This window comes from Squalius cephalus, assembly GCF_949319135.1.
Source record: "Squalius cephalus genome assembly, chromosome: 3".
Lineage (NCBI taxonomy): Eukaryota > Metazoa > Chordata > Actinopteri > Cypriniformes > Leuciscidae > Squalius > Squalius cephalus.
This window is the reverse complement of record NC_137124.1, coordinates 34,554,947-34,627,035: the sequence shown is the minus strand read 5'-3', so window position 1 is coordinate 34,627,035 and position 72,089 is coordinate 34,554,947. Positions and strand designations below refer to the sequence as shown.

Genomic DNA, 72,089 nt, shown 5'->3' with positions numbered 1-72,089 from the left:
GAGAGTGTATGTTTGTGCCATTCAAGTGCTATCAAGAAACTTTGCAGGTCTAGAGCGAGCGAGTTCTGTTCTCAGGGGAATCTGTTTGTCTTCCCCCAAAAAGGGGCGTTGCCCTTCGATGACGCAAAAGTAGCGTTGGTCTATAAAGGAGGAGCGACGACAGTGAAGAGCGAGAGAGGACAGGCCTGATTTTATTTGATGTTGTGTTTTGTTTTCTGTTTGGTGTTGCCAGCAGTCGTCCGTGAGGGGCTGCTGGCTTTTACTTTCATTTTGTATTTGTTTTATTTTGATTAAAAATGTTTGAATGTTCGCCGGTTCCCGCCTCCTTCTTCCCGTAACAACATACCACGTTACATTGGTGCCGAAACCCGGGAGGAAGGAGGGACACGCTGTCGGAGAGCCCTCGCTGCTGGGAGGTATCGCGGTGCTGAGGAGGTCGGGCAGCACGAGGGAGCGTCTGCCGCCGATTGCTGCCCGAGGCGATGGTGCTGGATCGAAAGAAGATCTGGTGGGACGGAGAGCTCGCTGCCGTCCTCCTGGGTCGAGGAGGGATGGCTGCCATCCGCGAGGGAGCGGAGGAGTTGCTCCCGTTCGCCGTGGGCCGGAGCCTGTTGCCGTCGGCCATGATGGGGGCGGAGCAGGGGACGGGAGGCTCGCTGCCAGCTGCCCTCGATCGGAGGAGCCATCGCCGTCCGCCAGGAGGCGGAGGAGCGTCGAGCCGTCCCCCAACGGATGTCCAGTGCCATCGCATGGCACCGCGAGTGACTCTCAGCTGGTTGAGGACCGAGCGGCAGTGTGTCCGGGAACCGGATCAAGAATTTTTTTTTTGTTTGTTTGTTTCTCCTCTCTCCCCTCTCTCGTCTCTGTCGCTCCTCATGCTTCCGTCTCCTTTTCTCTCGCCTCGTCTGTCCATACCCCCAGGTACCGCAGCCGCCGTGATCGGTCCCCCCACGGGAGGGGGGGGGGGGGAGTAGGCGCAGCCTCGGTGGTACCCCCCGGCCTGCGAGGGGCGATGGGGGTATGTGGCGAGCAGGACGAGGTCGAGGGCCGTGGGAGGACGGCACGAGGCCGGTGGCGTGATTGCAAATGAGCGACACCTGCGCGACGCACCGGTCTCGCATCTCTCACGGAGGAGCGGAAGCATAAAGGAGGAGCGACGACAGTGAAGAGCGAGAGAGGACAGGCCTGATTTTATTTGATGTTGTGTTTTGTTTTCTGTTTGGTGTTGCCAGCAGTCGTCCGTGAGGGGCTGCTGGCTTTTACTTTCATTTTGTATTTGTTTTATTTTGATTAAAAATGTTTGAATGTTCGCCGGTTCCCGCCTCCTTCTTCCCGTAACAACATACCACGTTACACGTATGCGGTCGGGAGGAGCAGAGTCTGTTAATGCCCGTGTCTGCAGCGACCACTTCGTCGGAGGTATGTTAGCTAGCCAACGTGTTTTTTGTGTCTGTGTTTATATAGCATTAGGTTGTCGTTAAATGCTCATTTACTTAGGTATGTTAGCTAGGTATGTTAGCTAGCCAACGTGTTTTTTGTGTCTGTGTTTATATAGCATTAGGTTGTCGTTAAATGCTCATTTACTTAGGTCTCGTTTACACTGTCAGTGAAATGTGACCCAATTCCGATTTTTTGCTCATATGTGACACAGATCGGATGTGTTCTATGACCATGTAAACAGGAAAAAAAACGCATGCATTCGGATATTTCGAGATCGGTTTCAGGCCTCATTCATATGTGGAAATAAATCGGATATGTGCCAATGCGACTGTCATGTAAACAGGCAGATCGGATTTTCTGAGGCATTAGGCAACGTCTCCACGGTTAAAGCCAATATTTAAACACAATATGCTCCCACCAGTCCTGAGATCTCTCTCACACACAATAACTGAAGCATATGTGCAATGATGGCACTTTTCGTCCTCCTTCACCTCATAATCATGGTGATGTTTGGCGAACTTCGCATACATCGCAGAGCTAGCATCAAGCATATTTCGCGTCAGCCCATCTGTGCAAGAGAATTTAACCCTTTAAGCATGCGCGATGTTTCAGATAGTATGGCAAGTGTAAACACATGAATCGGACATGGGTCAGAGTTGAAAGAACGTGTAAACAGACGGTCAAAAAAATCAGATAAAGGTACAATACGGACACTCCGCAAGGGTTTCCTCCTTAGACGTATTCTCCGTGTTTATTCCTGCCCTCCATCTGAAATCGCCCTGCCTTCGCCTGTCATCATAATCACGTGACTGAAACCCAGCTATTGAGAGTGAGGAGTTGTCGTCATGGTACAGAGCCCCTCCCCTCGATATCACGGTATCTCGTGGGATCTCGCGGGATCCTCACCCTCTCTGCCATGTTGGCAGGATTCCGGCGGCAAAACATGATTGTTTACGTGTGTTGTTAACTCGGTAGTAGAGGAGGTTCTCGCAATTCCGAACTGTTTTACCATGCCTGGAAGTCACTGCTGCGTTAAAAACTGCTCCAGTACCTCACACGATACATATGGAAAACATAGGAACAATGGAATACAGTTTTTTAGGTTACCGAAATGGACACAGCATCAGGGAGAGCAAGTCTCTGACCTGACGAGGAGATGCCGGATTGCTTGGTTGGCTGCAATAAGAAGAAAGGACCTTACTTTCGATCTCACCCCCCAATCGATGAGAGTGTGTTCTCTGCATTTTCACTCGGGTACGTTCTCTATAAAATGTCTTTATGTTGTTGTCTCTTAAAGGAGAACTCCGGTCAGTTTTAACATTGAGCTAATTTTTTTGTCAATTTGGAGTGCTGTCAGTACAGAGAACAACGACAAAAATCGGTGTTGCCTACACCGTAGTCCACAGTAGTCGATTGTCGAGTTCACGCGCATAGGTTTAGTTACCTATGATCACGCGCGTGAACTCGACAATCGACTACTGTGGACTTCGACCGAAAACAGGAAGAAAATACAGGTATGTGCGCTGGCTGAATTAACATCACTTTTATTAATATCGTTCACATCTACTGCAGTCAGATTCACCCGTGTTCACTCTGAAGGAATCACTCACATGGCTGGGCACTTGTAATGACACATCAAGGATGTTCAGAGGCTAAAAGCAGGTTTAAAACTTGCCCCATTGAAGTCAACAGGGTGCAAATTTTAAAAAGAGGATAACACGGTGTAGGCAACACCGATTTTTGTCGTTGTTCTCTGTACTGACAGCACTCCAAATTTACAAAAAAATCAGCTCAATGTTAAAATTGACCGGAGTTCTCCTTTAAAGCTACGAAGTGTAGGTTACCTAATGTTGTTGCAAACCCTGAAGTGCATCTGAAGTTGCTGCCTAGCTAACTATCTAACAAACTGTTGCCTCTTCGAAAATGCTCAATGGCCAACCATTAATGTTAACTAAAAAGTAGTTGAGATTCTGCTCATGACATTATGCTACCTTGTTGGTGAAATATTGTTGGTGGAATATGGTTTCTGTAGTGCGTTTGTCTCTGTCTCTTTGTTCTCTACACCAGTGGTTCCCAACCTTTTTTTGTCTTGTGTACCCCCTGAGCCCTTTTGTCATACCATGAGTAGCGTTGCCCTCTCAGGCTTTATCTTTATTTTGCATGTGTTTTGCGATGGATTTGCCAGTGTAAAGCATTGATTACATAGATTTTTTCATAATCGAATTATTCTGTTGTAGGTAAACCATTATATGAGATTATGAGTTGACTAAAAATATTTGAGATTCTGTTCATGACATTATGCTACCTTGTTGCCAGTTTAAAGCATTGATTACATAGATTTTTCATAATCTAATTATTCTGTTGTAGGTAAACCATCATATGAGATGTTGGAGAACCACCCTGACTGGACACCATCCCTGCGGTTAGGCCACAATGATGTTAAAGAAACAGGTGGAGCGAGATATCAGCGGCAAGTAAAGTGCAGGACCCAGCATCTGGAGCGGCCGCCAACTTTCTGAGTGGTGATGATAACACAGTGAAGTATTACACGGGGCTTCCAAACTTTGCATTGTTCCCGACACTTCTACTCACCCTCACTCCATATCTGCCTCAAAGTAGGATGAAGAAGCTCCCAACCTCTGGTTGCACCTTGTTGATGCTGCTTGGGAGCTTCCAGTATGCCGGCTCATCTGTGACCGTGGCCTTCTCCTTTAGCCGGACACAGCCATCGACCATGAAGAGCAGGGCTCCAACGTGGGTGCACGACTCCGCTCCACCGGCCATACAGGTGCAGTGGGCCGAACACACTTGCCCCGATGGTGTTAAGATCACCCATGGAGTAAGAGGAGGCTCACTGAGCTGCCGTGAAAGGTAAATAAATTAGGGGAACAGTAAAAAGCATTTAAGACAGAAAGTGCCCATTTTTATTTCAAGTTACAGTCTACACTTTAGATTACCATCTGTCTGCAGCCTCGTCTGAATCTCATACACCTTGCATTCACACTGTTAATGGCTTTAATCTAACCAGGACATTTACATCTTGCAATCACACATTTAACTACCCTAGCCAACCCAGAACTGGTTTGTCCACTTTGCAACACCCAACACAAAAACCTGGTACAGTATGTGTCATTGGGCTAAAATCAAATTACAACTAAATACCTAAACATACACAGCTTTAGCCTACATCAAAACATGTTGGAAACATTTGTGTACATTGAACATCTCGTTACAATCTAGTGTTTACGAAACAGTCGCAGTTAATTACTTTGTCATTTTGGTCAAGAAGTGTCTGCTAAATGCAATGTAATTACAACACACTAAAACGCATGTGAAGAAACTTACCTTTGCCAGTACAACGCTGTTTTCACCACCTGGAGGCTTGTAGATGGACAAGTCCTGCACCCAGCCACAGCAGAAAGCCTCGTAACTTTCCAAAGACTTGTGGCTTTTAAACTCCTGCATTGTGTAGTAACTTACACCAAAAACAAGATAGTTCACGATGTCCGTATATCTGCATGGAGGTAAATGGTCCAGGTCTCTGTGCCATTCCGCTGCAGGGAGCTCGTATGGGTCGATATTTTGGATGCCTGAGAGCTTCTCTAAATACCGCTGTTTTGCACTTGGTGTGAGCTTGTTCCTGCATGGTCCCTTTTCTTTCGCCTTATCTTTTTGCATTGCTTTACTTTCTTCCTTTTCTCTCTCGTATTTGTAGATCTGTCTCTGTCCCGCCGAAATAATAAATGCGCAAAAATTAAAGAGCTCTGGAATGTTTAGTCGCGCCTCTGTGAAGTTCTGAAGGCGTTGCCCCTGGCAACCGATAGCGTCTCCTACCGTCATGGCCGACCGGCTCAGACCCCGCCCAAATCAACCCAAATCGGCACGTGACTCCTCACTCTCAATAGGTAGCGCCGACCCTGGCTACTTAGCTACTGACTCGATGCACCTGCACTCCCTCATCAACACACCCTTTATCTGTCACTCTGTAACGACTGAGACAAATCAGACACAATTATTTGTTATACTTATCAAATAATCTTTAAAACTCAATCTGGGATCTATGGTCACATCCCCCCAACAAGGGCAAGAAGGGTCTTGGTTACCATGACTACGATCAGATAAGTTGGTTTTATTGCTGTTAAAAATGTGGTCACGTGGAAAAAGCAAAGGCCATAGAAAACACCCACAGCCCTTAAAACAGACATTTTCTGCATCAATTTATGGACGAACTGATCTATAAATGAACATGCACCCCAGGACACTGTGTGAATGATTTATTGTCTTGTGTACTACTATGTCTTTGATACTCTAATATATATTTTATGATACAACCAACGGTCAATGTAACCCCAATGGTATCGTGTCTCTTATCTAATTAATCCTCATTTAATGACTCACACTGTAGTGTACATCACCTTCTCTTAGAATACAGTGTGTTTGTTATATCTATCTGAGTATGAATGGTCACAAATGGCCAGGCCTATGTCTAACCACACTTGAGATAGAGTCATAAATCCTCCCAACAGAGGAATCTCCCGCTTGGAAATTACCCCTTTCTTATTGGTTGAGCCAACCCTGAAAGGTGGGACATTTCTCAGGCTTTAAATGGTCTCTAAACAAGCCCTTCCCTCTCTTCTTCTGGTCTCTACTGCTGCTTCTTCGGGCTGATGTCTGTGGGGCAGGCCGTAAACCACAGCCTGCTATGCCTTCACTATCCCAACAGAGTAACTGCAACTTTACCATCACTGAATGGGCAACTATTAACTCTTCCAATTTCCTCACTCCTTGGTTGCCTTCGTGGCCAGATTGTGGCCCGGCCCAGGGATGGCAGGCCACAATCTGCATGTGCTCAGCCATGTGCTCATGGACAGAGAGAAAACCTTTAACCAGAACAGAGTCAAACAAACCACTCAAGTTCACTAACGTTTCTTCAGTCAACGCCGAAGAAATCGATTGAGACTCATGGGACCATCAAAAATCATGTTTCACTGCAAAGGCCATGCAAGTATACATTTAATGAGGTTCTCTGAAAATGATAAGCTGATGGTTCTTTTCAGGTTCAATTAATCTTTTCCATAATTCCATTTCCTGCTTCCAGTTTCATTCTGTCACTCACCATTTTACCTATGCATGTATGTATGTGTGTGTGTTTAGATTAGTTATGTTCATGATTTAGTTAATAAAACCTGTGCACAATACGTATTTGGTTCTGATTCTCTGCTTGCAACAAGGTTTACTTTACGATTTAGATTTTGACTACAGGCTCTTAGTAGTACTGTACAGTAAGAAAGAAACCCCAGAAATGTAAATTTCTTAGCATTAATAAACAATTAATGCTGAGTGTTCACGGGATGAACAGGTGGGTTGATTGTAATATTAATTTGACTACATTAAGTTAATTCTATTAACTGATCCAAATTTTCATAATCAATTATAACAAGTTATGATTGATTATTATTATTTCTTTGAGCTAACTCGTCCTTGTCTGGTCTCGTTGCAGTATACACTGCTTTATGTCAGACTCCTTACCAATCTACTCACCTGAGATCATCTCGTCCTGTATACAGTCTCCTGTCCATCTTCCGTCCGTCATTCTGATCCAGATCGCCTTTCTTTGTGTTCACTCGTCACCTGCACAGAGAATCCACTTCAGTCAGCACCATCATCATTCTACAAGTCACCATCCTCTCACCATCATCTGGTTCACGTTCCACCACCACTCTGCTTTTAATAAACACTGTGTGCACCTAAACGTGTCTGTCTCCTCCTGTGTTTGTGACACCTGTGTGTTCAGGGATTGTTTACAGAGTACTTTAGGAATATTAAACTGTAGTATTGTGATGTACATTATTCACTCAGCTGCATATCTCTGTTGCTATGGCTGCCTGCCTCTAAAGTAATGTAAGCATTGTTACCTGCAATTTGACTGCTCTGAGATACACCTCTTGGAATCGAAATCTCACTGAAATATAGAGGACAGGTTTTCCCTCAAAAAAACTCCCTGTGCCTTTTATATCACACACCTTTAACAGCTTATTTGCTAATACACTTCTAAAATAAATAAAAACATGAATACCGCTAATTCACACATGCCCATTTGTCTCACAGCTTTAATCATCAGTGCTCTAGTTTCTGTTTTACTTCAGTGTTGGTGAGGGATAAAAGATGTCACTCTTGTAATTGTGGGGACATAGCTGGTTGATTCAAGGCTTTGAATCGATGGGGCCTGAATCAATCTGCAAATGAGCATGTGTGCAAAACAAGCAAAGCCTGTGGAAGGGATCTGGGATGATCGATGTCTCTAGAGACGCAGCTCAGCGAGAGCTGAACACCCCGATTTTCCACTGCTAGGCATAGACGAAGCGTAGCCGAAAAAGCATCGTGATTACCCCCTTAATGTATCCCGGCACCCTTGCCCATTCCACCAGATTCCTTTATTTTAGCCAAGCAGGAGATGACCACATCAGACCTTCATTACAAACAGCAAAAATATCAAATATCCTGCTGTATATTCATTGCCCACCTTTTGTGACCCATTTCAAAACGTTTCAGTGTGGCTCAAAATTAGTTTTACAGAAAGTGTTGATGTAAAACTGAAAAAAAAGAGGATATTTTATCCAGCGCACAAGGCTTATTGAGTCACAGAAATGTGAATTGCCTTAAATCTACATAAAATTAAATAATTGTTCAGGTAGCTCCCAGCATGCATTGCAGCATTAATGAATTATTTGGTTACTGTTAATATTGCTTTTGCTGTTTGCTGACTTCATTTATACTGTTGTTGTCACTGTTTTTTATTTGTGATGTGTTGATGTCGAGCTCATCATTTACTTAATGATTTTGATTGTCACAGTGATTGATGTCTGTGTGTTTGAGTATTGATCTCTATGCATATCTAAAAAAATAAAATAAAAAAACTGTTGTAAATAATGTCTTTGCTTTGCATGATTTTCTCTTCTTCGGAGTCAATTTTTTTTTTACTTCATATTAAGGGTAATTTAAAACCATGCATAAAAAGAAAAACAGATCCTACGCTAAAAAGAAAACAAGAACATCTATGTGTGATTGAGGTAGTAAGAGAAGTAGTAAAGATTCTATGCTCAAAAGACCACCGTAGAGACAGTGATAGTGTTGGAAGACTATAGAGCCGCCCTCAGGTTGAGGCTGTAATACTCTGAGTTAGTATTAATGATCCTGTGTCGGACCAGCGTACACCTGAGAAGGACGGTGAGAGTGTATAGATGCTAAAGACCTGTGTGCTCGTGTGATTGAGGTAGTGATAGTAGCTTCTTGATGGGACGCCATCACCTTACTTCAGGGGAGTATTGTATTGTATTGTAAGTATTCAGGTAATTCAGGGAATTACCTCGAGATACTGTAGTTATTATTTTAACAACTGCAAGTTGTTTAAATTGTCCGTGGTGAAGAAGTCAGATTAAGTAGGTTGTATTCGTATTAAGAATTTCCACGACAATATTCATTCATTTAATTTTTTATTAATATTTAAAGGTGCTCTAAGCGATGTTGGGTGAAGTCACTTCTTGTTGACGTTCAAAGTATTGTCAAACAAAACGGAGGCTAGCTCGACCCTCCCTCCTCCTCATCCCGTCCCCTCCCCCTCCCTTCCGTGCTTCCTGAAGCAGTAATGAACCATTTAGAAAAACCAAAGTGGATTTACCCTCCTGTCCAGCAAAAACAGAGCCACCTGAATGTCGGATTGGAAGCCCTTCTGCCGGCGGAGTTCTCACCACCTTTTGAACGCTTTTCCGATGTAAATTCGGGACTTCGCACATTCCTTCTCCTTTTCCCTCTTCTTTGTTATTTGTTCATCAGAACGTCGTCTCTTTGGTCGTGTATCGTCCATATCAAAATTCTCAAGAATATAAATTTTAATGTTAGCCGCTGTTGTTGTCTAGGACATCTCTCCTCTAACTAACTTCCCTCTTCATGCTTCTCTCTCCTCCACTCCCCACACCCTCCTTCATGTGCACGCACACTAACCCCCCAACCCCCACCCCCAAATCATTCTTGTCGGTTATTGGCTGGAACACTGTTTGTTATGTTTCGTGGCCAAGGCTGGGCCAGTTTGTTTTTCTTGCCGTTTGTGGAGTCTGGGCTGTCTACAGATACAGCGTTTTTTTTACAGTGTGTTCAGGGGACAGGCAGCTAGCGGATAGTGAGGAGATGTTTACTGTATGTGACAAAAAATGTTTTGGCCTAAAAACGCGTGACATCGCTTAGAGCACCTTTAATTATCCAAAGCAACCTACAAATGAAAATAAATTAAGCTGATTAACATGCAACTGGTAATAAGTTCTATTTCAAATGACTCTATTTGTTACTCTTCAATCATAACGATTAAACATGAAACACACATGCACTACAGGACACCTGCCCGTGTCTGTGGCATTGTTACCTCACTCTTCATATGCACCCACTCTAAATCCTCTATAACCTGTCAGAGAAGGTTATGTGCTTGAAATCAACAAGAGCAACTTATGTTCAACGTACCTGCATACACACACAGTCAATTTAGGTGGCTTTGGCTCACTGCACTCACCACTAACAGATTTCCCTGTTTAATTTCAGCCCACGGCAGACATTTTCAGCCTTTTGATAAACAGATTTGGTGGTCTCATAACCTCCTTATTCAGGTCATTAGCCACATTCCTCTCTCTTGGATTCATTCAACACCACAATTTTCCCTTAGAGAGAGAAAGAGAAAGAGAAAGAGAGAGAATTAGTTGTCCATCTTGATAGATGGTGCTCAGTGGGAGCTACGCACAAAGACAGCAAATTACACTTCTTCGACCCCTGATTGCCTGCTATACGAACCCACTATTTTCAACAAGTGTCCAACCTTTTCCTTCATTTCTGGACCTATGCAGCAAGAATCAAACCATTTTTTTTATGTCTGTAATAGATGTTTGTCTTAAATAGCAGAACACATATGAAAAATACTAGGGCTGGGTAATGATAGCGATTTCACAATTTGATTTGATTCTGATTCACAAGCTCTACATAATTAGATATGATTTATGAAAATTAACCATGGTTTTACTATAGTAAAATGGTAGCAATTCATTTTCGTACAAATTTTTTATTCAATATTAATTCAGGTACATGTCAATTTTTTTCACATAAAAATTAAAATGCTTTCATTAATTACTTGTCATTCCAAACCCATAAGACTTTCGTTCATCTTCAGAACACAAATGAAGATCTTTTTTGATGAAATCTTAGAGCCTTCTGTCCCTCCATTGACAGCTATGCAACTATGACTTTGACGACTTCAAAAAGTTCATAAATGGATCATACAAACTAATCCATATGAATAGACTCGATCACTTTATATGATGAACAGATTGAATTTAGGCTTTTATTCACATATAAATACTTATAAAATCACACATCAGTTGTGGTAAACAGAAACTCAAGCATGTCCGCTTGACGTGCGAGAACCAATGAGGTTCATTCTCGTGTGTTACACAGGACGTTTGAGCTTCCGCAAGAACCAATGAAGTTCATTCTCGTGTGTTACGCAGCACGTTTGAACACAAGAACCAATGAGGTTTGTTCCTGCACGTCAAGCAGGTTCAGCTTCTGTTTATATTCACTGATCAATGTGAATAAAAGACTAAATTCAATCTGTTCATCAAAAAAAGCGATCGAGTCTCTTCAGAAAATTTTGACTAAACTGCTCAATTCATATGGATTAGTTTTACAATCTCTTTATGAACTTTTTGAAATGTCAACGTGTCAGTGGCGTAGCTGTTCATGAAGGGACAGAAATCTCTCAGATTTTACTAAAAAGATCTTCATCTTCAACCTAACTAAACCGTTAAAGGTTCACACGTTCCCATAAAAATTAAATTCTGTCATCATTTACTAACCCTCAAGTTGTCCCAAACCTGTATGAATTTCTTTCATCTGCTGAACACAAAATAAGAAATTTTGAAGAATATGGGAAACCAAACATTGACCTCCACTGTATTTTTCCCCTCCATACTATGGAAGTCAATGGGGCCCATTAACTGTTTGGTTACTGACAATCTCTGCTTTTGTGTTCATCAGAAGAAAAAAATTCATACAGGTTTGGAACAACTTGAGGGTGAGTAAATGATCACAGAATAATGCTGATCCCAAATAATGCTGTAAATTACAATATAGTAATCCATCTTACTTGGTTTATTACTGTAATATTACAGGTTAAAATAACAGAGTCCAAACAATTCAATTCAACAAATTTATTTCTACATATCAACACCGCAATAAAAAAAGTAGGTTATATATATTGTAGGTATACAGCATTTAAATTGCAGATGGCTGTCCTGAGGTAAATGTAATTGTAGCATTATTATCTTTCTACGGTTGAAACATGATTGCATGAGGTTAAGCATTTCAGTAAGTTGTATGTATCTTTCACCATATACCTTCTGTTGTTTTTTATTATTTATTTTGTGCTTTGCCTAAAACTAAGTAACTTAAAGGGGAAGAGATGATCGGTTTACTCTCCACACTGCTGCAATCTGTCAAACCACAAGAGTGTCAAAATAATTTGTTTTGTGTTGTGATATAATTGACATAAATTTAAACTGAGCCTTTGTTTCTTATCAAGGGTAACACAGCATAATGCTTTTTGCGATTACAGGATAGGAGTGTTACACATAGGCCTAATATTTGGTGAGGTTTTGTTCACACACCAAAAATAAAACAGAGTGAACTACAAGATCGATCTTGAGTTTCCAAACAATGATATTGTTATCTCCCACGAGGTTCCGACCCATGGTCTATGCCCCTTTTTCTAGTCGGGTGATTACCTTGCCCTTACTTAGCCTATACTGCACTCAAGGCCCTAATATCAAATCTCTTAGGCTGGGGCCTTAGAATGATTGTCGTTCTGCAATCATAACACGGTGTGATTTGATTGGTTCCCCATCACGTCTAGCGACGCAATATGAGTGAACCGCATCGATAGGGAACATACTTGGTTACTAGCTTAACCTCGGTTTCCTGAAATAATTCTGCCCGTGCTATTATGCTACACGACTATGTCAGCTCACTCTGAGGTCAACCCCAGCAAAACAGAGAGGACTCATGCATGTAGCGCAGGAACGTCCAAGTTATAAAACCTGGCGAAGGTGGACGGTGTGGACCAGCCGGCCGCCATACAGATGTTGCCAATGGATACACCACTGGACAATGCCCAATAAGAGGCCATGCCTCTGGTGGCGTGTGCTCTTACACCAATGGGGCACTGAAGGCCCATCGCAGTGTAGGCCAAAGCAATGGGCGTCCACTATCCAGCGGGATAATCTTTGCTTCGTGACCGGATGCCCTTTAGTCCGGCCTCCGCAGCACACAAAGAGCTGCGCTGACTGTCTGAACTGGGCAGAGTGCTCAATATATACTCTAAGTGCCCGAAGGGGGCAGAGTAAGTGTAACTCTCGCTCGTCTTCTGAAACCGGAAGAGCAGTCAGCGAAATGACCTGAATGGAGTAGAGGGCACCTTAGGCACATAGCCGTATCTTGGTTTAAGGGATGACTTTGCAGTCGTTAGGCCCAAACTCAAGGCAAGATGCGCTTACGAAGAGCACTTGCAAATCACCCACTCGCTTAACCGATGCTAATGCTAGCAGGAGGGTGGCCTTAAGTGAAAGTTGTCTTAATTCCGCCGACTCCTCCGGCCTTAATTCCGACAAAGGGAGGTCCTTTGAGGGCCCTAAGGACCGTCGACAGGTCCCACGTGGGGATGGTAAGGAGACAAGGCGGGTTGAGCCTCCTCTAGCCCTTTTCAGAAAACGAACAACCAGGTTGTTCCTGCCTAAAGACTGGCCGGCCACAGAAGCGTGGTATGCTGCTATGGTTGCCATGTAGACTTTGAGCGTAGAAGGGGTGCTCTTTTAGAAAAGACAGTACCAGTGGTATGTCACAGGAAGTTGGGTCTTCATTCCGGACTGTAAACTAGTCGGAGAAAACAGACCATTTAAGGGCGTAGTTGCGTCTCATGGACAGGTCTCAGAGATAGTATTCAGGACTACACCTGGGAAGTCCATAAGTTCCCGTTGAGGGGCCATACATGGAGGGCCCACAACTCGGGTTGAGGGTGCCAGATCTTTCCTTTCACCTGGGAAAGGAGGTCCTTCCTAAGGGGAATTGGCCATGGGGCTGCTGCTAACAGCTGCATAAACTCGGGGAACCAAGGCTGGGTGGACAATGTGTCCCCAAGGGAATGGACGCTCCATCCCCAGACAGTTCAAAGAATCTGAAGTATCTTCGGGAAGGCAGAGGTCGACCTCTTCACTTCAGGAGACAACTCTCACTGACCAATATTTTTCTCAAAGGACAGGGGCCAGGGCCTCCTTTGAACCGCCTGGGGATGAAGTGTTCATTCCCTTAGGGACACATTGTCCCGGGACAGCATGTCTGCTCCCTGGTTCTGTCTGCACCGGCACATGCACTGCTCTCAGCCATGTTGTCCAAGAGGACTAAGATGTGGTGCCCTATCAGGTCTTCTAGGAAGTTTTTGAGGGCCAGAAAAACTGCTAGCATTTCCAGTCAGTTGATATAAAACCGCTTTTCCGTGCTCTACCAGGAGCCTGAAGTTGGTCTGTCTTTGTACAGAGCTCCCCAACCTGTGTTGAAAGCGTATGTCGGGACCACCTTCCTCCTCGAGACCAACCCCATGTTCACACCGGTCTGGTACAGAGTGGGGTCCTTCTGAGGGGCAAGGGCTCTGATACAACCGTGGTTCACCTTGACGCAGAGGCGACCTGAGCACCAAGCGTGAGCTGGGACCTGGGGTTTGAGCCAGTACTGCAGGGGCCACATGTGTAGCAGGACCAGCGGAAGTACTGATGATGCGGAGTCCATCAGGCCCAGCATCCTCTGAAAGGTTCTGAGAGGGGGGGAGGCCCGGGGATGGCTTCCCAAGCCTTGGCCCTGGTGGCTAGGGGCTGAATAAGCGAATTGATTGTGAGCGAATTGTAACCTTGTTTTACAATGTTTAGAACCCAGTTCGACAGTCCGGGGATGGCTTCCCCAGCCTTGGCCCTGGTGGCTAGGGGCTGAATAAGTTCGGGATACAGGCCGCTTCAGCGCACGATTGGTTTGTGCAGATACGCTGTGACGCCATAGGTTCGTGCAGTTACCACTGCTCAGCCAATTGACTCGTGTAGATTCCTGAACTGCTATGGCTTGTGCAGTTTCACTGCGTTATTTAATAAAGATAAAGGCTTCAACAATCGGAGAAAAAGGAGTTTTTCCCCATCGCATTTAGCGATGCAATTCGAGTGAACCATGGCGATAGGGAACACACTTTATTCATACAGTATAGAAGGGTTGTAGTACACAATCAAATACACATTTAGATTCTACTATTAATTAGGGTCTAATTGCTTAAACTGTATTATCATTTTATTATATGATTTCTTTAATGATCTAGTGTCAATTTCACTGCAGTGAAATAAGATTGTCATATTGTATTTTTGGGACCACTGAACATTATGGATATTCTTTCACAGCATCAGTTGCATTTAGATCTATGCCAGTGATGGTCTGCAGCAGTTTTGAAAGAAGGGTGCATCATATTTGATTATATTTTGATTGCACTGAATATAAGCTCATACAGTATATGACTGATGAATCCTGCTCTACAACAAGAGGCATTCCCTCAGAGATGAAATGCTGCAGCATATGGAGGAATGATAAAACCAGCCACTGAGGGGGTTTGAATCACCCAAGCTCAGTTCAGACCAGCCCTGTAGCTTCTAGCAGGCGCGGGTAGCTTGCGAATTACAGCGCCTTTGAGAATATTGTTCATTCAAATGGATGGGCAGGCAGAAGCAGTCTAAAATGGATGGCAGCAAAAAAAAAAAAATTGGCTTCATCAATTCCCTCAAATAGCATTTGATAGAGTCTTTCTCTAAGTCCCGACTCTGGTACAACACACTTGTTTTCAGCTGTGTGTCAGTTTTCATATTTCACTGACACTCAAGCTGTTAAATGCAGACTTACTAAAAACAGTTAAAAAACAAACATGTTTGAAGTTACAAAGGGGCACTTCCACAAGAATTCTTGCAAAGTACAAAAAGGCCAGAGACAACACTGCCATCTCCTGGCTATATTACCCAACAGACATAGTGCTATTTATGATTTAAACACACCATATATATACACACACACTACTGTTACAACTACAAACCTTTGTGGTCAGCAACATTTTTTAAATATAAGAAATACTTTCAGTAAGGATTAGTGCTGTCAAATCAATTAATCACGATAAGTCATATCTAACATAAAAGTTTTTGTTTTCATTATATATATATATATATATATATATATATATATATATATTATATTTATGTCTGTGTGTGTACACTGTATACACACACATATATATTTATGTATATATACACAGAAACACACACAAACAGACATGTATATAATATTTAAATATATAAAATACACACACATTATGTAAACAAATTTTTTTGTTTGATGCGATTAATCGATTTGACAGCACTAGCAAGGATGTATTCAATTGTGACAATAAGGAAAATTATGTATTTTTTATTTATTTATATATTATTTATTTTTTAAAAATTGTATTCTTTTGAACTTTCTATTCATTAAATAATTCTGAAATAAATGTATGACAGTTTACACAAAAATATTAAGCAGCACAACTGCTTTCATCATTTTGAACAGGATATTAGCATATTATAATGATTTCTGAAGGATCACGTGACAATGAAGACTGGAGTAATGATGCTGAAAATTCAGCTTTGCCATTACAGAAATACACCATTCTAAAATGTATTAAAATACAACTCTGTTACTTTAAATTGTAATAATGTTTTACAACATTACTGTTTTTTAATCTGTATTTCTAATCAAATAAATGCAGCCATAATGAAAAACTTATTTCAAAAACGTTTGAAAAATCTTACCCCAAACATTGAATGGTAGTGTATATCATCATAAAAGTATAAGCATTTGAGTGGACCCAATGTAAATTAATACAAGAATTACAAAACACAAATACATGTTTTTACTGTGCATTTATAACTAGCTATCAATGTATATCATTATACAAACAGCTTTCAAGATTAATGTTAATTATGACATTATTACTAAGCATCAAAATATCCAAACAAAAAGAATGATACTCATTAGCTCCAGAATGAATGACACTCATTAACTTCAGAATGTTAGCCATTCTAATCTGCATTCTTACATTGCATTCTGTTTGCAGGTAATTGACATTTAACATGGCAAATGCTGAACTGTGCATTTTCAAAACAGTGCGATGTGCAATGAGGATTTGTCATTTAAAAAACGAATGATGGTAACAGTGGTTAATTGTACAGAGTCAAATGTGTTAAACAATGCCTTTATCTTCAGTGGGAAGAGCAGAAGGGTCCAAGCCACACTGTTTCATCTGAACAGCTATGTCAAATAAGTAGTCATAACATTCACACCTGAAAAATAACAGTTTTAAAAGATAAATACATATTGTGTACATACAAAAAATGAGGTGTGCATTTCATTTCATAGCTTACATTGTCTTTGCTTTCTCCCAGGTCTCTCCCCAGACGTAGACTCCGTGTCTGCGGACGAGAACAGCGCAGGAATCGGGGTACATGTCCATGGCTCGGGCCATGCGCTCTTTCAAGTCTTTCTCCTCTGGGGTGTTCTCAATAATTGGAACAACTAGAGATTCATCATACCTGGGGCCAAAACACATACAAACAGTAAAGTAAAAGCAGGATTTTAGATGTTCACACCTACTAATATCTTAACATCACAACTGTTCTTTTTTGAGATTTAGTATTATTTGACAAGAACACTTTACATTTTACTCATGTAAAAATGTCATGAGTGGGATCAGTGACTGAAGCATCTTAGCAGGATGTACAACCTGTAGTTTGTGTTGGAGTTTCCTTTTCGAATCCCCTTGATCATCTCTTGATGTGTGATGCAGAATTCCTTGCCAGGAAACATGAGAGTTGCCATGACAGCAGACTTTGAGTGTGTATGGATAACTGCCTGAGCTCCTGTGCAAGAAAATGACACTGCATTGCAAATACAGTACAGAACTGGAAGAAAACACTGTGTGTGGAGTGGACACGTACCTCTCATAGTGTAGGCGTTCATGAAGAGGGGTGTGCATTGACTTTTCTTTAGCTTCTTCTGTGGAGGTGGACAACTGATGTCCTTCTCATCAATGTCACACACAAACAAGTCCTCAGGCTACAAACAGGAGTGGAATTATGGTTTATTGGCATTATTTCTTTAAACACATCAACACGCTACTGATGTGCATATGATTCATGAAAAAAAAAAAAAAAAAAAGCCTTACTTGTATTCTCTCCTTCTGAACACCTGAGGGAGCTATATAAATGTGCTCACTGGGAGAAGAAATAATTATTGTATGCTGTGTAATGAATTCCATACATATTTAATTACATGAGTTAATTAATTGTAATATTTTTGGCAGGCATTAAGTCCAAAACATCACAGAGATCCAATAAGATAATAAAAGTCAATAAGATAATAAAAGTTATAATTTTACACCGCACATCATGTTTATTCGTCATTAAATGTACTGTATAAGGCAAAAACTTTTAGCCTAACCACGTGAATAAGGAGTCAATTTCTAAGAATTTGTTTAATACCTTCCCATCCTTTACCGTGGAAATTTTTTACGTCACTGTCTGGCCCAAATAGCAAGTATATATTGCCGAACACAGTGGATTAAATTATTGCTGTGTAAGATGCCTCGACTAACCCATGCCGCAGGCTTATTCCTCCCCCGGTTCCTGTCACCCAGCCCAACTCATAGAAGAGTCTGCACAGCTCTGGGATCAGCACACGAGGATGTTCCTGATCCTTAAACGATAATATGTCGTCTCGTTAAGAGGGGTCATTATAAGCTTCTGAGACACAAACAATATCGAGTAACGTTATGCTATATCATGACAAAACCAAGAAGAAGAACATATTTATAGTTGTACCCCTATCTTCTTCCCGTTGCTCTCCGCGTGTGCAGTATTCACTTCCGACGACATTCTTAAAACACTGAAAGAAGACTGTATAAAAAAACTCTCAACGAAGTTCAAGATATTTACGACATTTTTGTTAGTTTAAGGTGCAAGCCCAAAACAGCGTGATCAAACTGTTGCGCAACAGCGGAAGGCGGAAGTGCGGAACTTTAAAAGATAAAAGACTCCCATTCAGGGACATCGGTAAATGTCTAAAAACAAACAAAAATAAATAAATAAAAATCTAAAAACACAGTTATTTTAATATAGTTATTTTATCGGACAATCTGAAACCATAGTAATTATGAAACACCGTCTAGTATTCAAGTACCACAGTGTAAAATTAAACAGGTTATGTAGGGCTGCACTTTGCAGTAGGCTACCTACAGCTGTGTGATTAGCATGAACATGTATAATATATATTACATTTGTGTGTGTGTGGCTAGATAAAACGTGTGGGTGTGCAAATAGGCCTAAATGTGAATAACTTTCAAATAAATGTGAATAACTTTTAAAATGTTGTAGACTACATACATTTCAAAGCATGCATTTTGTTTGCTAGGATGCTAAAATTGATGGATGCCATTTTCTAGGTAGCCTACCATATAGGCTAGTGCTGTTTTTTCTGTGTAACATGAGAAGTGGTCCTTATGTATGTGTACAACTATCTTTGTGATGACCAGTTTGAGTTTTAGACCATCGGAGTGAGTAAAGTGAGGACATTATACAGATTTGTGCTACCTCCCATCAAAACAGATTGAGATAGGTAGCACAAATCGATAGTGAAAAATGCTATCTATAGCATACCTATCAGATTGTATGCAGCATCATATTCATGTGGTTTGAAGCTTTTTTTCAGCGTCCATAGCTACCCGTCCATACCTACCCCTTCAATGCAAATATATTAGCATAATCTGATAGGTATGTTTCTTCCGTACACCGGTCCTCACTTTCTGATACCCCTTTAAATACCTATTTGAGGGTCAAGACCTGGTTTTAGGGATAGCCTACAGTTATTATCTTTAGGGTAAAGGTTAGGGTTAGGCACTTAGTTGTAATGGTTAAGGTTAGGGTAAGGGGCTAGAGATTGTATTTGGGAAAGGGGTTAAATGTTCCCACAAAGATAGCTGTACAAATGTGTGTGTGTGTGTGTGTGTGTGTGTGTGTCTATATTTGTCTAATGTAAATAAATGTAGAATAATAATTAAACTGGGGGCTTTTAAGGATTATCAGAAGGAATGAACTGTCTGATTATATGTTAGCTCCTCGTTTCAAGTCAATTTTGTTTAAAATAATAATATAGTATAATAATATACGAGAATTACTGTTTTTGTACATGACTGTACAAACTGAACTCTTTTGATCCCCATCTGTCACAAGTTATTAGGCACAGTCATTTTGATATTGGCCACTTGCAAAACAAGCTCATTGTCTTCTCAAATGATTAATCAGTTACAGAATTTTTTTTTTTTTTACTTCCTTTTAATTTAATTTTATTTCCTGGAATAACAAAAAAAAATATTTTATCTCCTTTTTGTCACCAGTTTCTTTAGAATTCACATTTAAACGCTTGTTGCTTCATATTAACTTCACTGATAAAATTTCAAGGAAATATTGTCAAATTATAGGCCTACTGTAGTTTGTTAAATTCCATTTAAGATCCACAAGTTCCAACATGAAAACCAAAACCGCAGAGGTCTGGCCCGTGATAACCTCCTATGAGCCACCTTCAGTTCCTTTTACTTTCCCCCCCCACTTGAAGCAGGAAGTGAACGTGTATCAGCACACATGGGGCGAGGTCATTTTTCACACACCTGAGTCAACCACACCACTGTAATGTTTGCATTGACTCATCATAATACATGAGGCCATACTAGCTTATTTACTCCCACTGCTCAACCTTTTCATTTTGAGAAAAAGCACACAACACATTTATCCAGACATGCATTTAAGTTAGTCCCAATTTATATAGGTATCTTTATATGTAATTACATTTTAAATCATGTTGTTCATGTTGCAAAACACTTGCTGCTGATGTGGAATACAGGTAAGGTATGGGACATGTTTGTGTTAAGGTCAGGATTAGATGTACTGTCAACTGTCAAGAAATTGGTTACAGTAATTAGTTGTTGGTGTTTTTTAAATATACATGAATGAAGACACAATTTGAACATATTAATCATTTTATAGATCATAGAAATAGTGCAGTACAATTACAAAATAGTGCCTACATGTACTTACAAATCGATTGATCTCAATGAAACTCCATGAGTTTCAATGTGTGTGGTATGTTAATGCTGACTGCACAGACGCAGAGAGAGAGAAAGGAAATGTGAGAGACAATAGTGAGGGTGTGTTCTTTATAGCACCACCCATCATTGCTCACCAAGTAGCCTACCTTAGTCTGAGTATATAAAAGACTCATTTCTAGAGGGTTCAGAAAATTACAAAGGAGAATCAAAGCATTGTAAGAACCAAACCAGTTCAGGGCCAACAAACAGGTATACTTCCCTTCATCTAGCACATGACACAGCACGGACCATGTGGACTTTGTTACTTGTGGTACTAGCTACTGGATCACCAGCTCTACTTCAGGCAGCCCCGGTTCAGGGTGAGTGATGGCGAATGTGTTACTTATTGATCTCAGAGGTGCCTCTGGCATAGTCTTGTCAAGACGCATACAGTGGCAAGATAAGGATATATTTATGATTTTAGTGTATTGACGATATTCTTTGTAGATAAATTGCAGATGTTGTGATATGGTTTAGGATAAAGACCCTTGGTTGTATTACAGAAACTTCATATCTTTGGAATGAAATTAAGATCTGACATGTTTCAACTGATACCGCTATGGTTTAAGATAAGATAGGATTCCAGAGTAATGATGTTTCTGTAATACAGCCCTTGGCTTGTTAAGTTTATTGTACATATAATACAATATAATAATATAATCTCCTTTACTCAGTAGTTTATTAATCTCCTCCTCTTTTATGCCCGGTACACATTGTAAGATTTTGGGCTGAAAGATGACCAATCGTGATGATTTCTGTGGTCTTGACTCCTAAACGGTGGTCCTAAGTAGTACAGTGAGGTTCAAAGACGTCTGTTGTCAAGGTCTTGCGACCAACAGTAGCCTGCGATACATTTCTGACAGTGATCGTCTCACAGTGTTTACTGCTACGACCTATGTCTATTGACCAGCCAATAAAAATGCAACATGAAATGAAGTATTGATCAACGCGACATGGCGATAAAACTTAAAACTACTTACCTCAAGCTCCATTTACAAAATTGGCATGCCAAGTTGGCCTCTTTTCCCTAGCCATAACCGCATATTCTCCTCTCTCGCTTCCTCTTTTATTTCAGCGCACATAAAAACCACAATTCCCAAAGTGCGATTCATCTTGCTCAATTTGTTTACCACTAGTGCACGCTGATGACGTTTTATACTTCTATACTAACTTGCGTCGTAGCCTACGATTTAATATGTGTCACCAGCGTACAGTTTGCATACATGTCGTACCCAAGTTTATTAGATCCAGTGTGATTTGTAATGATCTTGCCTGCTACAGACTGTGCGATTTTGGCAATCCTATAAGATCATACAGCAATCTCGGACCATCAAGTAGTATACCTGGTGTCTACTTATTCCCTCTTCTGCACACTATAGGCCTATATCAGTTGTTTCAGTAATTGATTACTTTAAAATCACTTGCTGGTCTAAACATGTTATTTTGAAACAAAAATGAGAGGTCCTTTACAAAGTCGAAGGCTTACAGATGGTCTAGATGTTACAGATGTGCTCATGTCTGCACATGCAATGAATCATTAAAAGATTCATCTAATGATACCTAATGCTAAATTGCTCATCCGTCACACACAGAGCCTACATTTGGTCCTCATGTACAAGCTAGTCATTAGTATGATTATGCATGGAAAACAATTAATACATAAATAAAGATTTCTGCCTTTGAATATTTACATTGGTTTCTCTTTCGACAGGTCACAGTAGCAGATGCAGCTTTGCTGGTGTTCTCCATGTTGAGGGGACCAGCCGTTACTCTCTGACTTTCCAACAGGCATTGGAATTGTGTCAGAGTTTAGATTACAAACTGGCAACACAGGAACAGATCACTGAAGCTTACCAAAAAGGCTTGAGAACATGCAGGTAAAGAAAACATTCTGAGTACAATAGCCTTAGCCTAGAGCTTAATAACATGTTCAGACATAAACGCACTTCTTTTGATTTTGCCTAATGGCAGTACTTAATTTTTTTAATGAACCCCACACCTTTGTTTAGATACGGCTGGATTGATGGTCAAAATGTCACGTTCCTCCCACACGTTAATGCTCCAAACTGTGACTCTAGTTCCACGGAAGTCACCTTCCACCCTAAAGCAGCAGAATATCTTTCTGATGTTTACTGTTTTAACCCATCAGGTGAGTGTAAAGAGAATGGAGTGTCTTGAGAAATAATATAAAATCATATATCTTGTTGACTTTTAATTTTCCTTCCCTCAAAGATTCATCAAACTGTGAAGATACTGTTAAAAGTAACTCAGAGGGTGCAACCAATGGAATCACGGCCACAGAAAGTAAGTTCCCTTTCTTATTCCATGCAGTGCCTAGAATTAGATTTTGATATACTGTACATTATTGCAGACATTTTGACTTAGATTGCTTAGACTTACTGTATTAGTTTTACTTTTTGAGTTGAGGGGTGTGTATTGTGAAGAAGCAAGACATGCAGCAGACATACACTGCATTGTTCATAATCCAACCACGCCTAATCCAGGACATTAGTCATATCTCTATGACCTCAGACATTTTTACGCACCTGCAGTACCACATTGAAGGAGGAAGCACAAAAGTTGCTGATTTGATTTGAATAGGATGTAAATACTTGTTCATTATTTTTTCTTGTTTGACCATTCACTCTGTACTAATGTAGCAAAGTGTGTAGTTTAACATTAAAACGCAACCTTCCGATCTTTAATTTTGTTTTGGTGTCAGCACAGCAATGCAAAACACTAATGTATCACTTTAATATTTAAAGGGATACTTCACCGATTAGCATTAAGCTTTGTATCAGTAGAAACCCGGTAGTATTTTCGAATGACCGTGCTTCCCTTCCTCATGTCCCCCTGAGACGAGAGATTTCTGTATTGTGTGTCTGGATAAAACCCTCCGATGACACAAAAATCGTCATTTTGCGTCATCGGAGGCTTTTTTGGCCAGAGGCTAGAGACTACAGCCAGTAGTAGGAGCTAGTTACGCATGTTTTCAACCCGCCCATAGGGGGTGGGATCTCAGAATAAAGCTGCGTCTTTTCAGTGTCGAGTCAACTAGCCTAGTTGTATCATTTCTTCCGATACTGCCCTCTGTAACCGGTAGGCGTGGCTTGGAAGTGGCCTCGTAGGGCAGCGAAGCAAGTGCATTCTGGGAGTTGTTGTCTTTCATCCACATGAGCCAAAAATACATTTTCTGGCTTTTCTCAGTCTAGAAGGCACCAACTTCTAAAATAATTTCACATTTCTACTACACAAATGACCCAATTTAAATACACATTTATCTTTCCAGCTGTGAAATATCCCTTTAAGCTTTTTGACAGTAATATTTTATGTGATTTCTTGCAAAGATGAAAAGCCACATGAAGACATTCTTAAGGAGGTCAAGACGGAGGGCTTTCTAGTAGATTTGGAGGAGATAATGGGAAGAGTGAAAAGAGAAACTTTCCCTTTGAATGACATGGAGGTCCCCAGAACAGTTCTTCCTGATTTGGACATGACACCATCTACTGTTCCTACCTTGGACACTAAAGGCCCTACAAACAAGCCCAGTTTTGAGAAGAGCTCATCCTCTGTTGCCCCCAGGGTTTTGTTCCCTGATACAGAGGGGAGTGGATCAGCGTCATATTCTGAGCCTAGTCAATTCACAACAGTGTTGATTACCACAGAGGCAGCTGAGAAAGAATCCATACAAGCCACACTTGAGGTTCCAGAAGTGGCTTCAAAATCGAACACCAGTTATAAAGGTGAATGTCCCTACAAAATCCACACCACATTGCCCTCTTATATATTTGGCCAACATGTTTCTGCCTCAGAGTAACAATCAATCAATCAACAGATCAATCAATCACCCACATGTCCTACATGTCTACTAACTCTCATTAGAGTGTTAGAGTATTGGTAGATTGTTAGGTTGACATGTAGTTGCAAAGTTACTTATAGGCAGTAGAATGTCTATTGGGGAGCATCATAATTAAGAGTTAGCAGATATTAAGCAGACAGACTACTAATAATCTAATGAGAGTTAGTTGACATAGTTACAAAGTTACTTAAAGTCAACAGAATGTTCAAAAGGGACCATCAAAATAAAGTGTTACCCATTTTTTAACCTGGAAACAGGTTTTCAGCGGATTTAGATCCATCTTTGCACATTTAGTTTGGCCATTGATGATAGTTACATAAATAAGCTACATTTTAATTGACATTAATGTTTAATATCATCAAGTGGTACATAACTTAGATGCTTAAATATGTTGGTCAATTTTGTATGTATCTTCAATGCAGGTCGTCATCTCAATTTACCAGACATACCAGAATCAGCCAGACAAGGGGAGGGACCATCTAGTAAGTTCATGTGACAGCACTGCTGATACCATCAGTTTCTTCACTTTTTACTTACCTGACATAATGTAAATCTGTCAATTTACCACGTTTCTCTCCTCTGCAGCTTGGTTGATAATCTTTGCATTCTGTGTGGTTGTTGGAGGCATCGTATGCATACTTGCTGCTATTGCCACTAGAGACAAGTAAGTTTACTTTTTAGATTTGTTTCTTCTTCAGTAAATTCATCACAATTATCTGCCATTGAAGCCTGGCTTTAGTTTACTGAATGTAACTCCTTACTTAGGTGGTATGGACCGAGACAGAGCAGAAACATCACGACTGAGGAGAACAACAAAGACTACAGTAAAACAGAAACTCTGCCACTGTCAGAGAAAGAGCAGGAGATAGTGGCACTGATGAGTGTTACGACCCTGAATGGTAAAACAGAGGACATTACAGCTACCTGTCCGGATGAGCATGAGAAAGAGTATTTAATGTAACACAGGTGAAGCTGATGGAGAGAAATGGCTAACATTGCCAGAGCCTGAGCTTTAAATAAAGCTCTCAAAATAGAGCAAAATAATAATAATAATACACAGTATGCCAAATGAAAAGTATCTTTAAATAGTAAAAAAAAAAAAAGGAAAAAAAAAAAATAGTGGACACTGTGTAGGTTTGAAAACTCTGCTGTCGCTTCATTTGCACTGATGACTTTGAATTTTTTTTTTTTTTAGAGTGCAGTTGTCTTCCATTTTGTTGCTTCAGAATTGTTTTGTTTTTTTACATTTCATATTTCTTTTCCTTTTTAAAGTATTATTTCAATAATAGAAAATGATTATTATCTCTTATTGACTGACGATTAAGAATGATATGGTGAGAAAACATTTTATACTGGTTTTCATCTGTTTGTAAGTACTATGTACTGTGTGAGAAATGATGCATTTCTGAATGTTAGATATTGCCCTGTCTTTTATAAATAGAGATACCATATCCAGTTTGTATTCCAATGAGGCAATTGCAAATCTTTGCATTTATTAAATTACCCATCAAGACATATTTTGCCAGCTCTCAGAGCACATTTCTTTCAATAAAATGTATGATATGTCAAATCTACAGATAGTAAAAGCATATTTACATGTTTTAATAAAATAAATTTGACACCCACTGCCTAAAGACTTGAAAAGTGAAGAAAAACAAGAAACACTTTTAGACAAGAAGCATTGCCTTTATTTACAATTTGTTATAGGTATTTAATAGAAAAATAGAGGAAAAAGACAAATTTAAAAAGTGGACAGTTTGGTAGACAAAGTTATACAATGTCTTTGTAACCAAACAGGGTTGCACAAATAAAAAGAGCAGGATAGTCACATTTATACCATACATCACAGTACCTCTAGATGTGTCAGGCCCTGCCTGAACAGATATTCCAACAGTGCACACATTTATATTACAGATTCTGTATCTACTGTAGGTTGCACTTTATTTTCTCTTCACTCTACAGGGCTGTCAAATGTGTAGCAAGCCTGGTTTATAATTATTCGTAATTTGACTTTTTCCCCTAGTGTCATTATCCCTAACAAAATGTTTAACAATACACAAATTTTGAGACAAAATAACAGTGAAAAATATGCTTACATTCCATACATGTTTACTCATCAGTCAGTGTTTCACAGCCACCTGTTCCAAATGTCGTATACGGTACATAGTGATAACTAAGACAACCTTTTACACTCTAATCTACCTAGTAAAATAATATACGCAAGTGAATACATGCATTGCCGTTGTTTTATAAAACAACAGACAAAAAAGTGATGAAATGAATACCACACTTAAGTTTGCATGAAAAATATATCTAAAATATGACAGCATATATATGTGTATTTATTTATTTACAGAAAGTGCAAGGAGGCACTTTAATGAGAACATTTTAAGATTCTGGTGCAAAAGAGGAATGTTTATTGTGTTGCTATAATAGTAATTAAAAACTACTAAATTAAATGGTGCAGATTTAATGATAAATCTCAATTCTGTCATCTCTTAACATGCTAACAACCTGAGCACCAACCAACATAAGAGCCTCTATTATCAGCACGTATATAGAATCCATTCAACTGGACTTAATATCTGAGTATCCAAAATGGCTCCTCAGAGAATCAAACACTATAATTGATCTACGATCCAAGAAAATGGGATTGCATTTGATATTAATGTCATAAAGTCTTCTGGCTGCACCGTTTGCAGTTGATGTCTTCAAGGCAAGATTGCAACTTAGCAAATAAATACATAAATAAATCGATAACTTAACAAAGCACACAGATACGTACAAAACCTACACACATGCAAGTCCCTTCCCTCAACCAAAAACACGCATAAATATCTGAATATCTTCTTATGCAGTCCACTATGTAGGATATTAAAGCCACCATTCCTTTCAGATAACGCCAATCAACTCAATGTCATACTTTATGTCTAATCGCTCTGTAATTGCTGACGTGGCATTTACGTCGGGTGGCATCTAAAAATAAGTGGCAGCATTTAGAGGCAAACCACTATTTCAGAACCTCTAAGTACATTGGTAAGCTCTTATAAGAGGCTGATCTGGAGTGCCGCCACCAAGGGTTAATCCACCTAAGCCAAGCCAGTCAAAGGTATCTTCAGCAAACAAACTGCACTTCTCTCCTCCTGCCACTAGTAGTGCTCTAGGGTCAGTCTGGGGTCCCAGGCTGGACAAGCCATTGTGATCCTTCTACGTGGTAGCCTTAAGGCAGCAGGTTTCAGATCGATCGCCAAACCCAAGGCCTAGAACTATCATAATCCTTGAGTGTGAATAATAATGTATGAGGCTGAACCAGCTGAACCACTACGAGCACCAGCTACTTTCGAGCTACATTCTCTTCCCTTTGTGAATCAGATGAACTGAGATTGTCATACAAAAGTCAGTGCTTGTGCATGTGAAAAGTTCTGTGGTAACTTCTGATTGTTTATTTATATGTATAAAATTAGCATTTGGTTTTCACCAGAAAGGATAAGCTTGTGGGACTCAGGATAAGGCGGAGCTGGATCTGTGTGCTGTGTTACTCGCGTATCCATGGTTCCTCCTCAACAAGTGAGAACTCCGCAGGGGAACCATTTGAGGCCAAGGTTACCTGAAAGCAATTATCAGGGACAACTAACTGTTGGACCAAGGCACAGTCAAAATGCATTAACCGGTGCTAACTAAACTGTTTATGGTTTGGAGCAGAGAGTCTGATATTTTAACAGTGTAATTTACATCCAAATTCACAGAAATGTACCCACCACAAGACAGATAATAATTAGCTGCAGCGGGATTCCTTACAGAATGCTGAAAGACTGAATACAGATAGAGAAAATCATTTGAATTATCATATTTTGTATATACAAACTTTGCATTATTTTCCTTATTGCAGTGAATCTCTGCCCAAAGCTAATCTTCTAAAAGTGTCACGCGTGCTACCACACAGACCTATGCATTTTTGAAACACAGGGTAAAAATGTCTACTCAAGTGCAGTGAAAAAGAGGCAAACACTGCAGTTTTCTTACTGATGGAAAACAATCACTTTTCTGTCAAGCTTAAAAACATTCAGCTTGAAAGAATGAAATAGCAGCCTTTGTCGTCTCAAAATGTAGATGGTAAAAACGAGGTGCGCATTAATGCTTTGTATCACTTTCATTTTTTGTTGAGAACAGCCAAAGGCAACGTGGCAATAGTACAATACAAAACTTTAAGTGCATAACTGTACACACGTATATAATTGCCAAAATAGATCATATCCAAATACTGATAAGAATATACAAAGCCTGCACAAAAACTGCTATTTCACTGAGTACCAGAACAAATAAATAAACCATATTTATTTATTCCATCGTTTTGTTTCATTTCTTATGCCTTCACATCAGGAATGATCAAAAAATACAAAAGTGTAAAAAAAAAAAAAAAAAAAAACTCACAATGATACATACAATGTCGGGGAAATAAATAAAAGCATCTACATACAGGTTTCTATGTCTGTGAGAGTGAAATGTACCTTGCAGTCATCTATCTGGACCGGCTGATAGGAGTTGTGAGATGTATATACACCGTGGTTAGTGTTATTCTCAAAAAAAGATTGTGTCTTGGCCATCTCAAAGTCATCTGGCCTTTGCTGCGCATCAAATAGGTCAAGCTCATCTTTGGAGAGGTGGTACACGATTCCCGCCCCGTACGAGTCACCAACGACATTGACTGATGTTCGGAAACGGTCCCTGTTTGATAAAGCAGGAGCAAACAAAGAAAGGTACCACATCTCTCCAGGCTAAACGACTCCAAATGCCATTAGGGCTTGTATCAACATGCAAAGCAAATGGTTATACATGCCACGACACTAAATCTTAAACTGGAGATCATTTTTGATTGACAACTAATGCTTGAGCTAAAATGTGTGTGTCACTAAATCAGTAGGGAGAGAGATTGATTTAACTTACAGTAACCAGTCGACTGCTACCAGTAAACTGATGTCTTGAGTCGGTAGTCCCACAGCTGTCAAGATCAGAAGCATCGTCACCAGACCGGCACTGGGAATACTGGCTGCTCCCACGCTAGCGAGAGTCGCTGTAAGGCTACAAACAAAACATACATTTTTCATTTGATTAGCTGCAAACTTTAAGAATAATACATCACTTGGCTCTCATTCATGTGATTTTATCAACATTTGTTTCAAACAAGTACCATGCAGACCACTAAAGGAATAATTATCTTTCTGTCAATATTTATTCACCTTCATGTCAATCCAAACTCATACTCTGCCTGTGATTGTCTTTTCTGTGGAACTCAAGAGAACTTTCAAAGAATCTTCAAACAGGTATTGTTCATATAGCAACAGGTCATAGTGACCACATCTGTAAAGCTATAAAATACACTATAGGTATATTATATATTATATACTACATAAATATACTATTCCCAAGCCTTCTAAAACAATATAATAGCTTTATATGACAGACAGACTGAAATGTAAGTCTTCATTTACTGACTGGATCATAGAACAACTCATAAAAGGAATCACTATTTTGAGCTGATTCTTTTCAATGAACCAGTTGCTTGGATTCACAAATCAGATTGTTTTATCATTCTTAATGATGTGAATGTACTCAATAATATAAATAACATAGCACACAATTCCTATGGACTACCTTTATAATGCTTTTTAGATGTAATTTTAAGAGCTTGCAGACGTGATCACTAAGAATGTTGTATGGCAAGAATCTTCTTTTTTTGTTCCACAGAAAAAAAGGCGGTAAACAGGTTTGGAACAACATGAGGATGAGAAAATGAGGATGATTGAATTTTCATTTCATTTTATGTAGCCACCAGTGAATAATATTAGTGTAAAGCACATATTTACATGCATTTCTGTGTCTAGACGTTTGGTCTTACCTGACTGTCACTATCTGGCCAGGATCAAGTTCTATTCCATTCATCTGGGCAATAAAGATGGCCGCTACTGCCTCATAAAGCGCTGTACCGTCCATGTTGATCGTTGCTCCAACAGGTAACACAAATCGAGTGACTCTCTTGTCAATGCCCAGATTTTCCTCCAGACAGCGGAAAGTGACAGGTAATGTCCCAGCACTACAAAAGAGGCATATCAAGATTTCCGGTTTACTCTTGCCATTATTCAGCTTCTGAAGATGCCAAATGAAACAATAGCCTTCCCTCTCTTTAAACTCGATGTGACTAAAAATTCTCAAAGGTAAAAACATGGCACAATTAGAGGAAAAGTTATATCATTTACCTAGAAGCTGTTCCTAAAGCGGTGACCCAAGCCTGGAAAATTCCCATGAAGAATGTATATGGGTTTTTCCGAACAATAACAAAATATATTAAGGGAAGGAACATGGCTCCGTGAATGAAAAGTCCAACGATGACAGTGACCATGTACATTCCAAGCTGCTTGGCCACCACCTCCAGATCATTAATTGAAATAATCTTCCCACAGATCAGACACGCAATACCAACGGGGGAATACCTGTTACAGGACAGAGACGTGCAGCAAAGTCAATAGCAGAAATAACAGATTAATCAGTAATTGAATGGCAGGAAACAAACTGAGACAGAAAGTCAGTTCAATAGAGTTAAAGGCAGTTAAACAGTTAAAATCACCACCATTGACACTACTGTTCAAACGCGTATGGTCAGTTAAGTTTTATTCAGCAAGGACACATTAAATTAAACAGCACTATTCTGCTTCAAATAAATGCTGTTCTTTTTAACTTTCTATTCATCAAAAACTCTTTTTAAAAAAATGCATCACGGTTTCCACAAAAATATTAAGCAACTGTTTTTATAATATAAATGCAGCCTTGGCGAGCATAAGATTTATATATGTCAGTTAATAAATCAGTCAACAAATGGACTACTAAAGGTAGAAAATGGACATCACGTAAACTTTACTCATTAACAATCATAAAAGCTGACCACATGATCATGCCGACAAGCTTCATAACGATCTCGTTGAGAACGTTGAAGAAATCGAGCATCAGCTTGGCCTTTTCTCCCATCTTTCCCATACAAATGCCGAATGCCACAAAGAACCCAATGATACCTAGAGAAACACACAATGCCACCATGTCAATGTGAACTACATGACTATATATATACAAATGACACTTTAATGCATATATCATGGAATCAAAGCCATCTAATACCTAACACATTCATGCCGCTCTTGAATTGAAGAGACTTCTTGATCACATATTTTGCAGCACCCTTGGTAGAATTTCGTCCAAATCGAGTTGGAACTGGAGGAGGAGCTACTTCTACTTTGTTAGTAACAGTCTGGATCTACATAAAGAGATTGAAGAACTGTTTATTATTAATAATTCAGACTAATGAGAAATAACAGATGAAAGATTGACAAAAATATAAAATGATATGAAGTCAAAAGCACATTGGATGCACACACCTGCTGGAAACAAGCCTGAACAAGATTTTCTGGAAACAGATTTCTGATGAGATCAAACAAGGCATCTAAACTGGACACTTCATCATTCTTTTTCCCTTCGCCCAGGTTTGCCTTCAGTTTGGGGTTACCGGGGTGGATGAGGAGCACCAAGATCACCCCCAGCACAGCTGCGATGACAGTGGTAGACATGTAGTACACCATGGCCCTTGTGCCCAAACGACCACTGGACTTGGCATCCAACCCTGCTAATCCTAAAAAAAAAAAAAAAAAAAAAAAATGCTACTGATACTAGTTGCATTTTCACAAGGCAGTATTACTAAAAGTTGATCAGATCAAGTTTTATAATTATTCTCTGTGATTTGTGAATGACTAACAAATTTGGAATGGTTTCAATTTTTTTTCAATTCAAATTTTTTTTTTTGCTAACATGTTTAAACATGTTCTGCTCATAAACCACTGAAACTGATCCGCCCTAAATTTAATAGGCATGCTTTTTATTTTATTTTATCTTATACTGAATTACAAAGAAATAGTTGAAAGGACAAAAAATGCCTTAGCCATTTCAAAATCACCATTTCTGTAGCTATTCCATATTTCAAATAGTAAAAGCTATTATAAAAGCTGTAACATTGTGGTTATTACTTTGACTCCATAGTCATTGCATGCGGGTTATTTCTGTGTCTGAATTCATTGCTGATGGTCTTTGCGATACATACGCATATTAATGGTCAATATATCAATATCGCATGGCGGATGCAGCTACATTTATGCTGGTTTACCAGCACATAGCAAAAAAAAAAAGTATATATTTTTTTTTACAATGATAGCATTGTTGGAGGTGTTTAGCAAAGCGTATAACAGTACCTGTGATCAAACTTGAGATGATCAGAGGCAAAATCACCATTTTTAACATCCTCATGAGAATGTCACCCGGGAAGGCAATGACCATAATGACATCAGCGGGGAGTGGTGATGCGTACCGCAGTAGCATACCAGCTACTGAACCTGCTATCACACCTGAGGCAGACACAGAGAATCACAGTGAACATTAGACATTTCACTGAGAAATAATATTAAACCTCTTGTGAAGTATAACAATATCAGAACACAACTGTTTCTTGAACGCCTTTAAAAGTACCATTGAATAGGATTCTGAGATTTCATTTATCTTAGATAACCCACTCAGCCAACTATATTAGTGTGAGTGCACTTTGATACATGCATGTCACATGCAAACAACACCATGGCGAAGTTCCTTTTAATAAGCATGACATAGACTTCCTTGGGTCAGAAAGTCTATATAGATATATAATTACACTGTAACAATGACACCTTAAAATAAAGGGTTACACTTTATTTTAAGGTGTCATTGTTACAGTGTAATTATATCTTTAAGTACTGAGTAATATTAAGCAACTACATGTACTTACTATAGGGTTAGGGTAGGATTAGGATTTGGTTGAGGGTTAGTTGCATGTAATTATGCATAATTTACTGTTATTACTATGGTAAGTACATGTAACATATGTAACAAGGACACTGTAAAATAAAGTGTTACCAAATAAAGTGTAACCAAATTTCTTTCTTAATCAGGCTTGATTTATTTGATATATTTTCAAAGAATATGTCTTGAATTAGGTTTATATTTATATCCCATGGCATTTTTAAGATAAAATTTAATTTTCTTCTCAAGAAAATGCATCTTGTTTTAAGGATGTCTATATATTCCTACGGGAAAACAAACAAAAATACTGTAACAATTAACTGCAGCATAATGTGTTCATTCAAATCTATTAAACATATTGTCTGATGAGTATCGTGGAGTAATAGTGTTTTAACATAGTGCTTTAATTATAAAACTGAGTCTAATAAATGGATGGCTGAATGGCCATATTGCATGTGAACGCTTTCTGGTAATTATAATTATCATATCCATGCATATTTTACCACAAACAGTAATAATAATCAGTGTTATTCCATTAGCAAATTGTTAAAGTAACAAAAATGCTAAAGTAACTTGCCAAGGATTGTGAGCGTAAGTAGCATGTTCTTCATGAGTTTGTCACAGACACCTCCACACATGGGCTCTTCAGGTGTTGTAGGAGGGTCCAAATGATTCTCATGCATTCTGATCTCCACTTGCTTCTGCATTTTGTTGGCACTGGTAGACGGAAGAAATGGAGCAGACAGTAAAGTATGTCAATATACATGATCTAATCAAAAAGCTCTAGTACACAGTATGAGCTACACTTGTGAAATCAAGTCCTTCATGAAATTATCACATGAAGCAAAATGTATTCATTGTCATAAATACAAATTGTTGTTGGTGTCAGTTTGTGGGACCAAAATATGTTTGTGTATGACGTGCTGCAGACACATTGACACAGAATGATAATGCTTACATTTTACATATCTTACATTTCGTTTGTACATCTTACAACTGCATGTATTGTACAGATGCAATCGATATCCATGGACCACATAGTGGAATGCAAATACAAATATGATGTCATCTGTCCAGGTAACGTTTGATATAAAACCGTAACCACAGTAATAAAAGGTAATAAAAAAAAAACACCATGACATATTTTGGACAATTATATAATTGGCATTTTTCACTGATTTTGGGAATTTGAGGATCTTGAGAATTTAAGGATTTTGGGAAGTGAGGGTATCATATCAGCAGTGCTGGGTTTTCTGAGAATATGACTAACGTGCCTGTCATTGTTTCATCACCTTTACTGTTGTCCACCAGCTGAATACCAACTACTACAGGTGGTCATGTCATGTCACATGACACGAGAGATGTTTAGCTTTACTCTGGCCTGGATTAAAAGGCTCTAAGAAGTCAGCCCTCCTCTCCAACAGAGATAACCTTGTTTGGTTACATAACCATAGGCTTGCAGTACTTAAGCACATGCATGCAACAACAGTATATTGCAACAGGATGACCATTGATAGGCCTAACTGTATCTCAAAGGCCATCTTTGGACCAGTACAATTCAATTATCATTACCTGCATGGAAAGATTTAAGGAAATGCAAAGAAAAATTGTTCATACATATGCAACAAAAAAACATCTACCAAATCATAAAAGAAACACAATGACTTAAAATGTCTTCTTCTGTTTGTGTACAATGTCAACTCTCAAAGTAGCTGGAATCCGGCTCATCTGAACAAGATTAAAAAGCTGAATGATGCCAAAGAAATCAAAGACTGTCTGATACACACAGCTCCAGTCCTAATGAGATAAAAGCCTGGCGATTGGTTAATTTTAGCCATTTGAGCACAGCAATAATTGCGTTGCACAACAGTTGAAAGTATGTAGCAAAAGTCAATGCATGTGTGAGTTTTGGTTTCACACTGTAAATAATAGCATTTGACTCCATTAAATTATTCAAAAAATTCCAAAAGATTTGATTGGTAATTATTAGTTCTGAGAATAGCATTCTGATAAGGCAGAGACTTTAAATTTGCCCTATATGTGAAAAAAACAACAACAACAACAACAAAAACTTACTGTGTGTGTATAGGCCATATATATATATATATATATATATATATATATAGATAGATAGATATATATAGATATAGATATATATATATCAGTATTAGAAATCATATTAGAAATCAGTTCATTTAAGGCAATCAAGGTCAAGCAACGATATTAAAGGCATATATTGTACATGCATTTCATACAGACGTTGTTGACTTTGTTGATTTTTATTTGCTGGAAACATACAGTCTTATAAAAGTTTAGCAAAAAAAAAAAAAAAAAAACCTTTGCAGACCGAACATAACCATTAAGCACAAAATCCACTTGGTATTCACCAGGGTAACGCTATTCAAAAGTTGTCAAATAAAAATAACAGCATTGCAAGGACAAGCAAGATGATCCCGAGAGACTTTTCATCATCCATCTTACCTGTTGTAGTGCAGTTACTAAAAGGGAAGAGTTTCACAGCAGTTAGCTAGACAGCCATGGGGTATACAAATTCCTTTGAACGAAATTCTGTCAATCTACAGTTTATCCATCAGGAAATCCGGTCCAGGTCATTAGAAATGTCAATCAAAAACTCGAAGCAACAGGTGGATAGCAGTGCAATAAGTGATGGATCTGATGCAATCAGCAACTCTTCCCTGCAAGATCAGTCAAAATGACGGATAGGAGATTCCATGCACAATCCTCTGTCTTTGAATTGATCTAATCCCACCATTAGTACTAGTGAAATGGGCGAAGAGGTGCTGCTCAGGGCTCCGTGGGGCAACACGGAGGAGGAGTCTGACACCCAGATTATGTGTAAGTAGCAGCTAATATGCTTGAGACTCCTCGTCCTCTCTCTCATTGTTTCAACCCCTCCATCTCACTCCCCAGGTCTGATCTTCTCTAATGAGCTCTGAAATGAATGAACGGAATCAAAGAGTGATGCATGGCAGAAATACGGAGTCAGGCGAGCTGTCGAGCAATTACATTTGCAAAACAGATTCGTGCAAAATCTGTGAACGAGATTCTGACTCTGATAACGAAAAGTTAATTGGTTGTATGTGTGATTATTTGCATATGACCAGGGCAAAACTGTGTTATACATTTATACAGACTGTTTGGTTCTTTCTAGGGGGACATAATGACCTTACCTTTGCATTATTTTAGGAAATCCCAATCTTGACCTGTGATGACCTTTCAGTTGTGCAGACTCTGGCCTAACATGACAGAAATTAGCAGGGGCTTCTCATTATCTCTAAGCACGACGCTATCAAATATATCTAACCAAATCAAACAATTAGTAGTGCATGAGAACAGAGGCCTTCTCAGTGATATTTCAGGTGTGAAATCACTAAAAGCTCCATTTTGATTACATAAAAATGCAACCTTACGCGTTTATAAATATTCTTATAAATACTCAAAAACTGGCCTGCCTTTTCAGAGTGACAAAATGATGACTAAATACAGAAGATATTAAAAAAAATTGTCTTTGTTAATCATACTGACACTGCTTTATCTGTCTGTAGTGAATCTGCAGGTTAACTACTGTCCCACCAGATGAAGCACTCGTTTTCTGGAGTGTGGCCACATGCAAGGAATGTGCACAGGCACATGGTCTCACATCTGCGGTCTACCCCCCACCTGTGCAACACCATGCTGAATGCAGCCCAGCACACTCTTCAAGCTCATCCACCTGACTCCAGTCTCCATGCTTAGCAGACAGGTGTCTATAATTAACTAATCTGTTCCAAACCTCTCTAATCCCTCATACATAGACATGGTTCACACACAAACACACACACGCACATATATTCTCAGGTGAAAGTACTGCATGTACACAAACTGTCTCTTTAAAGCCTCTCATGCATGTGTTATTTCAAACATACATTTTACATTCCTATACATAACATTGCAATGGAAATCTTACGCTTCAAATGACCTTGATTATGTGGTCTTGTGCTGGTGTGCAGTAGCATGCATCTCTAGGAACCTGAAATTGTTATAGAACATGACTGACAAATTTCAGATTGCCAAAATCAGACTTTTCCTAATTTTGTTTTTTTAAGTATCAAGTGGCACTGCCCAACAGTAAAGGTTAACTATACAATTACTACGGTTCCCAAGGGTCGTGTTGCTGGATTAAGTAACACAAGCATGTGTTGCATCACATGTGTGACGTCTGTCCACATGATGTGGATATTTGAAGGTATAACAAAACATACAGAACCCACCTTAAAATGAAAGTTCAGGATCATTTATATAAAGCTTTCATGTAGGCTATTTAAAAGATTTTAGAACACTTGAAAAATATTAAGTCCTCGATTACGTAGGTAATTGAAACTTAATTCCAGAATGGATGCGCCTTTTCTCCCTTACAACAGGTGAACAAATGTTGGATCACATAAGAAAAACAGACAGGCCCGTACCAGCCTTGCCAGCGTCATTGAGGTCAGTGGTCTGTGTTGCTCATGTATCATGCAACAGTGAAAATGAATCACAAAGTAAATTGCAAGATAAATTCACATCATTGAACAAGTACCAAACATGTTATAAGGAGTTCAAAAGCTGAACAAGTGCTTCAGGAACATATGGGTGTGTGCAGGTGTAGCTGACATTCTGGCTGCGTCCAAAAACTTAGGCAGCTGACTTGTTGCCTCACTGCCCTATCAGGCATTGAGGCAATGACTTTGCAGGCAGCATTTGTGCAGGAAAGTATCTTTCAATACTAATTTCGGACCGACTTCTGAGTTAGCATAACAGTTTAATGATCTACAGCAAAACAGAGCGAGCTTTGGCGATAAGCAGATATTTAATTAGTACAATAGAAACTTCTTGCTAGAAATAACATCAAAAGTGGAGAACGTTGGTCAAAAATGTACATTTACAGTTAAGAACATTACATTGATAGAGAAAAGACTCATATGATACTTTTAAATCACAGAACTAATTTAATTGTACTGATATAAGCACATTATCTGATGATTAACATGCTGAGGAACGGGCCTGTCTAACCAGAGCCCTTAGAATCATGCTAAGCTTACCCTGGCACCCCTGGATATGCAAATGTCAACATTTTTATGACACCACAGGACTATTTAAAAGAGTCGCAATGAAACAGAAGCCATGACAGATTGTTTCTTCCATATTGTGATGTGTATCTGAATGTAAATTATTATTGAAGAAGAAAAAAATGCAGGGTGGGGACTTGCGTTATATGTATCGGTTGTTGAAATGTAGGCAAATGAGCACAAGCTTGCAGTGGCAGGGTTTAACCAGATTAAATTATTGGAGAGTCTGAGAGAGAGAAGTACAACTATAATTGGAGATTTTTTGAGCATTGCCTATTGTTACGAACTGCTCGGAGACACGAAGGGAGAGATCCAAATGCAGCTTTATTTTAAGGGTTATCCAGAATCGTAATCCAAAAACAGGCAATGGTCGAAACACAGGTAAGCAGTCCAAACAAACAAATAAACAAACAAACAAAACAGGCAGGGACCAGAGGCAAGAGAGTAATCCAGGGAACAAGGCAAGATATCCAGAAAACCAAGAAACATGAAACCAGGGAAAATGCTCGGAAATGCAGACTAACAGTACAACACGACTTCGCGGTGAATGAAAGAATGAACATGGTATAAATAGACAGACTAACAGGATGAGACACAGGTGAATGCAATCAGTGAATGAGGTACAGGTGAATGTGATCAGTGATAAGTGATGAGTCCGGGCAGTGAGTTATGGGAAATGTAGTTTGTGAGTGAAACATGATAGTCTGGTGTGGAGTGCCCTCTAGAGGCTTTCAAGGGCACTCCTGCTGGTTATCATTACACCTATAGTGCCTTATGCACAAATTGTTCATTGTAAATGACTTTGTCATTCATTTAAAATATTTATTTTTGAGACCATACTTGTATTTATTTATTTCTGTGTCTTTCAGCTTAAACACATTTTTGTAGGATTTAATTAAAACCACTCCCACAACCTTCCACAATGCAATAGTTTCATATGTGATTATCAGTCAGAGTAAATAAATTCTGCAATGTTTGTCATTACTGAGAGGAAGGCTTTAACACTTTAACATACTTTTCACAATTCTTAGCAAATGCATTTAAAGACTATTTGCTAAGTATGAGTCAACTAAGTACATAAAAGTATGAAGCACACACTTTCAAAGGAGAAAAATACTTTTAAGTCGAATCTTTGGATGAAGCAGGATATCACTCTTACTGTTCCTAAGATTATCTTTAGAAAAAAAGATAAACAGACAAACCTAGAAACCATAGACATAAACATAGCTCTGCCTAGACTTGCCCAGCTTTATAACCCCCATTTCACTATTAACATCCATCAGATTCTGTGCATACATAACACTCTCTCTCACACACACACACACACACACACACACACACACACACACACACACACACACACACACACACACACACACACACACACACACACACACACACACACACACACACACACATATACACACACATACACACACACACACACACACACACACACACACACACACACACACACACACACACGTCTATATTACTAACAGGAGACTATCGCTCTACACTGGCCAAGACTAGTGTTTATGGTCATTTTGAAGAAACAAAAATGACATACAAAATTTTCTTTTAAGGTCTTTTTTCATAATATAACTTTAAAAATGCTTTTTTTTTATTTTTAAAAAAACATGCCAAGTGGGGACCTGCAACTCTGACCGATCTCTACCTATCGAACGGGGGACTCCCATAGCCTGCAATGGTGTGTGTGAACAGTGAAGTGAACTGGCAGTGAAGTCTGTCTTCATTTTGTAACTATATATATATATATGAAGATTTCAGATGCAAAAGCCTCTAAGTGCCATCTGAAAATTTCTTCTAGAATGGTCATTTTTATCAAGCTCGTATATTTAAGTTAAGTAATTTCACTTAAATGCCAATTAATAGGTAATTTTCATTGCCATTTAAGTGAAATTATTGAACTTAAATACACACACACACAGTTCCATTGCAGGCTATGGGAGTCAAGGTTTTTTTCATAAACGAAAAATGAAACTAAGACTAAAACTATTGGTCAAAAAACATTTGCGTAAACTGAAATAAAATAGAAATTTCACCAAAAATGAAAAACTAAAACTAAACGAAACTAACGACACTTACTTAAAAACTAACTGAAATAAAAATGAAATAATTGTATTCGTAATTAAGAAGCTCTCATCCTGTAGCCTACCGGACAATCACTTTTTTCCATTCCACTGCGTTACTTTATTTTTCAATGTATGACCGTTGTGCTCGAGTCTCCCGTCTTTTGCATCGTTTCGCGAATGACAAACATTCTAAAAACACAGCACAATCAAGTTAAAATAAGTTAAACTTTTAAAAGGCATGTCTCAAGACCTTGCACTTTTTTCCCATTCCACTGCCCGCGTCTTTTTTCCGTTTTTCAAAGCAAAACCGTTTTCTGTGTGAACCAGCCCTAAGAAGCAGAAATAGCCAATTAAATATTTATATCATGACTAGACTTTATGCAAATACAGCTGTACGTTAATTCCAGGTAAGATAACCATCTCATGTGAAACTAAACCACTTATATAGACTAGATACCACACTGAGCAGAAAACGGAAAAAACAAATAGCATGTCTAGCCCAGAAATAGACATAGGCTACATTTAGAAGTAGAAGTAGGCCTATACTAAATGTCTGGTCTGAATAGAACATTTGAATATGAGTATAACTATGAGTATATGATTTTAAACGATGCAATAGACAAAAAGCATAAATGTATCAATACAAGAATAATGTTTGAAAGGATTAATCATAGAAATAACCTTAAAGAATAATCATAATAATCATATGCATATTTTATCCCCTTTTCTTATGTTTAACAAGATTTAATTTTTAGAAACATGTAGAACATGTAGAAATACATGTTAATAAACCATTTATTAACACACTAAGTAACTATTACTATATAAAGTGTATGAATGTACATTGAAATAGTTTATTAATCATTTACTTACACTTTCTAAGTGATCTTATGAACCACTGACAACTCCTAAACAACTGGTTTGTAAATAATGCTATATTTCATTCAGAAATGATAAATTGATCATTAATAAAGTATGAAAATACAATTATTAAACACATTATAGATATGCTTTTAAAACAAGAATAAAGCATTTATAGCTGTATTTATAAACTGATTATTAATGTCTATTAATGCTTTATAAATGAATTAACTGTTTACTAATGCTTAACTAATGATTAATAGCGTGGAGTTATTATAAAGTGTTACTGAAAGGTCCTGAAGCAACCAGTTAAACAGCAGCTCTACAGTCTCAGAGCCTCTCTAGGACAGCAAGCCATTCAAACAATAGAGAAGTGTGAACGACGTGTGTTAATGGGCCATTGCAGTTCCTGCTCCAGCCTACAGGAGCGCTGCTGAGTATGGACTTAAACACACACACACACACATGTAGGTCCCAGGGGGGTAATCGAGCTCTCGAATAGCATACCACCCCCAGGGGCTGCCATTGGCTAACAAGCCATCACCTGCTGTTAGCATTCCATTGACTCCCATTCATTTTGGCGTCACTTTGACAGCAAATAACTTTACATCTGAGGCGTTTAAAGACTCCATTTGTCCATTGTTTATTTCTAAAGAAACACGACAATGTATAAAAGGCTCCATTACCTTGTATCTTACGTTATGGCCCCGTAGAAGCAGTTTTTGTAAAAGTAGGCTAACGATTGCGTCATAACCACGCAACTCTCTGGAAATTACCGTATAGACAGGAGGAGAAGCTCGCAGTCAATCGGGGGGACGTGGAGGCAAAAAGTCCGATAAAGTCAAGGGAGAAGCCCATAGAGAGTCATAAAGTTGCTCCTGCTCATGGACAGCTCCTACTCACGCTCTCTGTCTCTGCAAGATTCGGAAGGGAATGATTCAGATTTCTCTTGGCACAGCTACTAGAAGACAGACAGGTTGCTCATGTCACATCTATGTCGTCAAGCTCAGTTTGAGTCTGCGCAGTATGCTCAGCCATCAGGAAGTGAGTGCTTCTAATTTGCTTCACTTTTCTGTTGAAAACCAGTTTTTCCGTTGAAACCTAGGGGTCGCTGTGTCCAGTTTATATACTGTCTATGGTAGGTCCCCACTTGGTCAAAAATGTAAAAAAATTCACCAGAGCGGGTTTTAGCAGATTTTAACATGTTTTAAAGCATGACCAACAGGGGACTTGACAAATGTCCCCACTTGGCTTCCCCTGTTGGTGAGTGTGTTACGACACCAAGGTCCCCACTTAGATAGGTAGATGAGTACACACACACACACACACACACACACACACACACACATAAAAGCAGTCACATGCACAGGCATAAGGTCAGGATCCTACCCTGCAGGTTATCGGTAGTAACAGATTAACAAGCTTCTATGCTTTCTATTTTCAGATGCACAACATTACAGAAGAGTGTGGAAAACAGAGAACAACTCCCAGGGATACCCAGTATCATGATGCAACACTTTTGCATTGTACTCAAAATTATTGAATTGTTTAAGTCTATCTGAGACTGAAGTGAACCACACAGTGAAATATAGTGTGTTATTTACTGCCTGGCCAAAACAAAACAAAACAAAAAAAAAAAAGAAAAGAAAAAGAGCTGCTTGGATTTAAGTCTATGATCATTATTGCTGTGATTATTATGTTTCTAGCATGTTATATGTTTGGGAACAGTTCTTCTAACCCTAATTGATGGAGTGTGTAGCTTTTCATTTCTTAAACAACCATGTAGGAAGACATATCATGGCCATATTCCAGGATGGCAGTGTAAAGATTAATCAGGCTTAAATAGTGAAAGAATGGAGGGAATATGAAGAATCATTTTCACACATGAATTGGCACCTTTGAGTCCAGACCTTAAATTCCTTTAATTCCTTTAGTCTCATACCTTAAAGTCATTGGTATGTGCTGGAAACGAGTAGACTTTACAAAGTACTTGAAATTGTCAATACAAGATCTTGACAAAAATTGATGGACCACTTGATAGAAATAAATGTTGTGATGTTATTTCCATCAAGAGGTCCATACATTTTTGGTCAAGATCCTGTATTGACAATGCAAAAGTCAAACACTCTGTAAAGTCTACTCTTTACAGAGACTGTAAAGTCTACTCCAGCACTCCAGCTACGTTTATGCAAAATAGATTCAGCAAAATCTGTAAATGAGATCTTAACTATATGAAACAATAAAACAGTTATTTGATTTGGCTAATTATTTGCATATGACCATGGCAAAACTGTGTTATACATTAATGCAGACTGCTTGGTTCTTTCTATGGAGACATAGGCCCAGTATAACAGACAGGGCTCAGGACGAATCAAGGATTAAGGCCCTTGCACACTGAGTCTGAAATTCGCATCTGAAATTTTCGCACGTTAAAAAATAAATACGACCTCACGTTATGTCAATGACGCTTGCACACTGCCTCCGAAACTTTCGTCCGTCGAAAAAAAAAATTCGGATCAGGTTCGATTTTCTGCGTTTTTCGCATCCGTAGCAGGCATTTTGAATGGTGTTTTGACAATTTAGAGCCACCGAATCATGAATATTCACGAATACAAAAAAATGCATGCGAAAATTTCGGACTCAGTGTGCAAGGACCTTTAGGCCTTAGTTCAATTAAGGCATTTAAGTACCTTATATGAACATTACTGGTGTGCATCTTGAGATAAAACAATGACACTGACATATTTTAATATATGTCGGTGCAAGTTGCTTTCAGTTAAAATAGCTCAAACATGCATTTTAGTCTGGAATAGCCTTGTCTGTGAAACTGGGGGATAATGACCTAAACTTTGCATTATTTTAGAGAAACACAATCCTGACCTGTGATGACCTTTCAATTGTGTGCAGACCCTGGCCTAACATGAGAAACATTGGCAGGGGCTTCTCATGATCTCTGAGGACAGATGCTATCAAATCCATCGAACCAAATCAAACAATAAGTAGTGCATGAGAACAGGAGAGGCCTTCTCAGTGATATTTCAGGTTTAAAATCACTAAAAGCTCCATTTAATGACATAAAAAATGAAATGTCATTAAATGACATTAGCCTGTCTTGGCTACTATTGTAATGTATATTGTATCCTTGATGATGTTGTGATAGACGTAGTGTCGATCTAATGACACTAGGGGTTGCATATGGGAACCCCAAACACCTCTGATACTTCATAAAAGGCAATGGAATTTGCATGCAACTCCGATATATGGGTATAACATGAGGTGGCTTGCATCCACTCATTCCGTGCATTCATTTGTGCCGAGGAGCCGAGACAGTGTCCCGGGCATTTCAGCGGGTAATTCAGTTCTGTAACAAGAGGGACACTACGTCTCATTCCCTCCATCGGGGAACGGAGGTTACAATAGTAACCAAGATGTTTCCCATCCGTCACCGTCACTCACTTCACATAGTGTCGATGTAGTGACACTAGAGGTCCCTATGGAAAATTCCACACCTACTGTAGCTGAACCAGGTAACAAAGTCTGGCGATGCAGATGTCGGCAAGCTGCTGCGTGCCGGGTAACAAGTGCACTCGCTACATCGTAACCTTCTTAACGTCCCACGTAAGCCGAGTAGTCGCTTATACCACGCGGGGCAAAAAAAAAAAGTGTACCAAGAAAATATCCCCTACACCATTACACCACCACCAGCCTGAACCGTTGATCCAAGGCAGGATGGATCAATGCTTTCATGTTGTTTACGCCAAATTCTGACCCTACTATCTGAATGTCGCAGCAAAAAAATGAGACTCATCAGACCAGGCAACATTTTTCCAATCTTCTATTGTCCAATTTTGGTGAGTCGTGCAAATTGAAGCCTCAGTTTCCTATTCTTAGTTGACAGGATTGGCACCGGGTGTTGTCTTCTGCTGTAGCCCATCTGCTTCAAGGTTAGACATGTTGTGTGTTCAGAGATGCTCTTCTACATACCAGTTGTAAAAAGTGTTTATTTTAGTTACTGTTTGAAAGGTAGTGTACATATACTGTATATATAAAAAAACTAAGATTTTGATAGATTTGAGAAACCCCTATGTTTCATCATAATAGCATATATCATTAGTGTGGTTTTAGAAGGTTGCTGGTTTGATTCCTGTAAGGAATGAGCCATGAGCTAAAACCAGTGTGTCCTTAAGGAGGGAACTTAACCTCAGGTTGCCCCAGGGGGTTGTCACTGTAATCTTTGGATAAAACTATCTGCAAAAATGGCTAAAAACAGGCCACATTGTGTTCCTCAAATTTCATTTAATTAAAAACATTTTGAATAATAAATACAGAGTCCCAATTTAAGAAGACAAGGGCTGCACAAAAGACAAGTGTAAATACATGTATGTGTAAAAAATATGAGCAAAATAGGTTGTGAAACATCTTGAAGAGAGACCAAAAACAAGCTAAGGCCTGCAAACCCAGTGACTGAATTCACATGGAACGCATCCTCTTAATTTTACCATGCAAAAACATATCCTCACCCACACGCAAGGCCATAAACTAGTTGTGAAATTACAAGTGTCACACTTTCTCTCATCGATGAACATATGTGCAATATCATTTCTGCCAGAACAATTCACTGTCAAAGGAAAGAGAAAAGGGCAAATATATAATCTCCACTGTCTATGATCTAAAACATGGAAAATGCTATACAGACAATTTCTCTACAATATTTGATCTAGAGATTTATGCAATGTTCTTTTCAATCCAGTTCTTAAAGTTAGCTACCCGTGTGTATATGGTGTACATATCTGGATTACAATCCTGCAGATCATATCCGAAGCTCACTAACCCCAGCAGTTCCCAAGAACGATTAGAATCAGTGTGCTCCAGCCCTAAAGTGAGTTGGGAGTCAGCAGAAGGTGAAAGGATGATCCCTCCAGTTTCAGAAGGGCAGATCATAGATGGGCTGAGTGGATGTTGCCGTCCACATAGCATGTTGTCAGTCATACTTATCGGGACACCGTGTTTGCCATATTGTTTTTCGCACTTCACCACATCAGCTACATCTATCAGTCCGGTCCGGACCGACTCTGAGTCTGTGTGTGTCCTGTGTTGGCCTGACACGGGCCAACCAGTGAGGATGGCCTGCTTTGCAGTGATCTCGCCACCCTGCAGACGCGGCAGGCAAACAGGGGACACATACTCACTGATTCGAGCTTTGTCCACCAGCTTCAGAATGGCCACGTCGGAGTCAAAGACATGTGGATCGTAGTTTGGATGGATCAAGATATGAGCAATCTGTGTGGAAACAGATATGATGAAAGACTTGCACTGAAAGAGGCTGGTCGGTTTGAGAAGTAAATAATCCAACAGACTTCTTGGCAAAGCCTAATCATAGATTAGTTTTAATGCGTATATTTAGTCTGCAGTATCCTCTGTATGGCTTTGGGCTTTCCAAGAACTTTCAAAGACACAAAATATGGAAATACTGTTTGATTTATGGAAAGGTCTCATTCTATTAATGTCAGGAGTTATTTCGGCAATGTTACATGCAATTTATTTAAATGTAACTCACAAATAAGATAAACTAAATAGGGCATGTTTGAATTGCATTGGTACTGTAATATAGAGTATCTGAGGTTCTAGAGGAACTTCTGCAAGACATACAAGCATGACTGTTTTTAGTGTAGTCTGAAAGCTCTTACTTGTATGTGCTGTAGTCTCTTGTTCTCTCTGAGGTCGCTGAGGTAACGTTTCCCCATCACTACATTGAGATCATCTGCACTGAGAGCTTCAGTTCGTCCAGGCTCCACCACACAATGAGCAGCCACCACGACCCAGTGCTGGTTCACCAGAGCCCCGCTGCAGACAAGCTGCCATCTCTGGTCCTTCTTAACCCATTCTTCCTCCTCCCCCTCCCCTTCCCCTTCTTCTTCCTCATCTATGGCAAACGTGTCCCCCCGTCTTTTGGTCCTTGCCATAAGAGGACTGGCATTGTACAGATGGGTATATATGGCAGCATGCCATGGCCAGTGGATCTCTGTTAAATTTTGGGGACTGGCAGGTGGCAATTTACCACATACTAGAAGAGAAGGAGTGCCAGAGTGAGTTCTGGCACTAATTTCTAATCATATCAGATTATTAAGTGAATGCCAGCTTTGGTATAAAAAAATAAAAAAATAAAGATTAAATATACAAGTTTATTATTGCAATTATATATATATATATATATATTATGAAATATATTTAAAATGAGTGCTATTGAGTGCTGTACTGTCAGTGGTTCTGCGGTCATCTGTCAGGGTTATTAGTACATAGAAAATATTTGTAAATAGGAAATCTGGTTCCAAAACATGCTGTAAATGTGTTAGTGCTTCCCCCACCTGGTGAACAGGAGAAATGACGACCACTCCACTTGCCAGTCTTTAGGCATGTGCGGCGTGCACTACCAGAGGGCTTGTAAAGCGCTGAAACACACTCATATTCTATGCTGGTATACACATGATGGAAAGTTGATGGCAAATCTCTGAAAACAGGAAAAACTTTCCCCAGCAAGTCTGCGTCAGTCCCTCCCTGACTGGATGCAGAGTACAGCTTGTGGACTGGACTTTTTCTGCCATTAAAAGGGATAAAATGAGGATCCAGAAGTCTTTAAAACAACTTTACGAGTTTAATATCACATTGTCACAAAGGAATGAAAAAAAGTCTACCTGGAAGGAGGTTGGTATTTTAAAACCTTCTGTCGCACAAGTTTTGAAACTTTAGGTGCTCTACAGGCTGTAAAACAGTTTAGGTGTTCAAGTTCACAGAGTGAACAAAAGATATTGATTAGACTTTATTGTAATGTGTCCCTGTTACAGTGTAATTATACATGTAAAGTGCCCCTATTATGCTATTTTTAAAGGCCCCCTGAAATCAAAATTTAAGTTTTTTAGCTTTTAGTATAAATATGTTAGCCTTAAGGTTATGAATAACCTGGTGTGTTCCAAAATAATATAAGCATATAAGATATGAGCATTCAAATCTTAGTTTATCACTGGATCATGATTTTTATGACATCACCACGGACTTAAGCTTCTCATCATATCTTCTGTCCAATCAAATGTTCTCTAGAATCGAAAGCGTCCCACCCCTATGCTATAAATACCTGGCCACTGTATTAAAATGGAATATTCGGCACTTTAAGTACTGAGTAATATTAATTAACTACATCTACTTACTATAGGGTTAGGGTATAGGATTAGCGTTTGGTTTAGGGTTAGTTGCATGTAATTATGCATAATTTATAGTTATTACTGTAGTAAATACATGTAACATGTTTGGCCAGGACACATTAAAAATAAAGTGTAAGATATTTTATAATTGATTTGAAACTCGAAGAAGATACGGTACCTCTGACACAGAGGGGCTGACTGCCGCTCCAGGTCCCGTTCTTCTGGCATGTTCTTTTCGAGTCCCCACTGAGAATGTACGTATTATTGCAGAAATATTCCACATATTTTATTCTGCCATCAGAGCCTGAAACTTCTGCTGAGTATCCATTGTGCACATCTGGTGGAGTGGGGCATTCTTTTATGATCACTTCTGTAAATAAAAAATGGCAGTAGAACTCTGAAGTCACTGAAATTTGCAAAGATCCGGCAGCCTTTTTTCTACTAATTAAAATATATTTATTTATATATTAATATATATTTTTCATACATTTTAAAATGCTGAAAGATCTCAATAAGACATTCTGACGTTCTATGATCTCAAGTTCAGAGAAGCACGACTCCCAGGCACACGGGCACACCTGACTATGATGGTAAGCAGCTTTGTCATTCTCAAAGGGTGTAATACCAAAAGCAGTTGTCATAACTACATAAGAGTCAGCGTACCCTTTATGCACACAGGAGCACTTCCACTCCAAGTGCCATTGGGAAGACATGCCCGCTGAGATGCACCCTTGAGCTTGTACGGTTTATAGCAAAGGTACTGAACCGAGCTGAGGATGTCACCTTCCTTGTACCGCAGGAAGAGATCTCCGTGTGCAGGCTTCTGGGGGGTTGCACAGAGAGGTGGTGTTTGCCCTTGTGAAAAGCAATAAAATGTTATGATGCAATATGTAAGCATTAAAAATTAAACAGATTTTTTTTGCTGAGATGACTTTTAAAGTAAACTCTCTACCATGAAGCCTACTCAGCAAAAACAATAAAAAGTCTCAACAAGGTCTTTAAAATTAGAGAAAACATTTAATATGCATGCATATGCCTGCATTTAGGAAATTAGCTGTATGGTTCAGGATCTGATAACCAAATTATTATAAATGAATGAACTGCAAATAAAATATGCTCAAATAAAAACGAACAAGTTAATAAAGTGTACAGTTATTTTGTACCTGATACTTCTTGGAATGTGGCAAAAAATCCATCATAGTTATTGTAGCCATCTGACACAAAAAGAATATGCAGAGAGTTTCCAGAGCTTCTGATTGGTGAAGGGCTATCATCCCCACAGTATCTGCCAATCACAGGTGACTTCAGACTGTCCCCATCTCGCACCTCTACATAGTCATATCGACAACTATGGTCAGATTCCAGGCTAATCATTGAGAACCTGCATTGAAAAAACATACTGTATATATTTGCAATATAATAGTTTCTTCAAACTAATTCAATTGGGAAATGTTTAAACTGCAATTTATGATAACACTTTATTTTGATGGTCAATGTTGAACATTCTGTTCACTATAAGTAACTTTGCAACTACATGTCAACTAACTCTCATTAGAGTATTAGTAGACTGTCTGCTTAATATCTGATAACACTTTGTTATGATGCTCCCCAACAGACATTCCACTAAGTAACTTCGCAACTACATGTCAACTTTAACCCAACCCAGTCTACTACAGTTTTTCTCAGTCGCTTTGGTGCATTTCTCACATCACTATTTACATTTGCACAACAGTTAGTTCAACCTCCACAACATTTAGTCATTTGTGCACATCATAGTAGCAGTTTCTCATTCCTTCCAACAAATTGCAAATGCTTTTGGACATGCATCAATTGCTTTCATACAACTCTCTGCTGTTTTAGAACATTATCATTTGCTTATGTCATGTCAGTCAAAATTAACTATACTTGTGAATGCTGAATAGTCATTCCATATAAAACTAATAGTCCTCATTTCATTGCTTGAGTCATTACATACAAAAATGTTGAACTAGTTGTCAAAATCTGTCATTTAAAACAACAACAACAACAACAAAAAAATCCTGAAAAAGTCTCCTAAATTGAACAATTTGCAATTGAGCAAGAGATGATATTCGCTGGGATGTAGATGAAATTATGTGACCAGACAGAGAGGAACGTCTGGATGTGCATGAATGATTACAGTCCTATGTATGTTGAATGTTCAGTTCCAATACAGTATATAGGCCTACTGCAATATTGTTTACAGTTGTGCACAGCTCTACCCAAAGGGAGTTTATGTTTGTTGTAAAGAATGGTGTATTTTTTCTTTTGCACAATGCTGTGAACAAATTAGAATTGCAAAGAGCATATGCAGTAAAAATGTGAAACATACATATTCAGTGTCTTGTACTCAGTTACCTCACTAAATAATGTGTAACTTTACTGTATTTTTCAAAATAGTATTTAGTGCTGTATTGAGCATTTTCAGGTAGTGTCATCTGACTTTTTTGCATTGGAAAACATTTACAGAGTAAACTGTCATAATGAAAACATGACTAAGCCATTTGACTATCTTGTTCATAAACGATGGTGTCAGGACTTTTCATTTTGATGACACTGACACATTCATTGACATAAATACTTGCTTTTGAGGAATGAGCTATCCATTTTGAGCAAGTGACACGCTTTTGCAGGTTATCAACTAGGTTTTGCAGTTTGTACTAATTGTTTTGAGAACTGCATTAACTGTTGTGCAAATGTAAATAGTGATGTGAGAAATGCACCAAAGCGACTGAGAAAAACTGTAATACTCTAATAACACTCTAATGAGAGTTAGTAGACATGTAGGTGCAACGTTACTTAAAGTCAACAGAATGTGTTAAAGGAACCATCAAAATAAAGTGAAACCCAATTTATTATTCATCAGCTTTGTAGCATTTATAGTAGCTACCTGAGTTCCATCGTTGCTCCTCTGTCAACTTGTAGTGTCCATTCACATTTGGCATTGATTGGATAACTCTCTAAAGTCACATGACCCTGGGGTCTCTGTATAACTTCTCCACATGCTAAAGTTGGCGAATAGAGTGAGTGTCTAAATTTATTGACATATTTGTGACATAATATAAAGCAATTGAGTTAAACTTAATGATAGATTCTGGAAAGAACCGAAAGACTCACTGAGACAGTCTCCACCAGACCATCCTTGACGGCATGCTGTGCAGTACCTGCCGATGATGTAGAAATTATCCTTGGCCTGCCAGGTGCCATTGTTGCAAGTCTTGCAGTTGTCAAAAATGTTGCAACCTTAGATAGATAGACAGATAGACAGATAGATAGATAAGATAGATAGATAGATAGACAGATAGATAGATAGATAAGATAGATAGATAGATAGATAGATAGATAGATAGATAGATAGATAGATAGATAGATAGATAGATAGATAGATAGATAGATAGATAGATAGATAGATAGATAGATAGATAGATAGATAGATAGATAGATAGATAGATAGATAGAACTGCTCGAGTTGAAAAAATACACTTGCAGGTTATGTAAAGTTGGAGTTGTGTTCGTCTTACCCTGGTGTAGGATGCAGGGGTCACACTCATCCAGAACATTTCGACAGCAGGGTACAGCGTAGCCCACTTTTGTTCCCTGAGATGGGCACTTACATGCAATCTGCTCGTACTCACAGCAGGTACGACACATGGCGTTCCACTGTGGGCCGGGACACTTATCCTCCTGCGACCTAAAAACTAATTCAAGCAGACAAGAAGTCAGAAACAGAATGTCTTGCCTACTTTTCTAGAATTCACGTTGCTGACTTTACGTGAATGGTGCCTTCTTCAAATGAAGTGTTCTCTGTGATAAGTTTCATTTGGCATGTTAGAGGAAAAATAAGTCACCAATTCAGTCAGGGAAAAGTCATTATTCTTAACAATCAGTCAACAAAAGCAGATGTGAAGGTTTGTGAGGGAATATTGTGCCAGACAAAAAATGTAAAAGTTTATGATGCTGCGTAGACAGCCAAACTATCTTTAAGTTCTCAACGGTGTCTCCGAGTCATGCTTCTGTCATAGATCTGACTACCAGTCTTGTAATTATAGTCTGTGATATTTCAACACCCATCAAGGGTTTTGCTGTGACCATAATTAAGATGAGCAACTGTGATAACTGTGCAACAGTGCCAAAATTATAACCTACTCTTGCAAGATTCCTGTCTGTGTCTTGCTGTCTTTGAGTTTACATAGTCATTTCCTGGTGGATTTATCTCATGTCTGTTTTTCTCATTTGTGTGAAAATGTCCAAAGAGATTTATGCATGTTAAGCACATGCATTCAGGTCTACTAAACTTAACTTAATTAAAGCTCTATATATTTTAAACAATGCGGATAAAGAATATCTCAAATTTGCAAGCAACACAAGGACAACTTGTCATGAATATTTAAACAGATTCAGATATGAAAAAAAGTCAACTGGGACTTAAGGAACGCTTCTCTGATCTTTAAAGCACTCTTTAACTGAAAGTAACCTGCAGATTAACATTAAGTGCTGTTATAAGGACTAAACATGCTGTCATATACACATACTTTCCATTGGCTGTGGTATTTAAATTGCACAGCGCATTGCAATAACAGTGTTTGTGTCAGAGAAGCACATTCATCAAAAGTAAATGTTACAGTCCTTGCAAAACTCTTACCATTTGGCCAAGATGCCCCAGTGCTTAAAAGCTGAAGAAGATAAAGAAGGATAGGGAGCGAAGAGAGGTGTCCACACTTAGGGGACATCCATATCCCTGCGCTCACAGCCAGCTGGCCTGTGGGAAAGAGCATTCTTCTGCCAAGACTTCTGTTGTGTCAAATGAGCTCCTGCAACATGAGGCCAGTGATTAGAACCCCCTCAGTCTCTCTGTCTTTCCTCTCCCTCTCTCTCTCAGACAGTTGCTATAGCCTCTTTCTGTTATACTATTCTCTCAGTCTCTCCTTCAATTTACAGTCTGTTACAGTTTCACTGCTCAACTGTTACTGTGACGTAAGAAGTTTGATACAGAGCAAGGGGAAACCTTTAACCCATTATCCTACCAATGTCATGTTTGTCTATTTGTTAGACACAGTTACTAAGTTACTTCTAAATATTCCTCTCAAAACTGATCTGGAAAAAAAAAAATTGTTGTAGCAGCTTGGAAAAAAGCATTGGAATTTCAACTGGAAATGTAGTTGCTAGAGGAGTCTTCAATTATTTAGGTAATAATTTATGTACTGACTAAGCCCTGTTGAAAAAAAAGTTAAATGTACATCTATATATGTGCAAGGAACATGTCCTGATTATAAAGGCGTCATTTCACTGGTCAAGCAAATGACTGACTCTGAGAACCATTCTTTCCTTTGTTTGTTTGTCTCTCTCTCTCTCTCTCTCTCTCTCTCTCTCTCTCTCTCTCTCTCTCTCTCTCTCTCTCTCTCTCTCTCACACACACACACACACACATACACACTAACCCCTCCCCATCTGTTTCTCCATTTGGAGTATTTATTTTCTAAGACTTAGTTTCAGCCTTCTGCTGCAGATTTTACTTTTGATATAAGAAAATGTTTTTTTTTTTTTTTTTTTTTTTTTTTTTAAGGTTGATTCCAAAGATACAGATGTGAGTGATTGTGTTTGGTAGAACGGTTGAGCAGGACAAACTAAAGAGGAAAACATTTCCCCAGTTTGTTTTGAGCTCCCATGGAAACCGAGTTTCCATGTTGTTAACCGTTCCCAAATACACTCATTCTGTCCGAATGAAGAAAACCCCCAACCCCCCTGCTCGAATGACTGTGATGATTAACATGTGTCACAAGACACACAGCACAAACACATTATAAAAAATAAAAAAAACAGTTTTTAAATTATCCTACTTGTAAACAACAGTTGATCTCACCTATTTATAATTAGAAAAGTATTCTAAAATGATCTCAGATCTCACTGTCCATGTTTTTTTGTTTTTTTTTATCACTGCCAGTTTCCACTCTCGCTATACCATACAGTGTCAATTCTTACAAATAAAACCCTCCTAAAATCCTTTTCATTCTCCAAACAGTAAAATCCATACTCAAATCCAGCTTAGCATGTTTTATGATTGTGTGCATATTGAAAACAAATTCTAAGATGTTATAATGTCCTCAGAATGTCATATTGAAGTAGCGTCAGATCTGGTAACAATGAAATTGTTCAACAGCACACAAGTACCATATGCATACAATAAATTTCAAACTCACTAAAAGTATCTATATAATCTTGTTTTGTTATGTTTTTTGAGGGTTTGTCATAGAAATTTTACATGCAACCCAAACATTTAATTTGTTTCATCTGTGGCAACTATATACAAGCAAAATTCCACAGAAAGGACAGAGTATAAAACATATTTTCAAACAAATATTTTCTTCCGAACTAAAATATTTTAGGAATCTTGTTGGTAGTTTTAAAGTAATATTTGAACGATTGATTTGATTATCACAAACTTCTTATTTTTGTTCAGGGACAATCCATCAATATCTAAGCAAAATTGGATTATATCCTTGTGCAACTGTATAACTTATGATATGTAGACTGTAATCACTTATTGAAAACCAAAACTTGCCTGTGGATGTTTTGAGTTAGAGTCAACTACTAAATAAGAAACATTTAAGAACTGTTTCTGATGATGGTGTGTTCTATTTAGCATCTCTTGCTCCAGGGCAGTCTAAAGGGGAAAAGGGCCTCTTTCTAAAATATTCATGGACATTCTGGACAAAGTTCTCTAAGATGTGCATTTCCAATGAGAAAGAACATTGAGGGAACACTTTGGTGCTTTGCCACTTTGGCACACACTCTGTGCAGCTCTGCAAAATTTAGTCACTATATTTTAGTGCTGCTCCTTTTTTTTTATACCACCTGTTCTTATTTACATCCACAAAGTAAAGGATTAATGGACCATAAAACCCATTTGAATAGCGTAGAATGGAATATGGAGTGAACTGTCTACATACTGTAGTAGTTTTAATGTATGACAAATCGTTTGTGATGTCCCTCATTCGTAAGCAACTTTCGATAAAAGCATCTGCTAAATAAATAAATGTACACGTTAAATAAATAAATGTACAAGTATAGTTTTTCTGATTAATAGCCAAAATCACCTAAAGCTTCTGCCTCTTATTATTTGCTTTGTTAAATCACAATTATAATACCTGTCTAAGTGATTATTATGGTCCTGCTGGTTATGTTTGAGAATTATCATGTGATCAAGCAGCCTGGAGCAGACAAACAGTCTAACAAATATTTTATTAAGGTTTATTGTCCTGAGTTCTTGTCAGTCAGGGCTTTCTTCTGTCCATTGTTTTCTTCTGTAGTCTAGCTTCAAAAGTGGACATTCCAGAGAGGCTTCACTGATCTCAATGAAATCCTGCAGTGCCTCAAAACCAACAATCCTCATTCTACTGGACCAGTCTGATGCCTTTCAAGCTGATGACACACAACTCAAATCGGTTCTCAAAGACCAGCTCACTGTCTCTGAACCAATATCCTTTCAGACAAATTGGCCAGGATGACCTGTAAAAGACAGACCCCCTTGTCAACGCTGCCAGCCAATACAACACAACATCTCCGTACAGATACGCAGGCTTGATTGGTTCTCATTGGCGGTGTAGATTTGATATCTTGAGGGCATAAACCAAAGCAACAGGGTTTTACAGAATAATTGTGTTTTGTGTATTCGCTGAACAAATATGTTCTTAACATTTACAGTAACAGTTCTGTGATTTTGATTTGGTCTGGCTATGTTTTACTATACCAACATCCCATTCTAGACCAACACACTATCACAACATATCCTAGTCTTCCCAGCAGGTGCAAAGCTCCAACATCAGTGTGCACGCTTTCATCTGAAGAGTGACAGAATGGTGGCAGGGGGAAGATTTAGGCACAACACCTGCAGCTTTTCATGCTCCATGCCAGACATTTTGAGAACATGAGCTGACCAGCTGTATGTCTGGCAGTGCATTCAAGTAACAAGTCAAAACATAATGTTTTGCTATTACCACATCAAACCAGTTTTAAAGACACCAGCATTGGTCTTTAAATGCTAGAAATATCTTTGTTCAATAATTTGTGTTATTTAAAGGTGCATTCAGTAAGTTTTTACATTCAGCTGGCTCTTACTTGTGCCAATACTACCAATGTTCTTGAATTTTATACTGACACCTACTGGAATGGATGCATGAAGTTTGTTTACTGCTGCCTCTTCACAACCTTAAGATTTTATCTTTTGTTACTTTTCAATATACAACACATCTATGTAATTATCATTCTTGGAGTCAATCTCAGCCATTTTGAACATGTTGTTAGTGTGTGCTGGTACATGACTGCCTGTCGCAATCCTCTGGTTTGTGTGAGTTCTCTCATTGCTGTGGCTGAGTTGGATGCATTTTGCAGTGTGGCAACTGTGACCATCATGTGTTTATGCTTGGCGCTTGATGTTCCGACATTTATTCCCAATCTGTGGTGTGAGAGCTGCAGATTGTCTCATGACTCTAGCAGGGAATGCTTGTTTGGACATTTTATGTTTCCTTTTAAACTCACTGTGTTTGGACTGACTGGTGGATCGCACACATACTGATCCATACCATCACTCTGGACTAATCTGTTGACTCAGACTCAGTAGTAATGTTGTGGCTGTTGTATGTACACTACACTATATACGTTTGTTGTTACATTATCTGATTTTTTTCACTGTAAAAAACAGAAAAGGTACTGGTAATTTTCTGCCAGGACATTATCCATGTTTATGGGCATTTTCTTTAACTCTACAACACAACGCAATGTATATTTCAATATAAGAAGTAAAACACCTGTAAAAAATAAATATGGAAAACTCCTTCATATTAACACGTGTTGTGCACATGGTGACCTATTTTACGGACTTTTATAGAGTGTTGGTTTGTTTGTAGTGAATTACATTATTCACTACAGTCTTGCTTTCTGCTTACTGATCTCTATATAACCACCTTATTTTGCAATGTGGATGTAAGCTATTTTTTTGTGAATGTGCAAGACTTCCATTAGCAGCTATATGGTAGCTACCTAGATGCAAGGTAACTAGAAGAATAACTAATTTGCCCTACAAAACAGTGTGTTTATGATTACGATTAATTAAAATAATATGATAACAAATACCAGTTTGCAATATCAAGCAGCATAACAGACTGTTTTTGTACAGATAAAATTCCTTGAAGTGGATGACACCGGAAGCCTCGCACAACATTCAAGTTACAAATGACTCCACCCACTTTTACATTAAAGATGGATAGATTATATCTAATAGCCTGTAGATCAGTGTTTCCGCCATGTTTCAAAATTATATGACAAACTTGTGTATCATATAGAATTCCAAGTTGCCTACAACGACTTTGCTTGGTCATTCATGTGCTTGCAACTCTTAATTAAGATATTTCCAGCTTCACTTGAAGGGCACATAACTTTTTAAACTACATGTCACTGGTCATGTTAAGTCAATTTGGTGGTAGGCCTACATTTGAGGGCTGCAACACAATTCATGTAAAATAAAAAAAGCCTATTTTGATGGGTTATGACGTGAATCTTAAGCTTAAATGTGAGTGTACATCTGCATCATTCAAATAATATTTCTGAAAAGTGCTGTTCATTTCTTTAAATGTGTAAACTTTTGAATTAGCAAAAATCACTGAGTGCACCTTTAAGTAACAACCCGCCAACTAATCACGCCATGTAACGGATATGTCGCTAGAGACCTCTCAGTCTGAAGCGTTTACTCCCTGTGTAAACAAATACTGCAGCTAATGTTGAAAGACAAGTCTGCAAATATATCAAATCCGAATAGTTGCCTGTGCATTCACCAGAAAAGTTTAAACATTCTCGTCTAACATTCCATTTTCGTCATTCTCATCCCCCCCAGAGAAATATGAAACGACATTTTGTCAAGTCTCATTATCTGGTCACATGGTTCGCGTCCATGCGATTGTAGCTGTACTGAACCCAGAAAGAGTTTGGAAGGAGAGACAGGGAACACCGCACGGGAGATGAGAATTCATGATGATTATATTTCAACCTTAGGAGACTCATGTTAGAAGATGTCAAGGTAAAGCGAAATGGACTAAAATGCGTTTTGAAATCATGAAAACCGGCAAGGTGAAATTATGCGCGTCACTTTGTATGTGGCTTGTAATAGTTACCTGGATAGGAAATGTTAAGTTGCATTTTTGGTCCGTTTTTGTCCAACAAGCCACTGAGCGAGGCTCTGGCGTCGTGCTCTCTTTTGCAAACGAGAAGGTGAATGTTTCTAAAAGACACGCGCCATGGAACGCAGGGTTGCGCAACGGTAAAAGTTTTCATATGCGCTCCCAGTTGGATAACGTGGTCGAGCACCGGGTCTTCTGGAGCGCTTGGCTGGAAGGTCTCTCCACTCGTGTTTTTGACGTGGAGCACGAGAGGAAGTGGAGAGATCAGGTTCGGGACGCTCGGGTGGTTGTGCTGGAAGCGGGCTGCGGCAGACCAACAAACCGTCTCGCGACCTTCGCCGACGGCACGAGAGCATGCGTGCGATACGGCATCGACGCGGATCAAGTGCTGGGCGAAACCCTCTCTTATTATCTGGCTGAACTGCTTGGGATTTCCAACCTTCCGCCCTTGGCGCTTTCCAAACTGAACCTGTCGAGTGAGCAGTGGGCAAGTGTGCGGGAAAATATCGAGGCGTTAGAATGGTCGCCAAATGCCATTGTGTCTCTCACCGAGTTCATCCCAAATGTCACTGGAGTGTTTATTCCATTACCTTTACGAAAACAGCAAGGGGGAGGTCTGCAACTCTCTGCCGAGACTATATCGAACATGACTCTTACATATCTGGTTGAATTAATGCAGTGGAGTGATCTAATCTTATTTGATTATTTAACAGCCAACTTTGATCGAATTGTCAGTCACATTTTCAGTCTCCAATGGGACGCGCGCGTAATGGAGAGGACCACTAATAACCTTCTCAAAACAATCAGTGGACATTTGCTTTTTATTGATAACGAAGCTGGGCTTATTCACGGATACAGAGTGCTTGACCTATGGGAACGATATCACACACTACTGCTAAGTTCGTCGTGTATATTTCGGAGAAGTACAGTCCGGCGTATATCTGAGATGAAGCGCTCTGGAAACAGCGCAAAGCTGCTGTGTGAACTGTACCGCGCGAGGGAACCGTTGGCGCGCGAGCTGGGCTCTCTGTCTGAAGAGCACGCGCTTACATTGCAGAACAGGATTGATGTTGTTTACAAACATATTAAGCAGTGCACAGAAATCATGTAGACATTTGGGAGCTCATCTCAAGTAGTTTACACATTGTTGCTGTCTGTACTGTTAACTTCATCATACATCATGTCATTCCACTGTACTGTTTTGTAGATTTAATGAATAACGTGACAGAATTGGAGTATTAGGCTATTGTTGTTTAGTCTATGGGCTGATACATTCTCCCTCTCCTACTGAAAAAAAAAAAAAAAACAGACAAACATCTTAAACCAGTTTAAGCTAGTGTGTTGGTTTCCAAGGCTGCTCTTTTGGTTGGTTTTAGGAGGATTTGGAGCATTTTTCAGCTGATAAGACTGGGAGACCAGCTTTCAAAAACACTGAACACCAGTTTGGCCAGGCAAAGCTGGTTTTAGATGTTTCTTCTTCTTCTTCTTCTTCTTCTTCTTCTTCTTCTTCTTCTTCTTCTTCTTCTTCTTCTTCTTCTTCTTCATGAGGGTCCATTTTGTAAGATTAATAATAATAAAAAGATGAATCTTAGTTGCAGTCAAAAAAGTAATCAAATAATTATTTTCTCTTCATTTTCCTTTTAGCCTGTGTGATATGTTAGCTGTGAGCTCTTGATTGGGTTTTGATGATTAGGGGAAACTGGGGAAGTGTATGGCAATATTTTTTTGGCACTGTCTTAAATTAGCATGTGTCCTGTACATTGGGGGGAAAAAAACTTTCCCTAAATTGTGTAAATTAATGTCAGACAAATCACATTAGTCTGGTGAGTTGCAACACAAAGAAAGTGCACACAATTTAAAATGTTCAATCCATTTTATTTCTTTTAGTGAACAAATTGTGTTCCCTTTTCGAGGGAAATCAATGCTGTGTCCCCAACGTCTCGTTCCCTTCTCATGGAACCATGGTTACAGTCGTAACCTAGACGTTTTTCATTAATGTCAGTCTTCGCTTCGTCTTGTGTGCAGAATTTGTAGGTCCATTAGAAGTAAATTTCAGTGTTATATCCCCATCTGGTCAGCCAGACAGAATGATTTATGACTGTCCACTCCTGCTTATGAGTGCTGGGACAGTAATGTTATTCTACTATTTGATTGATCTGCAGGATTGATGTGCTTTATGAACCCCTCCCTGCAAAACAATAACATGCATTCTTTTCCTAGTTTAGAATGATACTTAATTTAGTTTATTTGCCCACATTTTTATTGGCAGAATAGCATCAGCAAAAAAATAAATAAATACATAAAAATATTTCCTCCCTGCGTCTAATAATTTTATTCATATATTTTTAAATCTGTCAACTGTGTTCAGTTTCATCCCATGAATCAGATGTGACAGAGGCAGGGTGAACTGTCACTAAATATTAAAGTAAAATCTTAAGAGCACACTTTCATGAGAGCATGACTTGGGATTCTCGTCAAAAGGTGCAACAATTCTTATTTAAATGACAAGAAATAGCATTTTGTGGGAATTGAGAGAGGAGTTTGAATGAAACAAAGATGGTATCTGACAGTACAGGGGGCTCCATTCCTCCATTTCCCCATAGACTCAGTCCTTTCATGGCTGTGTTGTGTTGAGAGGGATTCGGTTTCAAAGGCATTTGCAGCTTTCATCAACATCATGCATAGCCTCTTTAGGCTATTTTATCTTGACTGCTTTGGGATCAGGAACACTAACAACAAAGTCAGCCTTTTAAATACTTTTTTGTGCCACATATCTTTTAAATATATCATGTTGGTATGACTTGGAGTCATATACTGTAGCTTATATACAGTAGGAGGAACACAGAAGTGGTTAAAGGCACACTATGCAAGATTTGTACCTTAATATAACAGCTTCGAATTCATTTCGATGGTAAACAAACTCGTAGTAGGGCAAATCATCCCGATAGCAAAGTGGCGGGGCGGGGCGGGGCGGGGCGGGGCGGGGCGGGGCGGGGCGGGGCGGGGGTGGATGGACGCCGTTGGCAAAACCAGCAATGAAGGTTTAAGAGGTGGCGCCCTGACAAATCTCGCGAGAATCACGACTTGCTTTACGGCACAACGTCACATACATCAACAACATATGAAGTAGCCACTATGGAAGACACTAGCACGCATTTCAGACGTGAATCATGGCAGAGTCGACGAAGAAAACGAAGAAAGCAAGGAAAAGAAAACGACAGCTCTGCGTGAGTGGTATTTACGACAGTAACGTTAAATACAAGTACTCCACAGCAACTCTAGGGGTCGCTGTTTGAGAAAAACGGAAACTGCATAGTGTGCCTTTAAGTGAAGGTCAGAAATTAACTAGGGAATGTTTAGCCACCTGTCCAATCAGTCAGTTTCCATGTCAAACACACATCACTACCTCAGCTAAATATGTTTATTCTTAGAGTTTACAGATCATAAACTATATATCAGTAAGTCTACTATACTTACTGGGTTTGATTCCCAGGGAAAGCAAGAACTGATAACAATGCAAATGTGTACCTTGAAATGCAATGTAAGTCGCTTTGGATAAAAGTGTCTGCCAAATGCATAAATGTGAAATACTGAAGGGACGTTTACACAGCACCGTTTTCATTTACACGACAATGGTGTTTTAGGGACCTGAAAACGCAAACTTTAAAAAAACGTGTTTCAATGATTTCGTTTACTTCTCCGTGTAAACTACAAAAATGTGAATTTGTGAAAAGGATGACGTCATACGTATTGCATGTTTAATAGTCAAAAGACGTGTTGTGTTTCTTTACAGTGCCACCGCCACCTACTGTCCTGGCATGCATAATACAGCGTTTTTAGTTGTTTTCACAGATCCGTGTGAACGGGGATCATTTTGACAACGCTGTTGCCTGTACGTGAAAAACGCAAAGAAAAAAAGTTTGCGTTTTTAGTACATTGTTGCCGTGTAAACATACCCTTAAACTCTTTCTGTGGGATTCTGGTGTTGTGTTGTACGCTGTGATTAAGGTAGCTTTTTTGAAGACATTATTAAAAAGAATATAATTTTATAAATCATAACTTTCATTCAAACGTTTGTGGACAGTTAGATTTATTTTTAAATAAATACTATTACATGGGATGCATTATATTGATCAAAAATGACAGTGGAAAAAAGATTTTTACTGTTACCAAATATTTAAATTTCAAATGAATGCTGTTCTTTTGAACTTTCTATTAATCAAATAACCCTAAAACTTTTTTCAAGGTTTCCACAAAAATATTTATGTATTCAAAATGTGTCTTGAGCAGCAAATCAACATAGAATGATTTCTGATCATGTGACACTGAAGACTGGAGTAATGATGCTAAAAAAGGAAGACCTCACAGGAAGAAAGTACACTTTAAAATATATTCAAATAGAAGACTTATTTTAAATTGTAATATATTTTACAATATCACTTTTTCATCAAATAAATGCCATCTTGATGTAGCATAAAATACCTCTTTCACAATTATTAAAAAGCTTACCAACCCTGAATTTTTGAAGCTGAAATAGTGGTGCCAATAGTATGTTCTTTTGTATTTGAAGCAAGTCCATAAGCATTACATAATGGCCTCAGAGACCAGGCCTTATTCTCTTTTTCAAAGGTCTGTGGTTTTGTGTACTGCTGTAGCTTTTATTTTACAGTGAGATATGGAGCAGCTTACAGAAAGTATTTACCATTTTCCTAACTTCAACAAAAATGAGAGCAATTCCCTGTTGTGAGGGTGTCAAGTATGATTAAAATATTAACCCATTTCCCTCTCTATGGAACACAAATAATTTACTCAGCCTCCAGTCGAAAAGCTTTCCCCTCTCAGTGCGCCACCAGCACTGATGGAACCAAATAGACCTCATCCATAATAATGACAAGTAGCCTACATGGAGCCGAGTGGAAGTGTGAGAAGTTTGAGTTGGATCACCATCGATCAGAACAGACGTGGGAGCTGCAGAACTGCAAGGTGGGTGTAAATGTGGACTTATGGAGAGTTTAATGACTCTGTTTTTCAGACTTTTGATAACCCTGGCACACAAATGTATCATGCTTCAGTGAAAATCTGTATATTTAATTGATTTATTTTTAGTCTGACAGGAAAGGGTATATTTTTGTGTTTCTCATCTGTTAGGATTTCGAGAGAATTATTTGCTCATGAATGCACTGTTTGTTGTAGTCAATTTGCAGTTGGAGACACACAAACACATGTACACATGCAATTCATGAGTTACTATGGAAGAACAGAGGCAATGCCAAAGCACTCCATAGCAGACTGGCAGTAATTGGCATTTCTCCCTCTCTCTCTCCCCAGGCGCTATTTTGCTACCACACTGAGGAAAGCGGAAGAGCCATAAAAGTAAATAGGAGAATAGCACACAGCACATTCCCTCCCCTGTGTTTCCCTCCGCTGATCTCAAAGCACATTCAGCACAGAGGAAAAATGGCTCTTTCATGAATCCTATAATGGTACAGAAAAGATGAAGTCATCTCTTTTGTTAAATGTAAAGTAATGGCCTCATCCACATCTCACTCACAAAGCTCGACACATAAGCTCTGTGCTCTTTCGTAAGGTGTTCTTACTATAAAGAGAGATTTTTTACGTTTTTTTTTATTTATTTTTAAGAAGTCTCTTATGCTCACCAAGGCTACATTTATTTTAGCAGATACAAAGCTATTACAGCAAAGCTGTATTTTCAGCATCATTACTCCAGTCTTCAGTGTCACATGATCCTTCAGAAATCATTCTAATATGCTAATTTGATGCTCAAGCAAATATTATCAATGATCAACAGCTGTGCTGCTTAGTAAGTTTCTGGAAAACATGATACATTTTTTTTTTAATGTAGATGGGGGGAAAAACAGACTGACTGCACCTGTAACATTATAATTGTCTTTACTGTCAGTTTATTAATGTCTACTTGCTGAATAAAAGTATTAATTTATGAATGATATATTAATTATAATATTAATTTATAATAATTATATATACTGTATATATATATATATATATATATATATATATATATATATATATATATATATATATATACTATATATACATATATATACTGTATATATATATATATATATATATATATATATAATTTTTTTTTTTTTTTTTTTTTTTTTTTTTCATTTCAGCCCCCCTAAAAATCTGTCTCATAGGCTCTTAATTTATTTTCATTTATTTTATATAAAAGGTTAAAAAAAAAAACCTGAGTGTGTTCAGCCACCAGGTGGCAGTCTGTTATAACAAAGTGGAGTCCTTCTCAATTCTGCAGACCAGCATTGATGTTCCACTCCCCATAAAGTAAAGGAAACAATAAGGATTTGGTGGTGTAAATATTTGTGTATTTTAATGAAGAAATGAAAGATATGAATTAGTAACATGCACAGTAATAGTGCACAATATAGTGAGAATGTTCCTCCCACATGATCATGTCTTATTTTATGTCTCCCTCATCCCCCTCCTCTCCCCTCTTGCACCTTGCTCTCAGGAATCTCCAGACAAGGGAATGCCTCAGTAATTCCCTCAGGAGTGCTGATACTTCCTCCCGAATTAAATGCCTTAGAGCACCAGGTGATGCAAATATTTTGTTTTCCCTGTGCCTAGAGTGGTCAGCGCAGTCTATATGCTCAGTCGGGGCTTATTGTAATGGGTAAGACCCCCTACTGTGGGACAGTCAGTATTGACCACATTTTCACTCTCTCAGAAAGCAAACATACATTCCCTTTACACAAAAGAGAACAAGGAAGAAATAATCTGTCCATCAAACTACCCCTTTCAGTGGGCTGTCAAACCCTAAAATGGGAACATAATACATTTGACACATTATTGACACATTTCACATTTAACATTTTTGATATTACAGTTATTTTACTTATGATTTTTGGGAAGTAAAAACTATGAATTACCGAATAGGCCTACTTTATGATTAAAAACACTAAAAGGACATCTCTTCTTGATGAATTTCATTTTATTGAAGTAATTTTGTTTTCTCTCATTTTTGTTATGAGGCTGTTTTTTGTTACTTTTTCTGTTATTTAGTTGATGTTTATTGCATTATTTTAGTGTCATGCATGTCTTTGCACAGTCGATTTTTGGCCATAGTTTAGAGACGGGTCACTTACAATGAACTCTGATTTGTTGGGTGACTTTCTATTGTACCACCTGTTTTATAGGTTATCAGTATTTTAAGTTATGAGTTATGAGTGGTAAAATATGCAACATAATGCTATCTTGAAATAGCAATAGCTTGAAATAGTGAATTTCTGGCAACCACAGCTGCAGGATATTACAGGATTTTTTTTATTTTTTTTCCATAGTATTCATAGTCAAAAGCTTTGTTCTGCTGTTGCGAGATCGTAGGCCTGGAGTTTCTCGAAGGCTTCCTTGACTCCGTCACTAATCGGTGCACTTACTAAGTGGAATGCTCTGAAAGTCACTTATTCTGTTTATTCAGTTTATGACTAGTTTAAAAAACAGACCTCACTTCTTCTCATCGAACATGTAGCTTCATTCCAAGCTCAGTTCAGTCTGCAGGCTCATGAGGGACATTTAAAGATCCCCCGCAGGGGAAAAGACAGTGAGTGCCACACTTTCACTTGGCAAAACAGAAAACATACCTTCCCTTCAGTGCCACACAAAAGATTACAAGCAGGAAATGCTAATCGTCCGCCCGTCAAACTATCAGAAGTCTGAGGTGAGCTTCTCTGTTAACTGTCATCCCTGCAGAGCCGCTGGGCTTGTGATGGTTTCATCTGCCCTCGGAAAGAGACATCCACAGAGGCTCAAACAGTGGCTCAGGCTCCCAGAACAAAAACAGTCCCAGGCTCCAGGGATGTGGGCTCATTATTAGTATGCATGCCGTTGTGTTCTCCCATTGACTTTTGCACTAAGGACAAGGCCGGAGAAGCACTCTTTTATTAAGCAATGGGGAGCTTATCTTATTCATCTGTGAACTGCTCCATTACGTATGCAGACAGACGAATGTTATCTCATTACTTCTGTCTGTCCGTGCATCAAACGGGTAGAATGTGATACGGTCCGTGTTGAGATGAAAATTTAGATTACGGCATTGTGTATATTCAAAATATCAAATTTAGGTGAGTGTTAAAGGGAAAGGTCACCCAAAAGTAAAAATTCTGCCATCGTTTACTCATCCTCATGTTGTATGCATGACTTTTCTTTTCTTCTCTGGAACACATTCTCTTGAAGAATGTTTTTGTCTGTACAATGAAAGTAATTTGGATCCAAAACAACACCGAACCACTTTCACATTCACTGTCTGGACAGATAAAATGTTACACAGATAAAAGTCAGTAATACAGGTTTAGAACGACATGAGGCGGCGCAAATGAAGACAACATTTTCATTTTTATCCCTTTACATTTTGTGTTCTCTTAATGCGGTTTAGGCCAGTGTTGTTTTGGTATTATTATAGTTTTTATTAATATTTTAAATGAGCTTATTTTGTATTTTCAGTTTTTATTAGATTATTATTTACATCAGTTTTAATTTACTTTAGTTCTTCAACTAAAGTAAACTTTTTTCAAGGCAAGTTTTTCATCTTATATTTATAAAAACACTGGTTCACGGACCAGTAAATAAGATGCATATGAAGCTAATGTGATATATAATATATTTTCTGAGCTCTTGCTTTTGATTCTGAGCTGTATATCTTGTTTTTTTCTTGTTAGACATTACTTTACATATTATTGGAGGCTTCAGTTTTAGTTTAAAACCAGTGTCTTTATATTCCTATCACAGCAGGCTGTTAATGCGGTGCCTCACGCTAATATTAGGCAGGCATGCTCACTCAGTCTCACTTATTGTGTTCTCGCCTCCATCCAAAACCCTGAAAGTTTTTTTTTTTTTTTGCCTTTCTATTCCTTAATCAAATCCCCCGTTACACCCGCCACACACCCAGCCACAGGCTCCAGAAACTCACAGAGCGGGAGGCAGCACGTCCCTATTCAGACACACACCGCCATCCACAAAAGCGCCAACAACCCGCAACCCATCCGTCACAGTGACACCCCCCCCCCACCACCACCACCCAATCCTCAGTCCACAGCCACCCTCTCCCCAAAACAAGAGAGGGTTTTAGGGTAGCACACACTCCAAACACCTTCACATGGAATCCGAACCGCCCGGCCCGCGGCTCCCTTTTGTCGTGCCCCGGCCTGGCCCCCCACACAATGTAACCGGGCAGGAACAGAGAGAAAAGGGAGTGTCTGTGCTGAGGCACTGGACCCGCCTTCACCAGCCCTCTTCTCTCCGGTCACCAGCAGCATCTCTTGTGTGAGGCTCTCAGAGGGGTTGGTAAGGCCTGCCCCCTATTGCGCTGATACCACAACAATAAACTGGTGTCCATTCACAGTCAGAGTGGCTGTCCTTTGCTGCATCCAAAATGTCCACAAAAGTGATGCATTGATGTTGAAGAGTCTTAGTTTGGGCTTCTTTTGACAGTGTCTTAGACTTAGATGAAAAGTACTTTTCTTACCACGGTGTGAAAGTTATTGTACTGCTGTCCCACTTGAGTCAGTGCTTTTTTGGCTCTCTATCAAATTCATGATTACTATTGAAATTTAAGACAGACAGAATAAGATGACTATTCAAGAGGATACATCATTCAGATTCATTATTCTAGTTCTTTTTTTCTTCTTCTTCTTTGCAGTTTAAGCACACAATAATTGAAACCCCCGCCAGCATTACATAGGACTACAGTGTTGAAAAGTGGGCATGTGCACAGCACTTACCCTTATTTTATTTATTTATTTTTTGTGTGTAACCCAGTGAACCCATGCTGATTCAGTCATATTTATAGCACAATATTTAATATACATTATTGTTCAAAAGTTTGGGGTCGGTGAGATTTTTGAAAGAAGTCTCTTATGCTCACATTCGCTACATCTAATATACAGGAAAAACTATTGTGAAATATTATTTCAGTTTAAAATAACTGTTTTCTTTTTAAACTAAATTGTATTTATTCCTGTGATGTCAAAGCAGAATTTTCAGCATCACATGATCCTTCAGAAATCCTTCTGCTCACGAAACGTTTCTTATTATTATCAATGTTGAAAACAGTTGTGCTGCTTCATATTTTTTGTGGAAACCGTGAGGATTCTAAGGATTCTTTGATGAATAGAAGGTTCAAAAGAACAGCATTTATTTGAAATAGAAATTGTTTGTAACAATGTCACTTTTGATCAACTTGCGTCCTTGCTGAATAAAAATATAAACATAACATTTTGTATATAATAAATGTAGTGTAATATTTAACATATAATACATGCAACTATACCTTTAAATAATATTTAATATAAAGTAATATTTTTAAAAAAATTAAAAAAGTTATCTAGCAGTGTGTACTATGTTGGCTCGCTGACATAAACACAATAATGTACAATTAAGCTGTTATTTCATCACTCCGCTCTCTGGAACTGTCTGCCTACTTGTAGATTGTTTACTCCCTCCTATTTCGTAACACAGAACTCCCTGTTGCTTAAGAGCTATTCAAAGTGAGCAGTGTGGAATGCAGGGACTCCGCCAGCCTCATACCCTTTCCTGAGCGGGCATGTGCCACTCAGACAGCAGGGGCCACAACCTCAAATTACGCTGCATCCCAATACAAGAACCCCGCTGTGCAGGGAGGAGTGCAGATAGAATAGTGGCACACACTCGCATTAGCGGGACTGTTTGTAATTCAGTGTTTGTGTGAGGGTAAAAACTGAGAGGCCGTATGATTGGCTGGTTGGGAAATCTAGTTTGGCCTCTTTCATGACCACTCTGATAAAGCTTTCTTCAGGATTTGCCATGGTTGTCTTGTCCTGCTGCAGCTGTCCTTTAGGAGACAGCGAGCACAGTGAAAAGAACTGGCCTTGAGGGACCAGAGGTAAAGCAGGGTTGATGGGCTTATATTATTCAGTATTGTAGAGCATGACGCCTCTCATTAACTAATATTATTTAGTGGAGCGAGCGCAAAAGATAAAGTGATTTCAGTTGTGATAGATGCATAGAGAAGAAAAGAGAGAGTGAAAGGAGGAGAGGGAGTAAATAATTTTTTCATTCTCTCTTTTTGTTGTCAAGTTTTTTATGAATAAAAATGATTGAGTGGGAAAGTGTGGACAGAGTCGTTTAACTTAAGTACATATCAAATCTGCATCGTTTATCCTTTTGATCTTTCATTCAAAAAATTGGCAAAAATAGAACCTTTCATTGAAGTAAAAGAATTGAAAGTGGGGGGGAAATCACATTATGAAATAAATGTTTTTCTCTGTTTTTCTACAGCCATTTTTGATCATATTTACCAGGGGTATGATTAATTCTGAGCACGACTGTATATATATATATATATATATATATATATGCATATCAGTTACACATTCATTTTTTTAATTTTTTTTTTAATTTTGTATTTAAATTCCCTGTATAGTCCCTGATATGTACACAACAACATAAGGTCAAATTATGAGCACTCAAGTGAACCAGTGCTTTGCATAATAACTGTTACTTTTTTTACTTTTTTGCCAAATCCGAATCTAGGACCGGAACTATCCATTTTAAAATGAATGGTTAGACGAGGATATCTTTTTGGTTGTATTGTTCAAACCGGTTCTGTGCGTTTTGTTGCTAAAATGAATAACATTTGTAGTGCGTGTTGAGAAACGACATTTGTATGCGGTGTCTCTGTGCATATGTGTGTGTGATGGAGGTCATAGTCCAGGGCAGGCATTGAACTGGAATGGCCTGCGGGGATACATGTTGCTAGGCAAAGTGCACTGGCTCAGTTGGAGTTGAACGCACAATGCAGCAAGGCCCATTGGTCCTGATGATAATAAATGAGGTGCCAGTGCATCTGTGGTGTTCCAGAGCTCAGAGAGCTAAATGCCATCCACGCCGTCTGCCATTATGAATTTTATTCATTAGAAGTCAGTCTTTTATTTCTTCAGGGAGTTACAAACAATTGAATGACATTTGAAATGACCAGATATTTCTTTATTTAGTGAGATCATTTATTTGAAATGCTCTTTATTCTAGATAAATTTGAGGAAACATTTGTTGTCATGATATATTTGGCAAAATCTTCTGAAGTAACAAGTGTGACTGGCTTGAGCTGAGTGTAGTTATGCATCTAAAGGCTGTTCACACCAAGAACGATAACTATGACGATAACTATAGCGTCCACACCAACCCACAATAACATTCTGTAAGGGCACACTACAGTTATTTTGTCTGTTGCTTTAAATGCGCACACTCTTTAAAACAGGATAGATTCTGATTGGCTGTCAATGTTTTTATCATTCATCAGCTGAAAAAATCATTCTGAAAGTGATTCCAATGATATTGTTCCTCTGTGTCGGTATTGTTATAGTTGTGGTGTGGACTTCCCTATTCTCATAGAATTATTAAAACTTTATTGTTGTCATTATTGTTATACTTATCATCAGTGTTTGGGAAAGTTACATTTAAAAGTAATGCGTTACAATATTGTGTTACTCCCTAAAAAGTAACTAATTGTGTTACTTATTTACTTTTCATGGAAAGTAATGTTAAGTTACTTTTGTGTTACTTTTTCTCACCTGGGCTGGGCTTGCTTGTTTGTTTTTTAATAACAAAACATTAAAAAAGTTATATTTTTTGCAAATGTAAAGGCCCTTTAACACCAAAAGTGAAATGAATAAGCCTGACTGAAGGAAATGCACATTTAATTGCAAGCTCAAACTAACCTGAATGTTTTGTGTAAGTGAGATGAGTAAATTTATGCTCACATTTACTGTAGAACTACAATAACCACCATGTTGTTTCCAATAAATGGGAAAACAAAGTAACTTTCATTACCTATTTGAAAAAGTAACTCAGATATTTTGCTGTTATGCGTTACTTTTCTAGTTACTTGAGAAAAGTAATCTGATTAAGTAATTTGCAGTACTTGTAATGCGTTACCCCCAACATTGGTTGTGAATGGGCTTTAAGTCTCAGAACAGTAAGTAAGCATGTGATTTGATTTCTCTGCATGTATTTGTGTATAATAAAGAGTGTGCATTTTAACCCACACTCACAATCTAGCTCAGTTATTGGTTCTTACATTTCTACGTGTCTTGGAACAGTTTCA

At 38.7% G+C, this 72,089-nt stretch overlaps 5 protein-coding genes across 8 annotated transcripts; 2 read left to right on the top strand and 3 right to left on the bottom strand.

The window, feature by feature from the left end:
• Positions 1-16,039: 16,039 nt before the first annotated feature.
• Positions 16,040-18,649, bottom strand: apip (APAF1 interacting protein). The gene is made up of 7 exons (XM_079865114.1): positions 18,459-18,649; positions 18,233-18,333; positions 17,804-17,852; positions 17,577-17,694; positions 17,363-17,498; positions 17,004-17,171; positions 16,040-16,922 (listed from the first exon to the last, which is right to left on the bottom strand). Exons 1-7 carry the CDS (start codon positions 18,510-18,512, stop codon positions 16,823-16,825), a joined length of 726 nt encoding a protein of 241 aa, XP_079721240.1. The 5' UTR covers positions 18,513-18,649; the 3' UTR covers positions 16,040-16,822.
• A 2,198-nt stretch (positions 18,650-20,847) lies between these two features.
• On the top strand, positions 20,848-26,264 carry cd44a (CD44 molecule (IN blood group) a). The gene is made up of 8 exons (XM_079865112.1): positions 20,848-21,096; positions 22,488-22,653; positions 22,786-22,925; positions 23,009-23,080; positions 24,124-24,519; positions 25,058-25,117; positions 25,221-25,299; positions 25,401-26,264. The coding sequence occupies exons 1-8, from the start codon at positions 21,027-21,029 to the stop codon at positions 25,594-25,596; spliced, it is 1,179 nt and encodes a 392-aa protein (XP_079721238.1). The 5' UTR covers positions 20,848-21,026; the 3' UTR covers positions 25,597-26,264.
• A 40-nt stretch (positions 26,265-26,304) lies between these two features.
• slc1a2a (solute carrier family 1 member 2a) lies at positions 26,305-36,448 on the bottom strand. 4 transcript variants are annotated; one of them, XM_079865106.1, is made up of 12 exons: positions 35,985-36,448; positions 34,081-34,220; positions 32,924-33,076; positions 32,060-32,310; positions 31,803-31,938; positions 31,573-31,699; positions 30,890-31,123; positions 30,532-30,726; positions 29,580-29,714; positions 29,144-29,360; positions 28,394-28,447; positions 26,305-28,242 (listed from the first exon to the last, which is right to left on the bottom strand). In XM_079865106.1, exons 2-11 carry the CDS (start codon positions 34,208-34,210, stop codon positions 28,430-28,432), a joined length of 1,596 nt encoding a protein of 531 aa, XP_079721232.1. In that variant the 5' UTR covers positions 34,211-34,220; positions 35,985-36,448; the 3' UTR covers positions 26,305-28,242; positions 28,394-28,429. The 4 variants fall into 4 exon arrangements, with proteins under 4 accessions (XP_079721232.1, XP_079721233.1, XP_079721230.1 ...); XM_079865107.1 differs by having other exon boundaries at positions 26,305-28,447; positions 35,985-36,295; XM_079865104.1 differs by lacking the exon at positions 28,394-28,447 and having other exon boundaries at positions 35,985-36,295.
• Positions 36,449-45,845: 9,397 nt separating this feature from the next.
• pamr1a (peptidase domain containing associated with muscle regeneration 1a) lies at positions 45,846-59,046 on the bottom strand. The gene is made up of 12 exons (XM_079866840.1): positions 58,946-59,046; positions 53,425-53,593; positions 52,304-52,480; positions 51,900-52,025; positions 51,673-51,787; positions 49,928-50,145; positions 49,428-49,619; positions 48,943-49,134; positions 48,261-48,327; positions 47,934-48,163; positions 47,256-47,632; positions 45,846-46,848 (listed from the first exon to the last, which is right to left on the bottom strand). Exons 2-12 carry the CDS (start codon positions 53,555-53,557, stop codon positions 46,294-46,296), a joined length of 2,382 nt encoding a protein of 793 aa, XP_079722966.1. The 5' UTR covers positions 53,558-53,593; positions 58,946-59,046; the 3' UTR covers positions 45,846-46,293.
• Positions 58,721-60,265, top strand: fjx1 (four-jointed box kinase 1). The gene has a single exon (XM_079866841.1). It carries the CDS (start codon positions 58,872-58,874, stop codon positions 60,060-60,062), a length of 1,191 nt encoding a protein of 396 aa, XP_079722967.1. The 5' UTR covers positions 58,721-58,871; the 3' UTR covers positions 60,063-60,265.
• The last annotated feature ends 11,824 nt before the right edge of the window (positions 60,266-72,089 follow it).

Coding starts and splice junctions, on each gene's coding strand:
- apip (XM_079865114.1), bottom strand. CDS start 18,512: ATGTCGTCGGAAGTGAATACTGCACACGCGGAGAGCAACGGGAAGAAG. Junction 18,334..18,458: donor GCAACGGGAAGAAGATAGGG/GTACAACTATAA, acceptor TTATCGTTTAAG/GATCAGGAACATCCTCGTGT. Junction 17,853..18,232: donor GGAATAAGCCTGCGGCATGG/GTTAGTCGAGGC, acceptor TTCTTCTCCCAG/TGAGCACATTTATATAGCTC.
- fjx1 (XM_079866841.1), top strand. CDS start 58,872: ATGCGTTTTGAAATCATGAAAACCGGCAAGGTGAAATTATGCGCGTCA.
- cd44a (XM_079865112.1), top strand. CDS start 21,027: ATGTGGACTTTGTTACTTGTGGTACTAGCTACTGGATCACCAGCTCTA. Junction 22,654..22,785: donor AAAGGCTTGAGAACATGCAG/GTAAAGAAAACA, acceptor ACCTTTGTTTAG/ATACGGCTGGATTGATGGTC. Junction 22,926..23,008: donor TTACTGTTTTAACCCATCAG/GTGAGTGTAAAG, acceptor CTTCCCTCAAAG/ATTCATCAAACTGTGAAGAT.
- pamr1a (XM_079866840.1), bottom strand. CDS start 53,557: ATGCTCTTTCCCACAGGCCAGCTGGCTGTGAGCGCAGGGATATGGATG. Junction 52,026..52,303: donor CCCCTGCATCCTACACCAGG/GTAAGACGAACA, acceptor TATCTATCTAAG/GTTGCAACATTTTTGACAAC. Junction 48,164..48,260: donor AAATACCAACCTCCTTCCAG/GTAGACTTTTTT, acceptor TTTTAATGGCAG/AAAAAGTCCAGTCCACAAGC.
- slc1a2a (XM_079865104.1), bottom strand. CDS start 34,210: ATGCAGAAGCAAGTGGAGATCAGAATGCATGAGAATCATTTGGACCCT. Junction 31,700..31,802: donor GAGCGGCATGAATGTGTTAG/GTATTAGATGGC, acceptor GTGTTTCTCTAG/GTATCATTGGGTTCTTTGTG. Junction 31,124..31,572: donor CTTGTCGGCATGATCATGTG/GTCAGCTTTTAT, acceptor GTCCTGTAACAG/GTATTCCCCCGTTGGTATTG.